This window comes from Notolepis coatsorum (assembly GCF_963971535.1).
Source record: "Notolepis coatsorum genome assembly, chromosome: 12".
In the NCBI taxonomy this organism is placed as follows: Eukaryota; Metazoa; Chordata; class Actinopteri; order Aulopiformes; family Paralepididae; genus Notolepis; species Notolepis coatsorum.
The window spans coordinates 124,109,470-124,170,417 of NC_140176.1; the positions used below are offsets into that span (position 1 = coordinate 124,109,470).

The 60,948-nt window shown below is 44.0% G+C and overlaps 1 protein-coding gene across 1 annotated transcript; it reads right to left on the reverse strand.

Annotated features, from left to right (window-relative positions):
- Positions 1–14,454: 14,454 nt before the first annotated feature.
- On the reverse strand, positions 14,455–56,911 carry jmjd8 (jumonji domain containing 8). Its single transcript, XM_084326327.1, has 9 exons — positions 56,736–56,911; positions 53,705–53,800; positions 43,817–43,865; positions 38,235–38,331; positions 38,056–38,124; positions 30,927–31,046; positions 26,455–26,522; positions 18,551–18,685; positions 14,455–14,714 (listed from the first exon to the last, which is right to left on the reverse strand). The coding sequence occupies exons 1-9, from the start codon at positions 56,840–56,842 to the stop codon at positions 14,634–14,636; spliced, it is 822 nt and encodes a 273-aa protein (XP_084182453.1). The 5' UTR covers positions 56,843–56,911; the 3' UTR covers positions 14,455–14,633.
- Between the last annotated feature and the right edge of the window lie 4,037 nt (positions 56,912–60,948).

Sequence of the window (60,948 nt, forward strand, 5' to 3'; positions counted from 1 at the left end):
TAACCAAGTCTACTTGACTTACTGAGTTAATAAATCTGTATTAACCAAGTCTACTTGACTGAGTTAATAAATCTGTATTAACCAAGTCTACTTGACTGATTGAGTTAATAAATCTGTATTAACCAAGTCTACTTGACTGAGTTAATAAATCTGTATAAACCAAGTCTACTTGACTGAGTTAATAAATCTGTATAAACCAAGTCTACTTGACTGTCTGAGTTAATAAATCTGTATTAACCAAGTCTACTTGACTGATTGAGTTAATAAATCTGTATTAACCAAGTCTACTTGACTGAGTTAATAAATCTGTATAAACCAAGTCTACTTGACTGTCTGAGTTAATAAATCTTTATCAACCAAGTCTACTTGACTGAGTTAATAAATCTGTATAAACCAAGTCTACTTGACTGATTGAGTTAATACATCTCTATTAACCAAGTCTACTTGACTGATACTGAGTTAATAAATCTGTATTAACCAAGTCTACTTGACTGATTGAGTTAATAAATCTCTATTAACCAAGTCTACTTGACTGATACTGAGTTAATAAATCTGTATTAACCAAGTCTACTTGACTGATTGAGTTAATAAATCTGTATTAACCAAGTCTACTTGACTGTTTGAGTTAATAAATCTGTATTAACCAAGTCTACTTGACTGTTTGAGTTAATAAATCTGTATTAACCAAGTCTACTTGACTGATTGAGTTAATAAATCTGTATTAAAGTCTACAAGGCCCCACAGCCGACTCTTACATCTTTGATCAATGAATATTATATAATGTGTTTTATTTTGGAGGAACGCTCCAACATCTTGGGAAATACACTGATCTGCCATCTTCCCCAGAGTCGGGTGAGAAGATTGAGATGAGTTTAATTTCTGTGCGTCAATTTCAGAGTTGTTGGAAGTTGTATTTCTTCACGTTTGATGGACCCCTAAGAACCACCAGGGTAAAAAATCACGCTGAGCCATGGATGCACACTGAAATACTGACCGCTATGAAAGCCAGAGACAAAAAATGCTCTGAGTTTCGTAAAAGTCAGTCAAAGCTTGCCAAAAGCACGAGCAGTGAACTCCAAGACCACGTGACTGAACTCAAACTAGAAAGAAACAGGCTAAGAAATGACGTAAACTCCATGATCAAAACTGCTAAAAAAAATATTCATCAATGACAAAACTGAGGAAAACAAAAATAAACCATGTGAACTTTGGAAATTACTCAACAATCAACTAGGCTGCAGTAAAAAAACTTAAAACCAGGTTCTCAAACATAAACATAAAGACGGACAACACGCTCATCACAGACAAGCTGGATGTAGCCAATAACTTTTTTTTTTTTTTATATTTTTTTTATTATTGCAAAACAAAAATTATTAAAAGTCAGTACTCAACACATAATGCATAATGAAACTTTCAGTCAAGGTGGTTAAAATTACATGCAAGTACAGAAACAAGATAAAACAAAAATAGTCTATAATAACATTTTAACCGTATACAGTGTATATCCAGCGAAATTACAATTATATAAATGTTAGTATAGAATATACTCCCAATACCTATTTTCTAAAACCCTACACACATATGCTCCAGCTCGAACCCCCCCCGGATGTAGCCAATTACTTAAACACTTTCTTCACAAACATAGCCACAACACTGGTAAACAAACTACCCTCCCACTCAGGGCAGTATGGGGTAGAACACATAGTAGCATACTACAAGAACCTAGGCGTCCACAAAGACGACTTCAAACTGGAAATGGTAACTACAGATGAGGTACTCAAAAAACTGAGCGCCCTCCAACCGAACAAGGCCACTGGCCATGACAACATCCCCTCCAAATTCCTCAGAGACTCAGCAGCCGCCATCACCCCAGTCATCACACACATAATAAACCTCTCCATAAAACAGGGACACGTCCCCAAGGACTTCAAAATTGCGAGAGTAACACCCCTGCACAAAAAGGGCAGCAAACTAGACCCAGGCAACTACCGCCCTGTTTCTATCCTTACATCCATCTCGAAAGTCATGGAAAAAATAGTATACGAACAGATCGAAAAGTACCTCGCGGAAAAGAAATCTAATCTACGAATTCCAATCTGGCTTCAGAACATCCCACTCCACTGACACATGCCTTCTCTATTTGAACGACCACATCAAACAAGAGGTGGACGCGGGCAAATACTGCGGCATGGTCATGCTGGACCTACAAAAGGCCTTCGACACTGTCAATCACACCATTCTGATTGACAAGCTAAAAGCAATAGGTTTTGATAGTTTATCAGTGAGCTGGATACAATCCTACCTGGAGGGGAGAGAACAGATGGTGGAGGTAAACGGTACCCTATCCCCCCCCCTCAAAGTGAGCTGTGGTGTTCCACAAGGAAGCATACTAGGACCGCTACTATTCCTAATTTATGCAAATGACATGTCGTCAGCTTGTGACTGCAACTTGTTCCTCTTTGCGGACTACTCAGCCATGCTGGTCTCTGACAAGAACAAGTTACAGGTTGAAAAAGCCCTCAGCTCGGAACTAGGCAAAATCTGCATATGGCTCGCCGACAACAAACTATCATTACACATGGGCAAAACAAGAGTCCATACTCTTCGGTTCAAATAACAAACTCAGCAAGACCGACGGCTTCTCGGTTACAGTGGGTGACAATATTGTCACAAGGAAAGATGAAATTACCTACCTAGGTTCCATCCTAGAGGCTAATCTTTTCTGTGACAAAATGGCATCCAATGTAATAAAAAAAAGTCAACCAACGAACTCGATTCTTGTACCGGATCTCCTCTCTGGTAAACAAGAATACCCTGAAGACTCTGGCAGGAGCACTCATTCAAGGGTATTACGACTATGCGTGCACCTCATGGTACCAAAGCACCTCAAAGGCACTAAAAAACAAATTACAAACATCTCAAAACAAGCTAGTCAGACTACTGCTTGACCTGACTCCTAGAACCCACCTCACCCCGGCCCACTTTGACAACCTAGGATGGCTTAGAGTAGACGACAGAGTACAGCAACTTGCAATGGGCCTGGTCTACAAGATACACTACGCGACCAAGGTACCCATGTACATGTCAAAATACTTCCCAAAGGTCAGTGAATACCACGATCACAACACCAGAGGGAGCTCCACAAATCATGTTAAACCCAGATTCTGCTCAAACAAGGGACTAAACACGTTTCGCAATTATGCCACATCAATGTGGAACGCCCTACCCAAAGCTGTAAAGGAATGTGAATCACTACCCACTTTCAAAAACACTCTCAAAGAACACCTACGGGAGACTGCAATTCGAAACTGGCCCCTACAAATGTCTTAACCCAGTTGTACAGTAAATTACCAAGTATGGCTTTGTCAGTATTCCAATGTACAGTGTACAGTGTCCCCCCCCCCCCCCCCTACCCCAACCCCCCCCCCCCCCCTCCAATGTACAGCCCCCACCCACCCAACCTCCTCCAATGTACAGTTTCTATGTCAAATGTATATACACTCTTTTTCTGGACACTTTTTGTATCACAAACAGTACTGTATTTGCAAATCTGATATGTCATAAATGTATAGATGTAGCAGTACTGTCTATCTGTATGTCATGTATGTCATATATGTTATGATGAATTGAAAATGGGGGACCCTGATGTAAACAAGACGAAAGTCTTTCTCTGGTCTGCATCCCCTTAACAATTGTATGTATTGAGCTGTACTGTACTGTACCCATTCTGCAATCTGTTAATAAACTTTTCAATCAATCAATCAATCAACCCCTCACAATTTCTACAGAATAAAAGTGAAGTATTCACATCTGTACTTGGTGTCATTCATTCATTCAAACCTTTATTTCCTTACGGAACGAGAACTGGAAGAGGCAATTAGTAGAACTAAAAACAACAAATCTCCGGGGAGCGACGGATTCCCATCGGAATTCTACAAGACATTTAGAACGGAATTAGCACCCATGTTAGGGGCGGCGTTCAGACACACAATGGAAGAGGGCAAAATGCCCCCCTCGTGGAAGGAAGCCATAATCACCACGATACCGAAGGAAGGGAAGGATAGAGAATTATGTAGTAGTTTCAGACCTGTGTCCATACTCAACGTGGATTACAAGATGTATACATCGATAATATCAAAGAGATTTGAGACGTTTATGCCAGACATTATAGATGAAGATCAAACTGGATTTATTAAAGGGAGACAGACACAGGACAACGTGAGAAAGACATTACACATAGTAGAGGAGATACAAAAACAAGGTGGTAGCGCGGTACTGATTAGCCTAGATGCAGAAAAAGCATTCGACAGTGTGAGCTGGACATTTTTATATAAAACATTGATGAGGTTCGGACTGAACGGGAGGGCGATGAAGATGATCAAGGCGCTATATCAAGAACCGACAGCGAGGGTTAAGGTGAATGGCAGCCTGACGGATAGAATCAGATTAGAGAGGGCTACCAGACAGGGATGTTGTCTCTCACCAACGCTCTTCGCCGTTTTCATAGAACCACTGGCACAACTGATCAGACAGACCGAGGACATTAAGGGAGTAAGGATAAAGGGAACGGAATATAAACTAGGCCTATTTGCGGACGACGTGATAGTATACATGAGGCAACCAGACAAGAGCTTCCCGGCACTGATGGATCTACTGAAGGAATATGGCCACTACTCAGGATACAAACTAAACGTGACAAAGACACAGACCTTAGCATGGAACTATACCCCAACGACGGAAATTAGGGAACAGTACGGGATAAGATGGGACATGGACAAGATTAAATACTTAGGGGTGAACATCACGAGAGGGGTGGGGAAACTGTTTGAGGCGAACTATACACAGATAAATCAGAACATCAAGAGAGACTTAGAGAGATGGACAGTAATGCCCTTGGACTTCAATTCAAGAATAGAGGTAATTAAAATGAACATACTATCAAGGTTTCTGTACCTATTCCAGTCACTACCGATACAAATACCACAGAATCAATTCAGGGAGTGGGACAGACTGATATCGAGGTTCATATGGGCGGGGAGAAGACCACGGGTCAGATATAAAACACTACAACTACTAAGAGGGAGGGATGGCAGTACCCAGCCTACAAGATTATTACTATGCAGCACAACTGAGAGCAGTGACGTGCTGGTGTAACGACAGATATGAGGCAAGATGGAAAGACATTGAAAAAGAAGGGGAGGGATACAAGGTACAAGCTCTGGTGGGAGATAGGGAACTATTTAAAGAAAAAGAGGGACTATTAGATCCAATCACCAAATGCACCTTGACCATATGGAACAGAGTAGTAAAAACACACAAATTGGAGAAGCAGTCAGGGGTTCTGAGATGGGTAGCACATGACAAGAGATTCAAACCAGGGAGGTTAGACCATGGATTCAGAAGGTGGGAGAGGGGGGGGGGGGGCAACAGCGATATGCAAAATGATAGAGAAGGGGGAAATGCAAACACTACAAAAATTAAAGGAGACATTTGGACTAGAAAACAAGGACCACTTCAGATATCTACAGATTAGAGATTACTATAATAAAGAAATAAGAGGGGACAAGGAAGAAGAACAGAATGGAATAATTAGGATGATAGTAAGGGCATACGAAGGAGGGAAAGGAAGGGTAATATCAGCACTGTACCGGGCTATAATGACCAGCAAGGAACACACGACTGATTATATAAGGGAGAAATGGGAGAGAGAACTAGAGATAGGAATAACAGGGAAGGAATTGGGGAACATATGCGAGGTGCAACATTCAACAACAGGATCGAGGATATGGAAAGAGTTTGGATGGAAAAACATAATCAGATTCTTTATAACCCCAGAGCTGAAGGGAAAATATGCACCAACACAAAGAGCATGCTGGAGGATGTGTGGGAAGGAGGGGGCAAATCACACGCACATATTCTGGGGATGTCAGAAGCTGAAGGGGTATTGGGAGGAGATAGGGGAGGCAATGACCAGAATAATAGGATACGGGTTACCACAAACGGGACTGGTGCTTTACTTAGGGGACCTGACGCACGAGGGAATACAAGGGGGGACAAGTATTTAATAAAGATAATGTTGATATCGGCCAGAAAAGCAATAACGAGACTGTGGTACAAAGAAGATCCACCAACAATAGCACAATGGGTAGGAATAGTAGAGGAGATACAGGATATGGAGAGGATAACACACATGCTGAGGCTACAGGAAGAGAAATTTGGGGAAAGATGGGGAAAGTGGGAGGATTATAAGGGGAACGAAAACGACATCACAGAGGAACCAAATGCAGCACAAGAGGGCGAAGGGTAAAGGAGGAAAGAGGTTCAAGGAGGGTCTCTGAACCCGTGTCACACACCTTTGCTTTAGTTAGTTTTTTCTATTTTTATTTCTGTTGGGTATAACAATTGTTTTATGTTTTTTGTACTTTATTATTTAGGTCTGTTTAACAGTGTTGTTTTATTGTATGTTTATTTTTAATTTCATGAATGTACCCGTATATGTATGTCGATATGTTATGGAGATCAATACAAATGTTATGTTGTATGTCCATAAATGTTGAATAAAAATTTAAGTTTAAAAAAAAAAAAAAAAACTTTATTTCCTTCAACTAGGGGTGTAACGGTACGCGGATACGTAGTGTACCGCGTCAATGTGGTCCTCCGGTACAGTACGGGCTGTGCACCGTACGATTGCAACGGTGCGGAACCTTTTTTTGCAGAACTTAAATCCCCCCGGCCCCACGTAATTTATCAACAACACTGCGGTCTGCTGTGAGCATTATAAAACAAACGTGTGTTTAACCGACCGTGAATTAAAGTGTCAATGCCGTTTGTCATTTTAACAGCAGATACTTTCTTAAATGCCATCCTCCCGACAGAGCGGTGTTGACGGGGAGCTCTGATGGGTTCGCTTGGTGGTGTTATTAGCATTGAACAGCTAACCTAGGACCAAACGTCCTCTTTTGACCGGACATGTCCTCTTTTTACGCCCTGTCCGGGCCGTCCGGGGGGGGTTTATAAATTCATGATAATGTCCGGCTTTCACGGACCGTTTGCATGTACTTAAATTGACTGGCGCATTGCACAGAATACTACGGTACTCTGTTGCGTGTGTGACGTAATCCCTGAGAAGCTTTGTGGGCGGCTCTACTACACTCGCAGTCTCGCACAAACAGAGGAAGAGAGGATAGAGTGGCGCGCAGCGCACATTCACAATGCCAAAGAATGTACTTTTACAGATGAACTGAAGAAGAAATTCCAAATGTACCGACCCGTCGGAACAAATGGGAGGTGAAGTTCAGTAGTGCGCGCACTGAATCCGAAGCCAATGTGTTATAGCGCCCCACTCGACTCGATTGATGTCGCACATGAAGCGCTCAAATCATATCCAGTACTGTGGTGTTTCTACAGACAGGAGTAACCACGGAGCAGTGAAAATATTCCCAATCATAATACAGTACTTTGACTGGAAGAGGGATGGCATGCAAACAAAATTAATCTAGGTTAAATACACCAAATGAGACGGCAGAAACCATTGCACAATATCTCATTGAAACATGGCAAAAATAAATTGTCTGAAAAGGATATTTGTTAACTGGATTTTCTATTTTCTATTATTTCATATATTTTGTTATTTATTTGTGTCCAGTAAGACTTGAAAAGAGAGCTATTATTTTGTTACAGGTTGATTTTTAAGTAATTATTGTGCCATTGAGATTTGTCAGATAATTCTAGACATAATCAAGCATGCTGATTGTTAACTTTGGTTTGTCTTTGGTTATAGAGAGATATTGTTGTGTTATATAGTCAAATAATATAAATAATAATTGTATATCCATAGAGAGGAGGCATACTTTAAATATATTAAAACAATAATGCATCTTTGAGTAAACTTTGAGTATCATCAGGCATGCGTTGCTCATGGGACGTGGTTGCACATACCGTGCAACCAGTCTGTGAGCAGAAGCACGCGCATGCACAGATGTGCACGCACGTGCACCCAGGAATGCGCTGCACTCGACTGATGCGCCAACTCGCTAAGTACTACTTTGCATAACAATATGGCCGGTCGTCAGGTGTGTTCAAATACGTTCTCAGATACATTCACACAAAACTTGTGAATGAAATGTGTTACATTCCATTCGTAGAGGCAATTAGGCACTGTCTTTAGTCTGTGCTATGCAAGGGAACATCTATGCGCGGGAGCGCGCGCAGTCATTAAAACATAGTGCAACCAGTCGTCCCATGAGCAACGCATGCCATTAAGTATCTCGAGGCTGGGGGGGCATGTCCTCTTTTTTGGAAATCAAAATATGGTCACCCTAGAGGCCTAGATAACCGAAAGCTAGCATTAACTAACATTAAAGGTTTAGCCATAACGTTACCTTGGCTAAAGTTGGGGCTATTCATAATCCAGCAATAATGACTGCAGACCCCCAAGCAAAGTACAGCAAGTTGGCAAAGGAGTATTCCTGTTATGGTTTGTTAACAACCCCAACAGCACGGCACAGACAGGTAGTTCAGAGTTAGCCAAAAACCAGGGCGTATTTATTTCCAATAACAGAGAATAGCAAAAACAACAAAAAGCACAAGTGGGGAATGTTCTTGGGCAGAGTAGTCTGCGGCTCTGCAGCTCGTCTCAGAGCAGAGACGGCACTGTGGCGTTGCGCCTCTGACTCTGCGGCTCTGCAGCTACTTGAAGATCCACTCGGGAGGAAAACAGAGAGAGAGAGAAATGTCAACAACGAGCGAACGGAATACAAGGCAGTCCAGTCCTCCTTAGCTGAGTCCAGTACAAACACAAGCGACTAATCTTCAGTGTTACCCAAACACACAAGTACTAACAAAAACGGCACATCTTCAGTGTTACCCAAACACACAAAAAACAGAAAGGTCCCGAGTCCAGGAAGATGCGAGGAAAAACAGAGTATCCAAAAAGTACGTTCCAAAACTCACCAAGGCGCAATTGCGCAAAGCGGGCAACGAGGCACAGATCCAACGGATGGCAGAGAGAAGCAACAGCGGCGACTCCATAGACGTCCTGGAGAAAATAGACGAGGTACAGCACGGGAGGAAAACAAGCAGCAGCTAGTGGTAAGCCCAAAACGACCCGACACAGAACGTTAGGAACACCAGAGTATATAAGGGCTCCACCGAGCTGATTAGAAACTCACTTCAGGTGCTCGAAGGTAATTGGTACCTGGAAGCGTGCGGAATCAGACCAATCCTCACAATTCCAACGTATACAGTAGCGTCGCGTGGGTAAAATAACAGGGGAAGCCAAAAAAAATTTATAAAAAAAAAAAAATTAAATATTTTTATTAATTTCTTTCTTTTCTTTTTTTTTAGTCAAGCAGTCACCATGTACACTACAGTATGGCTCGGCGGCCAGTCAAACTTTCTTTTTATTTATTTAACAGATTGCAGAATGGGTACAATACAGTACGGCTCAATACACACAATTGTATAAGGGGATGCAGACCATTTTCAATTCATAGTGACATTTATGACATACAAGACATCATGACATTTATGGCATAGGGACATACACAACATACATGACATTTATGGCATAGGGACATACATGACATACAGGTATTTAGTATGGTTACATTTGTGACATATACGATATTCAAATATACAGTACTGTTACCCATAGATCCTGACAGAGTATATACATATGATGGGGAGGGGACTGTACATTAGAAGGGGGTGGGTGGGTGGGAGAGAAATATACATACGGCCGGGAGAGAATATGACTATTAGACAAACGTCTAGAGTCTAGACAAACAAGACAAGACAAACGTATTTCTCTGGTCTGCATCCCCTTAACAATTGTGTGTATTGAGCCGTACTGTATTGTACCCATTCTGCAATCTGTTAAATAAAGTTTTCATTCATTCATTCATTCATTCACGTGTCTGTTGCGCGGCGCGCCCAGCCATCAGAGCGCTCCTACTGTAAAATGCGGAAGCAGCCATTTCAGCCTCAGTTTTACTCGTTTATAAAAATGATTTAAAATGTTTATTAGCAACGCCGAGCTTTCAAACCCCGCCGCATCTGTGTGTGAAACCCTAATGGAACGCTGGGTACCTTTGACATTTATATCCGATATATTTTGGACCCACCGCTAGCTTTTAAGCAGTGCTTGATGGTGCACATTAACCTGGCTACTACGAGGAATAAGTGACTGCGTATTCCAGCCCCTGGCTTGCATTGCAGTCATGAACGGGTCTACAAGCTTGCCTGATAACGTTAGTTAGTCAGGCTGCTCAGTGCTTACCTGGTCAATAATGTGGTCCTCCTCTTGCCAGATAGATTTGTTAAATCATAATATCCACAGTGGTGTGCTCTGCTGGTCCTCAGTAAATGTCCCGCCAGCGAAAATAAGTTGCTATTAAAGTGCTAAATGTTAGATACACTAATAGAGGATTCGAACGTGCCCGCTCTGTTAATACAATTTTCAATCAATCCCACGAGGGGATGACGTTCAGACGTGTTTTTTCTTACAATGGCACTGTAGTAGACTGAGTGATGACAGACAGTTTGATTGACAGTTTGATACTACCAATGGTTGTCACGTTAGGTAGTCAGGTGGAAACGTTCTGACCTGCCCCGCCTCCAGAGTGTGCAGAGTGCAGAGGGGAGGCCACACTCAGGATTCTTCTCACAGCCCCGTTTTAAACTTTTAAGGTGTGGCAGTCAGCTCGAATCTGATTGGCTAGGATCGGTTTTGGACTCTAGATACATGAATCACATGGTTGAGGCTGGAGAAAGAGACCTACCCCCTGCCTCTCCTCTAGCTGCAGTGAGCATAGTGAGTCTGACAGTGTGTTAGAGGGAGTGAGAGGGAGAAGAGGGAGACATTTAAAAAAAAAATAAAAAAAAATTATAACACAGATGCACAGATGAAAAATAATGTAAACTATATTAAAAATAAATTATATATATATATTTTTTTTTTCATATTTCATATTTGATATTAATTCATATTTTAATAAGGAGGCATGGCTTCCGTTGGCTTCCATAATGATTCGCCACTGAACGTAAATCACATTTTCACCAGTAAAGTTACAGTCTTTCCATCTCCCGGTAGCTCATGCTAGCTAACCTAGCTCACGTCGTCGTCACTAGTGCACACAATTAATGACATGTTGCGGACAGCCATATCGGTGACAATGTTTAGCTTTTAGTGCCAAATGATAAGAGTCTGAGGCGGAGTCTCAAAAGAGAATGTTGAGCATTTATTGTGCAAAAATCACAACAGATCCTCTGTGCTACTTCAACGGAGCCTCAGCCTTCTGGAAGCAAGTGCAGCAACGAATAATGTCCGTGTGGATCATTGGAGTAGGGTATATCTGCAGTGCTGCAGCCCCATACTCATTGTATAGATTTGTATTAGTATCATTAATCACCTGTTGTTGAATAAATACCATTACTTTCTAGTTATTACTAAAAAAAACAGTATATATAAAACAGTAGCTGTATATAAAAAAAAAACGTATAATTTATATAATTTTTTCTTTAATGTATGCACTGGTATCGCCGGTTTTGAAGTCAAGGTTCGGTATGGGTTTTCGGTACAGTGGGGGGAAAGTTTGGCTTTCCATGTTCCACTCGGGGGCGATGTAGTGTGCAGTAACTAACTGTACTTGTAGGGCTGTCAACGAATATTCTATATTGAGATTAATAATTGACTTGTAAAAAATGTATTATTATTATTATATTAGATTGTGAAAAAAACAGCCCCCGGTGGGCGGTCGTTAGTGGTTAACGTACCGTTGTATTCGTTAGGTAGACGGCCGTTCGGTGCGGTACGGTACACACTGAAACGGTTCGGTACGGATACGTGCACCTTTACACCCCGTGAAGTCAGTGAGAACTCAGAATGTACTCATCCTTGTATTTGGTCAATAAAAAGTGATATCTATGTACCTCTAATTTTCAAAAATCGCCAATCATGAAAATCTCATTTTATTCACCAGTTTGGTTTGTCTCTGATGGATGAATCACTCATCATCCAGGAGGAGTGTCTCTGACAGATGAATCACTCATCATCCAGGAGGCGTGTCTCTGATGGATGAATCACTCATCATCCAGGAGGCGTGTCTCTGACAGATGAATCACTCATCATCCAGGAGGAGTGTCTCTGACAGATGAATCACTCATCATCCAGGAGGAGTGTCTCTGACAGATGAATCACTCATCATCCAGGAGGCGTGTCTCTGACAGATGAATCACTCATCGTCCAGGAGGCGTGTCTCTGATCGATGAATCACTCATCATCCAGGAGGCGTGTCTCTGATCGATGAATCACTCATCATCCAGGAGGAGTGTCTCTGATCGATGAATCACTCATCATCCAGGAGGCGTGTCTCTGATCGATGAATCACTCATCATCCAGGAGGCGTGTCTCTGACAGATGAATCACTCATCATCCAGGAGGCGTGTCTCTGACAGATGAATCACTCATCATCCAGGAGGTGTGTCTCTGCTCGATGAATCACTCATCATCCAGGAGGCGTGTCTCTGACAGATGCAGTGCACATCATCCAGGAGGCGTGTCTCTGATCGATGAATCACTCATCATCCAGGAGGAGTGTCTCTGATCGATGAATCACTCATCATCCAGGAGGCGTGTCTCTGATCGATGAATCACTCATCATCCAGGAGGCGTGTCTCTGACAGATGAATCACTCATCATCCAGGAGGCGTGTCTCTGACAGATGAATCACTCATCATCCAGGAGGCGTGTCTCTGACAGATGAATCACTCATCATCCAGGAGGCGTGTCTCTGATCGATGAATCACTCATCATCCAGGAGGCGTGTCTCTGATCGATTAATCACTCATCATCCAGGAGGCGTGTCTCTGACAGATGAATCACTCATCATCCAGGAGGCGTGTCTCTGATCGATGAATCACTCATCATCCAGGAGGCGTGTCTCTGACAGATGAATCACTCATCATCCAGGAGGCGTGTCTCTGACAGATGAATCACTCATCATCCAGGAGGAGTGTCTCTGATCGATGAATCACTCATCATCCAGGAGGCGTGTCTCTGACAGATGAATCACTCATCATCCAGGAGGCGTGTCTCTGATCGATGAATCACTCATCATCCAGGAGGAGTGTCTCTGATCGATGAATCACTCATCATCCAGGAGGTGTGTCTCTGATCGATGAATCACTCATCATCCAGGAGGCGTGTCTCTGATCGATGAATCACTCATCGTCCAGGAGGCGTGTCTCTGATCGATGAATCACTCATTATCCAGGAGGCGTGTCTCTGATCGATGAATCACTCATCATCCAGGAGGCGTGTCTCTGACAGATGAATCACTCATCATCCAGGAGGCGTGTCTCTGACAGATGAATCACTTGTCGTCCAGGAGGCGTGTCTCTGATCGATGAATCACTCATCATCCAGGAGGTGTGTCTCTGATCGATGAATCACTCATCGTCCAGGAGGCGTGTCTCTGATCGATGAATCACTCATCATCCAGGAGGCGTGTCTCTGATCGATGAATCACTCATCATCCAGGAGGCGTGTCTCTGACAGATGAATCACTCATCGTCCAGGAGGCGTGTCTCTGATCGATGAATCACTCATCATCCAGGAGGTGTGTCTCTGATCGATGAATCACTCATCCAGGAGGCGTGTCTCTGATCGATGAATCACTCATCATCCAGGAGGAGTGTCTCTGACAGATGAATCACTCATCATCCAGGAGGTGTGTCTCTGATCGATGAATCACTCATCATCCAGGAGGTGTGTCTCTGATCGATGAATCACTCATCGTCCAGGAGGCGTGTCTCTGATCGATGAATCACTCATCATCCAGGAGGCGTGTCTCTGATCGATGAATCACTCATCATCCAGGAGGCGTGTCTCTGACAGATGAATCACTCATCGTCCAGGAGGCGTGTCTCTGATCGATGAATCACTCATCATCCAGGAGGTGTGTCTCTGATCGATGAATCACTCATCATCCAGGAGGCGTGTCTCTGATCGATGAATCACTCATCATCCAGGAGGAGTGTCTCTGATCGATGAATCACTCATCATCCAGGAGGCGTGTCTCTGACAGATGAATCACTCATCGTCCAGGAGGCGTGTCTCTGATCGATGAATCACTCATCATCCAGGAGGCGTGTCTCTGACAGATGAATCACTCATCGTCCAGGAGGCGTGTCTCTGATCGATGAATCACTCATCATCCAGGAGGCGTGTCTCTGATCGATGAATCACTCATCATCCAGGAGGCGTGTCTCTGACAGATGAATCACTCATCGTCCAGGAGGCGTGTCTCTGATCGATGAATCACTCATCATCCAGGAGGCGTGTCTCTGATCGATGAATCACTCATCATCCAGGAGGCGTGTCTCTGACAGATGAATCACTCATCGTCCAGGAGGCGTGTCTCTGATCGATGAATCACTCATCATCCAGGAGGCGTGTCTCTGATCGATGAATCACTCATCATCCAGGAGGCGTGTCTCTGACAGATGAATCACTCATCGTCCAGGAGATACAATTGTCGATCGAGTCCCTCGGCCTGGGTTCTCGTCAGAAGAACACTGCGAGCGGAGACTCTGGATGACAGAGTTTTGCGAGCAGCGTCCGATGGAGGAGCTCAGCCGAGGAAGGTGGAGATGAAGACGCTGGTGTCCAGATTGAGCGTGGCGTGCCACCAGCGGTCAGGGAAGTACAGCACCTGGAGGAGAACAACGTTGTTGTTTATGTGAGCTACAGGAGCGCGTACAACCTCGTATACCATGTGTTTATGTGAGCTACAGCCTCGTATACCATGTGTTTATGTGAGCTACAGCCTCGTATACCATGTGTTTATGTGAGCTACAGCCTCGTATACCATGTGTTTATGTGAGCTACAGCCTCGTACACCATGTGTTTATGTGAGCTACAGCCTCGTACACCATGTGTTTATGTGAGCTACAGCCTCGTATACCATGTGTTTATGTGAGCTACAGCCTCGTACACCATGTGTTTATGTGAGCTACAGCCTCGTACACCATGTGTTTATGTGAGCTACAGCCTCGTACACCATGTGTTTATGTGAGCTACAGCCTCATACACCATGTGTTTATGTGAGCTACAGGAGCGCGAACAACCTCGTACACCATGTGTTTATGTGAGCTGCAGGAGCGCGGACAACCTCGTATACCATGTGTTTATGTGAGCTACAGCCTCGTACACCATGTGTTTATGTGAGCTACAGCCTCGTACACCATGTGTTTATGTGAGCTACAGCCTCGTACACCATGTGTTTATGTGAGCTACAACCTCGTACACCATGTGTTTATGTGAGCTACAGGAGCGCGTACAACCTCGTATACCTTGTGTTTATGTGAGCTACAACCTTGTATACCATGTGTTTATGTGAGCTACAACCTCGTACACCATGTGTTTATGTGAGCTACAGGAGCGTGTACAACTTCGTACACCATGTGTTTATGTGAGCTACAGGAGCGAGGACAGCCTCGTACACCATGTGTTTATGTGAGCTACAGGAGCGCGTACAACCTCGTACACCATGTGTTTATGTGAGCTACAGGAGCGCGTACAACCTCGTATACCATGTGTTTATGTGAGCTACAGGAGCGCTGACAACCTCGTATACCATGTGTTTATGTGAGCTACAGCCTCGTATACCATGTGTTTATGTGAGCTACAGCCTCGTATACCATGTGTTTATGTGAGCTACAGCTCAGCGTGTACAACCTCGTATACCATGTGTTTATGTGAGCTACAGCCTCGTATACCATGTGTTTATGTGAGCTACAGCTCAGCGTGTACAACCTCGTACACCATGTGTTTATGTGAGCTACAGGAGCGCGTACAACCTCGTACACCATGTGTTTATGTGAGCTACAGCTCAGCGCGTACTTTGCGTGGCGATACTGTATCGATACAAGGACACCAAGTATCGATATTTTATTGTGCAATTATATATAATTTTTATAATATATTATATAAGTTGCATTGTTCATTTCAATACCTGTAATAGTACAGTAGTCCACACACACACACGTGTGCATTCAGTTACGTTGGAATATGACTGTAATACAAACAGTTCAGTTTGTCAGGTACATGCAACACAGATTACAGTGTTGACATCTGTCTGCTTGAGAAAATCCCATTTGCTGCAATACAAATTATTATTATTATTATTTTTTTTGTATCTACTTTTTCTCCCATTTTCTATTTTTCTCCCATCCCAATTTTCGTATCGTCCAATTCTACCCTCCCCTGTCTCGAACGTTGTTAGGCCATGCCTCCCACTGGTCGGCTGCAATGTGGACGAAGCCTTGCATCACGTGTCCCCTCCGGTACTCGAGGAGGCAGCCGTCGCATCTTTTCACCTGCACAGCGCGATCTCTCAGCGGCGGGGGTCTGCGTTTGGAGGGCACGCCGCCCCCGTCGCTTCCTGATTCTGCTGCGCAGGCGCACCAACTGACCTGTAGGAGTCGCTGTCCACAACGTCCGATCCCCACCCATCAGCTTCCCACCCCCTAATACGGCCAATTGTATTAGTATGAACGACCAGCCAAGCTGATAGCAATGCGGAGAGCTGGGCTCGAACCCAGCGTCTCCTGCATTGGTGGTGAGCGCCTTGCCCACTGCACCACCTAGCCGCCCTGCAATACAAATTATTGAAGTGAGATGAACAGACTGAAAACTTTATTTTATTAGATAAAACAAGTTGACAAAGTTTTACTTTGCAGTTGAGAAAAGGTAATACATTGCAATATTAATATCGCAATACTCAGCATATCGCAATATATTTTGAATCGCAATACTATCGTACCGTGACTTAAGTATCGTGATAATATCGTATCGTGAGGCCTCTGGTGATTCCCACCCCCATGTATCGTGGTTTTAAAAGGTATTGTGGTTTATAAAGGACATGTATCATGGTTTATAAAAGACATGTATCATGGTTTATAAAGGACATGTATCATGGTTTATAAAGGACATGTATCATGGTTTATAAAAGACATGTATCATGGTTTATAAAGGACATGTATCATGGTTTATAAAGGATATGTATCATGGTTTATAAAAGACATGTATCATGGTTTATAAAGGACATGTATCATGGTTTATAAAAGACATGTATCATAGTTTATAAAATACATGTATCATAGTTTATAAAGGACATGTATCATGGTTTATAAAGAACATGTCTCATGGTTTATAAAGGATATGTATCATGGTTTATAAAAGACATGTATCATGGTTTATAAAGGACATGTATCATGGTTTATAAAGGACATGTATCATGGTTTATAAAGGACATGTATCATAGTTTATAAAAGACATGTATCATAGTTTATAAAGGACATGTATCATGGTTTATAAAGAACATGTATCATGGTTTATAAAGGACATGTATCATGGTTTATAAAGAACATGTATCATGGTTTATAAAGGACATGTATCATAGTTTATAAAAGACATGTATCATAGTTTATAAAGGACATGTATCATGGTTTATAAAGAACATGTATCATGGTTTATAAAAGACATGTATCATGGTTTATAAAAGACATGTATCATGGTTTATAAAGGACATGTATCATGGTTTATAAAGAACATGTATCATGGTTTATAAAGGACATGTATCATAGTTTATAAAAGACATGTATCATAGTTTATAAAGGACATGTATCATGGTTTATAAAGAACATGTATCATGGTTTATAAAGGACATGTATCATAGTTTATAAAGGACATGTATCATGGTTTATAAAGAACATGTATCATGGTTTATAAAGGACATGTATCATGGTTTATAAAGGACATGTATCATGGTTTATAAAGGACATGTATCATGGTTTATAAAGGACATGTATCATGGTTTATAAAGGACATGTATCATGGTTTATAAAAGACATGTATCATGGTTTATAAAGAACATGTATCATGGTTTATAAAGGACATGTATCATGGTTTATAAAAGACATGTATCATGGTTTATAAAGGACATGTATCATGGTTTATAAAAGACATGTATCATGGTTTATAAAGAACATGTATCATGGTTTATAAAGGACATGTATCATGGTTTATAAAGGACATGTATCATGGTTTATAAAGGACATGTATCATGGTTTATAAAGGACATGTATCATGGTTTATAAAGAACATGTATCATGGTTTATAAAGGACATGTATCATGGTTTATAAAGGACATGTATCATGGTTTATAAAAGACATGTATCATGGTTTATAAAGGACATGTATCATGGTTTATAAAGGACATGTATCATAGTTTATAAAGGACATGTATCATGGTTTATAAAGGACATGTATCATGGTTTATAAAAGACATGTATCATGGTTTATAAAGAACATGTATCATGGTTTATAAAGGACATGTATCATGTGTGCACACGATGTATACAGTCAATTCAATTACAGTTTGAATCTTTAATGAGATAAAAACACACATTAATATACATCTTGATGATGATGCTTCATATCAATGTATTGATGTTATTATTTAGGGTTGTAGATGGTAACTCTTACCTCTCCAGGCTGGATGGTGCACTCCATCGGAGCCTCCTCTAGGGGCAGGACAGGGTAGGTGTCTGTGACCCAGGACAGGGTGGTGTGGTTGGGGTGGAAATGGGGCTCCCGGTCAGGGGGGTAGAGGAACCAGCGCTGTGTGGGACCAGAGAACCAGCTGAGAGCTCAGCAGAGGTAGGGAGGGCCAATGGTGCCGCAGTATATTGTACAGCAGTATATTGTGCCGCAGTATATTGTACAGCAGTATATTGTACAGCAGTATATTGTACAGCAGTATATTGTGCAGCAGTATATTGTACAGCAGTATATTGTACATCAGTATATTGTACATCAGTATATTGTACATCAGTATATTGTACATCAGTATATTGTACAGCAGTATATTGTACATCAGTATATTGTACATCAGTATATTGTACATCAGTATATTGTACATCAGTATATTGTACATCAGTATATTGTACAGCAGTATATTGTGCATCAGTATATTGTACAGCAGTATATTGTACATCAGTATATTGTACATCAGTATATTGTACATCAGTATATTGTACATCAGTATATTGTACAGCAGTATATTGTACAGCAGTATATTGTACATCAGTATATTGTACAGCAGTATATTGTACAGCAGTATATTGTACAGCAGTATATTGTACAGCAGTATATTGTACATCAGTATATTGTACAGCAGTATATTGTACATCAGTATATTGTGCAGCAGTATATTGTACAGCAGTATATTGTACAGCAGTATATTGTACAGCAGTATATTGTACATCAGTATATTGTACAGCAGTATATTGTACATCAGTATATTGTACATCAGTATATTGTACATCAGTATATTGTACATCAGTATATTGTACATCAGTATATTGTACATCAGTATATTGTACATCAGTATATTGTGCAGCAGTATATTGTACATCAGTATATTGTACATCAGTATATTGTACAGCAGTATATTGTACAGCAGTATATTGTACAGCAGTATATTGTACATCAGTATATTGTACATCAGTATATTGTACAGCAGTATATTGTACAGCAGTATATTGTACATCAGTATATTGTACATCAGTATATTGTACATCAGTATATTGTACATCAGTATATTGTGCAGCAGTATATTGTACAGCAGTATATTGTACATCAGTATATTGTACAGCAGTATATTGTACAGCAGTATATTGTACAGCAGTATATTGTACAGCAGTATATTGTACATCAGTATATTGTACAGCAGTATATTGTACAGCAGTATATTGTACAGCAGTATATTGTACAGCAGTATATTGTACATCAGTATATTGTACATCAGTATATTGTACAGCAGTATATTGTACAGCAGTATATTGTGCAGCAGTATATTGTACAGCAGTATATTGTACAGCAGTATATTGTACATCAGTATATTGTACATCAGTATATTGTACAGCAGTATATTGTACAGCAGTATATTGTACAGCAGTATATTGTACATCAGTATATTGTACATCAGTATATTGTACAGCAGTATATTGTACAGCAGTATATTGTACATCAGTATATTGTACATCAGTATATTGTACAGCAGTATATTGTACAGCAGTATATTGTACAGCAGTATATTGTACATCAGTATATTGTACATCAGTATATTGTACAGCAGTATATTGTACAGCAGTATATTGTACATCAGTATATTGTACAGCAGTATATTGTACAGCAGTATATTGTACATCAGTATATTGTACAGCAGTATATTGTACAGCAGTATATTGTACATCAGTATATTGTACAGCAGTATATTGTACAGCAGTATATTGTACAGCAGTATATTGTACAGCAGTATATTGTACATCAGTATATTGTACATCAGTATATTGTACAGCAGTATATTGTACATCAGTATATTGTACAGCAGTATATTGTACATCAGTATATTGTACAGCAGTATATTGTACATCAGTATATTGTACATCAGTATATTGTACAGCAGTATATTGTACAGCAGTATATTGTGCAGCAGTATATTGTACAGCAGTATATTGTACATCAGTATATTGTACATCAGTATATTGTACATCAGTATATTGTACAGCAGTATATTGTACAGCAGTATATTGTACAGCAGTATATTGTACAGCAGTATATTGTACAGCAGTATATTGTACAGCAGTATATTGTGCAGCAGTATATTGTGCAGCAGTATATTGTACATCAGTATATTGTACAGCAGTATATTGTACAGCAGTATATTGTACATCAGTATATTGTACAGCAGTATATTGTACAGCAGTATATTGTACAGCAGTATATTGTACATCAGTATATTGTACATCAGTATATTGTACATCAGTATATTGTACATCAGTATATTGTACAGCAGTATATTGTACAGCAGTATATTGTACAGCAGTATATTGTACATCAGTATATTGTACAGCAGTATATTGTACATCAGTATATTGTACAGCAGTATATTGTACATCAGTATATTGTGCAGCAGTATATTGTACAGCAGTATATTGTACATCAGTATATTGTACATCAGTATATTGTACAGCAGTATATTGTACATCAGTATATTGTACATCAGTATATTGTACAGCAGTATATTGTACAGCAGTATATTGTACAGCAGTATATTGTACATCAGTATATTGTACAGCAGTATATTGTACATCAGTATATTGTACATCAGTATATTGTACAGCAGTATATTGTGCAGCAGTATATTGTACATCAGTATATTGTACAGCAGTATATTGTACATCAGTATATTGTACATCAGTATATTGTACAGCAGTATATTGTACATCAGTATATTGTACAGCAGTATATTGTACAGCAGTATATTGTACAGCAGTATATTGTACAGCAGTATATTGTACAGCAGTATATTGTACAGCAGTATATTGTACAGCAGTATATTGTACAGCAGTATATTGTACAGCAGTATATTGTACAGCAGTATATTGTACATCAGTATATTGTACAGCAGTATATTGTACAGCAGTATATTGTACAGCAGTATATTGTACAGCAGTATATTGTACAGCAGTATATTGTACATCAGTATATTGTACAGCAGTATATTGTACAGCAGTATATTGTACATCAGTATATTGTACAGCAGTATATTGTACAGCAGTATATTGTACATCAGTATATTGTACAGCAGTATATTGTACAGCAGTATATTGTACAGCAGTATATTGTACAGCAGTATATTGTACAGCAGTATATTGTACAGCAGTATATTGTACAGCAGTATATTGTACATCAGTATATTGTACATCAGTATATTGTACAGCAGTATATTGTGCAGCAGTATATTGTACAGCAGTATATTGTACAGCAGTATATTGTACAGCAGTATATTGTACAGCAGTATATTGTACAGCAGTATATTGTACATCAGTATATTGTACAGCAGTATATTGTACAGCAGTATATTGTGCAGCAGTATATTGTACAGCAGTATATTGTACATCAGTATATTGTACATCAGTATATTGTACAGCAGTATATTGTACAGCAGTATATTGTACAGCAGTATATTGTACATCAGTATATTGTACATCAGTATATTGTACAGCAGTATATTGTACAGCAGTATATTGTACATCAGTATATTGTACAGCAGTATATTGTACATCAGTATATTGTGCAGCAGTATATTGTACATCAGTATATTGTACAGCAGTATATTGTACAGCAGTATATTGTGCAGCAGTATATTGTACAGCAGTATATTGTACAGCAGTATATTGTACAGCAGTATATTGTACAGCAGTATATTGTACAGCAGTATATTGTGCAGCAGTATATTGTACATCAGTATATTGTGCAGCAGTATATTGTACATCAGTATATTGTGCAGCAGTATATTGTACAGCAGTATATTGTACAGCAGTATATTGTACAGCAGTATATTGTACAGCAGTATATTGTGCAGCAGTATATTGTACAGCAGTATATTGTACAGCAGTATATTGTACAGCAGTATATTGTACAGCAGTATATTGTGCAGCAGTATATTGTACAGCAGTATATTGTACATCAGTATATTGTACATCAGTATATTGTACAGCAGTATATTGTACAGCAGTATATTGTACAGCAGTATATTGTGCAGCAGTATATTGTACAGCAGTATATTGTACATCAGTATATTGTACATCAGTATATTGTACAGCAGTATATTGTACATCAGTATATTGTACATCAGTATATTGTACATCAGTATATTGTACATCAGTATATTGTACATCAGTATATTGTACAGCAGTATATTGTACAGCAGTATATTGTACAGCAGTATATTGTACAGCAGTATATTGTACAGCAGTATATTGTACATCAGTATATTGTACATCAGTATATTGTACAGCAGTATATTGTACAGCAGTATATTGTACAGCAGTATATTGTACAGCAGTATATTGTACAGCAGTATATTGTACAGCAGTATATTGTACAGCAGTATATTGTGCAGCAACAACTTAAAACGTGGGCTGTTTGGCCTTTGAAGCTTCAGAGGTAGGGGTGTAACGGTACGCGAATACGTACTGTACCGCCTCAATGTGGTCCTCCGGTACAGTACGCGCTGTGCACCGAACGATTGCAACGGTAGTACGGTACGGAACCTTTTTTTGCAGAACTTAAATATAAATATAACGTGCACAACTAACCGGATGTTGTTTGTTCATCCCACGCAGCCACGCTGAGTGAGAGCTGTAATTCAGCATAGCATATTAGCCTTAGTATGGCGAGTGCAATACTAACTGACAAGCCAGAGCTAGAAGATGCTCCCACAACATTCAAGTCTCCCGTTTGGGATCATTTCAGATTCCCAGTTAACCACAGTAATGGACAAAGACAGGTGGATCGCACTAAAGCTACGTGCCGGCTAGCCCCTTTCGTGACTGTGATGCACACTTGTGATGCAAGCCTCGCATCACAGTCACGAAAGGGGCTACGTGCCGGCATTGTTCAACTTTATTGCGAACTTTATCACGCATTTGAAACGGCATCACCCGAATGTGAATATCACTGGTACAAGGACGAAACGGACCCGAGTGCAAACCCAGCTCCCTGTGGCATTCAAGCAGCATCTCGCTATTAATTCAGACCAGGCCAAAGCAATAACTAACGCCATAGGTGTTTTTATAGCAGCAGATCTGCGACCATACTCCGTTGTCGAGAACACAGGGTTTAAGCACATGAGCCCCGCTACCTAGTTCCCTCTCGTCCGTATTTCAGCCAGCAAGTCATACCAGCTCTGTATAAACAAGCACACGCTACAGTTGTCCAAGGCATCTGCTATATAATAATCTTCAGATTTACTTTAAGTGTTATTAGTAGGTTACAGCAGTAAGCCTTAGTTTGCTCAGTAAATTATGGCCAATTTGTTTTATATTGTTTAATACAGTTAAATAAATAAATAGATAAATGAAAAGCAATTTGTTTTGTACCAAAAATAATACCGAACCGTGACTTCAAAACCGAGGTACGTACCGAACCGTGGATTTTGTGTACCGTTACACCCCTATTCAGAGGTCATTATCAAAGCTCCATTCTTCCTACACACAGAGTTTCAATGTGTTTACAAGAGTTTGAGCGCTGCTTTAACCACAAAGGAAACACAAACTGCGAAGGAATGGATCTGCGACCCGTTTGTGAACAAAACGGGCCAATCGAGCAACAAGAGGATCAGCTGCTGGAGATCGCAAAAGACGGTGACCTTAAACGTACGTTTGAGACAACAACTCTGCCGATGTTCTGGATGAAAACAGAATATCCTGACATCGCCACAAGAGCACTGAAACCCCTGCTGCCATTTCCAACATCATATCTTTGTGAAGCGGGCTTTTCTGCAGCGACAGCAGCCGAGACAGAATGACGGAGCAGACTGGACCTGAGGAGCACCTCACGGTCTCCCATCACCCCTAGATGGGACCACCTCACGGTCTCCCATCACCCCCAGATGGGACCACCTCACGGTCTCCCATCACCCCCAGATGGGACCACCTCACGGTCTCCCATCACCCCTAGATGGGACCACCTCACTGTCTCCCATCACCCCTAGATGGGACCACCTCACGGTCTCCCATCACCCCTAGATGGGACCACCTCACGGTCTCCCATCACCCCTAGATGGGACCACCTCACTGTCTCCCATCACCCCCAGATGGGACCACCTCACGGTCTCCCATCACCCCCAGATGGGACCACCTCACGGTCTCCCATCACCCCCAGATGGGACCACCTCACGGTCTCCCATCACCCCCAGATGGGACCACCTCACTGTCTCCCATCACCCCTAGATGGGACCACCTCACGGTCTCCCATCACCCCCAGATGGGACCACCTCACTGTCTCCCATCACCCCTAGATGGGACCACCTCACGGTCTCCCATCACCCCTAGATGGGACCGCCTCACTGTCTCCCATCACCCCTAGATGGGACCACCTCACGGTCTCCCATCACCCCCAGATGGGACCACCTCACGGTCTCCCATCACCCCCAGATGGGACCACCTCACTGTCTCCCATCACCCCCAGATGGGACCACCTCACTGTCTCCCATCACCCCCAGATGGGACCACCTCACGGTCTCCCATCACCCCCAGATGGGACCACCTCACTGTCTCCCATCACCCCCAGATGGGACCACCTCACGGTCTCCCATCACCCCTAGATGGGACCACCTCACTGTCTCCCATCACCCCTAGATGGGACCACCTCACGGTCTCCCATCACCCCCAGATGGGACCACCTCACGGTCTCCCATCACCCCTAGATGGGACCGCCTCACTGTCTCCCATCACCCCCAGATGGGACCACCTCACTGTCTCCCATCACCCCTAGATGGGACCACCTCACGGTCTCCCATCACCCCTAGATGGGACCACCTCACGGTCTCCCATCACCCCCAGATGGGACCACCTCACGGCCTCCCATCACCCCTAGATGGGACCGCCTCACTGTCTCCCATCACCCCTAGATGGGACCACCTCACGGTCTCCCATCACCCCCAGATGGGACCGCCTCACTGTCTCCCATCACCCCCAGATGGGACCACCTCACGGTCTCCCATCACCCCCAGATGGGACCGCCTCACTGTCTCCCATCACCCCCAGATGGGACCACCTCGTTGCAGAGAAACAAGCCCAGGGCTCCCACTGATTCAGCGTTATGGTGAGTTGTATTTTTCATGCACTTAACATTAGTTTTTATGCCGGTCGCGTTAGTTTATTTGTGCTGCATTTACAGATGTAGCCCTGAGGGCGTCCTGTGCTGCCGGGTGGTTCCCAGCGTGTGCCGTATTAACGGTATCATTCACCAGGAGTGCCGAATTTCTCAGCTTGATATAATTAATAAAAATGTCCAATCTAACGAAATTCGTTTGCTCATAAAATTCTGTTAAATGTGATTATAACAGACTGCTGTTAATGCCCGCAAAATGTTAATGCCCCCAAAAAGAAATTGCAATTAACGTGACATGCAGACAGTAAAAGATTAAAGGAACACGCCAACATTATGGGAAACACACTTAAAGTCTTCTCCAGAGTCGGACAAGAAGATGGAGACCAATTATCTCTGTGCGTTCAGTAGAAAGCTATCCGGCTGCAAGCTGGCCTAGCTTAGCACAAATGAATGGAAGTGGATACAGAATAGCTAGCTTAGCTGTTGGCCAAAAATACCTCTCCCAGAGTTTTAAGCTAGGCTAGTGGTCCATATCCGCTTCCATTAATTTGTGCTAAGCTAGGGTAGCTTGCAGCTGGATAGCTTTCTACTGCATGCACAGAGAGAGGAAATTGGTCTCCATCTTCTTGTCCGACTCTGGAGAAGACGGTAAGCGCTTTTCCCATAATGTGGGCGTGTTCCTTTAGAAGAGCTCGCCTGTTTACCTTCCTGCCATAGATGACCTCCGAGTAGCCGGGGCCGTGCCAGTGGAACGGAACACCGGTGCCTGCACCTGGGGGGGGACACAACTTAACCCTTTCACTACCACACTACAGACGGTTAACCTTTCACTATCACACTACAGAAGGTTAATAATAATAATAATAATAATAATACATCTATTTTATATAGCGCTTTTCCAGATGCTCAAAGACGCTTTACATGGGTAGAAGAAACAAAACTATGGCAAAACAAAAACAGAACAAAAATAATACATGACAAAATAACATAAAACTGACAGAATTAGAGGTCAAAAGCAAGATTGAAAAGGTGGGTTTTGAGGGCTGATTTAAAAGACGTCAGGGTGTTTGCATCACGGATATGGCTGGGGAGGGCATTCCAGAGGGAGGGGGCAGCAGCAGCAAAGGCCCTGTCGCCCCAGGTCCGGAGCCTGGTCGTGGGAGGCGTTAGGAGGTTGGCATCTGCAGACCTAAGGCGACGGGTGGGCGTGTGACGGTGGAGGAGGTCGGACAGGTAGGGAGGGGCAAGGTTGTTGAGGGCTTTAAATGTGATGAGAAGTATTTAAAATTGTATCCTGTATTTGATCGGAAGCCAGTGGAGGTCGTGGAGGACAGGGGTGATGTGATCAGAGCGACGGGTGGAGGTGAGCATGCGGGCAGCAGAGTTTTGGACATATTGGAGTTTATTGAGGATAGTGTTTGGTGAGCCGTAGAGGATGCTGTTGCAGTAATCCAGTCTTGATGAAATGAATGCATGAACCAGTGTTTCAGCAGCGGAGAGTGATGGGGAGGGGCGGAGACGAGCAATGTTCCGGAGGTGGTAGAAGGCAGATTTGGTTATGTGGTTCACATGGGGGAGGAAAGAGAGGGTGGAGTCCAGGATGATGCCAAGGTTACGGACGTGAGTGGAGGGGGTGACAATGGAACCATCAATATTTAGGGAGCAATCCTGGGTGTGGCTGGTGAGGGAGTTTGGACCGATAATGACGAGGGATGGTGTCAGTCAGTAGGGAGGAGAGAGAGGAGGGGTGGATGGATTTGAGATCACGGAATGTTATGGAACGCATCTGCTTGATTGGGAGAGTAGGGAGTAGGTTAACCTTTCACTACCACACTACAGACGGTTAACGCTTCTGTAGTGTGGTTGTGAAAGGGTTAACAATTTGTCGTGTGGCAGTGAAAGGGTTAATGGTGATGGAACAACAGGCCCAAAAAGCGTATGGAAAATGATACATACAATGATACATACACTTTATAAGTGTCATGGAAACGGGTTCCATTTCTTGTTCATAATATTGAGACTGAAGTATCTTTGTATATGTCTTATATGAATTTATATGTAACTGACACTTATGTACAGTTATAACGTAAGGTTATCCTATAACCCTAGTGAATGAATATGAATACTGGCTGAGCGTCTCGCTCTGCCTTCTGAGATATCATTATCTCCAGCACCTATTGTGCCCATGGAAACCAAACACATGCACCCACCTGCACATGACCACGCCACTTCCCCTGCGTGCCTCTACAATAGGCAGGAAGTGGTCACGCTTACACCCTTCCAAGTTCGAATTCCATACGCGGAAAACATCCAAGGGACCTCAGGGCGCTGAAGAGCGAGACACTCAGCCAGTATGCAGCTAAAGGGGCTATCGTATCAACATCAGCGTCCGTCCTGCTCAAACACCATTTTCGTGTCCAAAGTATTCTGCCAGGGAACTTATGGACACGACAATAGTAGTAGTTATAAGGTGTTTGAGCAGGACGGACGCTGATGGCGATACGATAGCCCCTTTAGCTGCACTAACGCTGTTGTTAGCTTACATGCTAACGTGAATGGGATCGACCATAGCATTGCGGCTAGGCTAGCTACCTAGTACCGCTAGTTGAATGGATAAACGTTATTTAACATTGCAGAATGTTATTACTTATTACTATTGTCGTGTCCATAAGTTCCCTGGCAGAATACTTGTGAGGACAAAGGTATACAAAGAGGAGAGAACCAGTTTAGATTGGGCATTGTTAGGTTTGGAGAACGGCGGCTATCGCGCTAACAGCTGTTCGATTTCAGCGTCCGTCCTCCTGCTATGCTCATAGCGAGGGGGGCGTACTACCGTAGGTCAGTGGCCAATCAGAGCGCAAAACGGGAACGCGGACGCGTTGGAAAAAGGCTACACGCGAACAGGACACACATCTGTGCAATTACACATACCACCAAAGTCACTGGCCCACTGTGTGCGTGTGTGTGTATCTGCGTGTGCAAACGGGAATGGGACACAGACATTTGAACTATTAAGTGATTAATGCCTACTGTGGCAAAGTTGTAGCCAACAACTAGGCCTAATAAAAAAGGCAGTGACATTGAACAAAAAGGAGACACTGGCATTACCACCAGGGCCATCAGTAGAGGGGACTGTAAGGTGCCTTTTCGGTATACTACCTTTGCTAAAACTGTGTTCTCTGTTAAAGGTGGTAACTACTGGAATAGCCTACCAGTTGCGATTAGAGAGTGCCCCACATACTCCATGTTCAAGACCCACCTTAAACTGCAGCAAACCAGAACTGTGATCATTTTTTATCTGATTAATTTATGCAACTTGTTTCTTGTTTTTATCATTGATTGTCACAATGCTTTTACCCTAAGCAGGCTATTTATTTATTGAAAGAGTTTTGCTGTCTCCTGTTTAGGGACTACGGGTGTAAATTAGCTCTTGCTACAACCCTGCATGTTTACATTTTGTATTTTGTACTTGATGTTCATTAACATGTGCTGTCCCTATCAAATAAACTATCAAATCAAACTACTGCTACAAAAGTAACAGTCACTTAACTTTAGCTTTTGCCCCTTTTATGCATACAATGCCTATGTTTTGGCTAGTGTTGCTCTTCTAGAAAAATAATCCTTTCAGGGTTGCCTATTGAAATACTGTACACCTCCAGTACAGAAACATTGTTTGAGTTTGCGTGTCAGGTAGACCATTGCTGCTGTTGATAACGCTAGCCAAGTTAGCACACACACATACACACACACACGCACAGTGGGCCAGTGACTTTGGTGTAGGGGTGTACAATGCATCGATCCTAAGGGGAAAATTCAACTGCATCGATTTGAAAATGTTAGAATCGATTATCGCAATTTTAATGTGTACACAGTGTTATGTTATTCTCATGTCCGTTACAGCCAACACAACGACATACGCTACTGCATCAACGTTATGATTAACAAAGCAAGACATTCGTTTGTTGCATTAACGTTATATTACTATTCCTATCGATACATCTAGGTGTTCTAAAATCTATTGCTATTGGTAAGACTAGAATAAGTTACATTAATTTAATGTTACTGTCTCGGAAAACTCTCGCATAGCGCAATGGCGGACTTTCCAGAAGTAAAAAAGCAAATGATAGCTGCCGATTGGTAATTTCCTTTATTTCCCTTGAAACCAGTCACGTCACTCTACGGTGATTGGACCGTTGGCTTGAGTGCAATGTGGGACTTGTAGTTTTTGAACGATTAGCAGCGGAGAGAAAAAAGCACGACTGAGGTTGTAATCTTCACTCGCACACTGTGCAAGTAATTGATTTTTCCGGTTCGCACACACATATTCTTAGGGGCAAATGTTGATCAGGAAATAGATAATAGATTTTTCAGCCCGCTTCTCTAGCGTGCAATAAGTACACATATACTATCGATAATCTAGCGTTTATTTGAAAACTATTCATAAATAGGCCGAAAAATGACAATGTTTTTTGTGTATTCCAGTAAAGGGCGATTCCTGTGGAACCTCTTTTTTCTGGAAATGACCAAACACGAGCGTTTTTCAAAATGGTATAGAACGGAAATGTACCGATGAATAAACAATCCGTTTCGACAATGTTATCGTGCGCCCCCTGCTGGCACTGAAAGTGTTAAAGGAGCAGGCAACACCCTAATCTACTTTTTCAAGATTTCAGGCTGTTATGGCCTGGCTCCGCCCATAAGCACTTTGAGTGACAGTCAGTCCACACAGCCTGCGACTGGTAGAGAGAGAGAGAGAGAGAGAGAGAGAGAGAGAGAGAGAGAGAGAGAGAGAGAGAGAGAGAGAGAGAGAGAGAGAGAGAGAGAAGAAAAAAGACAGGCCATTATTGATAAGACCCCCTCTCTCTCTCCCTCCCTCCCTCTCTCTTCCTTTCTTTTTTTCTCTCCCTCTCGGGTGTGCCGCGTGGCAGCTTGTGGGGGGGGGGGGGGGCCTCCCTTCCTCCCTCTCTCTTCCTTTTTTTCTTTCTTTCACTCTCCCGTTCGGAGGTGTGTGCCGCACAGCAGGTTTCTAATCACGATCGCGGGTAAACATGTCTTAATAAAAATAAATATATATATACAGGTATATATATAATCCCGCAGTGATTAGCCACACACACAACCGCGGTGAGAAAACCACAACAGCCCTAATGCAGCGGTGGTTCATAGGAATGCAGACCTGCGAGACCGAAGCTGTAGGCGCCGGTGGTGTGAGGAAGGGCGTAGGGCGGAGCCGTGTAGCTGTCGAACAGGACGCGCCACTCGGTGAAGTTGTTGTCCCCGAAGAAATACAGAGTGTCTGTGGATGAGGGACACACAGTAGGGTTAGGGTTATACAGAAATACAGAGTGTCTGTGGATGAGGGACACACAGTAGGGTTAGGGTTATACAGAAATACAGAGTGTCTGTGGATGAGGGACACACAGTAGGGTTAGGGTTATACAGAAATACAGAGTGTCTGTGGATGAGGGACACACAGTAGGGTTAGGGTTATACAGAAATACAGAGTGTCTGTGGATGAGGGACACACAGTAGGGTTAGGGTTATACAGAAATACAGAGTGTCTGTGGATGAGGGACATACAGTAGGGTTAGGGTTATACAGAAATACAGAGTGTCTGTGGATGAGGGACACACAGTAGGGTTAGGGTTATACAGAAATACAGAGTGTCTGTGGATGAGGGACACACAGTAGGGTTAGGGTTATACAGAAATACAGAGTGTCTGTGGATGAGGGACACACAGTAGGGTTAGGGTTATACAGAAATACAGAGTGTCTGTGGATGAGGGACACACAGTAGATCAGAATCAAGAGTGTTTGTTTTATCAGGATCCCCATTAGCTGTCAAATTAATGAGCGCTAGTCTTCCTGGGGTCCTCGCAAGAATACAAATACAGAATGTAATTAGCAATACAAAAAAAACAAGAAATAAAAAGCATAAAGGAAATAATCAAAATGTGATATTCAACATTGAAGATAGAATTAATGGTTGTATTTATACATACCCCCCCCCCCCCCCCAAAAAGGATAACTGAAATTATTTTAAAAAGAAAAGAAAGAAAGAAAAATACAATAAAATAAAAACATAAAATAGGTAATCACATCTTACTACATCAGTCTCATTTACATAATTTCACTTTTTAACATCTTTTTAAAACTATATTTATTCTTTGCTTGCCTTATAGATACTGGCAGCTTGTTCCAGTTGCATGTGGCTCTACACTGTGGGTTTTAAACCATCAGTCCTGCAGGTGGAGGCAGTACCAGGTCAGTCCTCCAGGTGGAGGCAGTACCAGGTCACCAGCTCTACACTGGGTTTTAAACTATCAGTCCTCCAGGCAGGGCCGTAGCCAGGGTTTAGAAATTAGGGAGGTCCATTTATTTTTTTGGCCCAGACCGGCCCACTATAATCGGTCGGACACCACCCACCAGTACACCATCCTTGCTGTCCCCTTAAATATGCGTACCTACTGTACTATTCCCCCAACCCACTACAAAGCTGGGTAGTAAGTGCCATGGACAAGTGGACCAGGCGAAGAGTCTGCGACGCAAATCCTCGGCCACCAGAGGAACTGTCTGCCTATCGGCCGACTGCCCTCTGGCGGGGGAACCAGGGCCGGAACTCGGCCACCTCACAGGAGATGGGAGTTCAACGGCCCCTCGGCGAAGCACACTGTCCTCCGGGGCGCCGCTCAGGCGCACCTGCCTGCCACAACCGTGGAGCCAGAAACGCCCCACGACGCACGGAGGACGCCGCGATAGTGAAGCGCTGGTGGAGGGTAGCGTTGTGAGCGTCTAGACCCTCCGGTGAAGACATTATCTTTGTTTTTTTTTAAATAGCGAGAGAGAAAAAACAAAGATACAATGTCAACGTAGCTCCTCTCCAACAAACTACTTTTGGCACTAAACTTAAAGTGGTGTATACAGACACTTTCGGTGGTGAAAGTAGGGAAGGAGCCGATTGTGTGGCCAGTTGGCCACCCCCCCGCTTATATAGGAGCGGATGTGGGTGTGGCCAGGCGGAGGTAAATAGGTGTGTGCATGTGGAGAAAGTTTTTCATATTGTTAGAATGGATAAAGGGATAGTTCCAATAGAGCAGAGCGTAAAGATATACGATCTATAACCTAACTATCATCGGGTCTGGCGCTGATTGAGTTAAGTATCACGATACCGGTTCTAAAACGATACCACGGCAAAACTCAAAAATATCAGGAAAGGTAATGGAATATAATATTAGACGACAGAACTTGGAAAAAAATGTATAAACACTAACAGTGACGACACACACCAGGGTTCCCACAGACATTGCAACTTTTTATTCAAGGACTTTCAAGTACTTTTACAAGCACTATTTTTCATTTAAAAACTAACTTTTAACACATTGAGTGCCACGCCCCTTCCGGGAAGTGCATCTGGCCTTGCCGTCCATTAACCCCATGTAAACGCTCACATTGTTTGTAGAGCTAAACCTATATTTTATATTATAGCTATGGATCTAATAACGCTGTCGATTGTCAGTGAGTTGCTTCTGGTCAACATGCAAAAAACTGATTATTTTTTCATCCGTACATTTCCGTTTTATACCGTTTTGAATATGAATATAGTTTGGGTGTTTCTTAGTAATCCCAGGAAAAAGACACGATAATAGCGTTTTAGTGGAATCCACTTATCACGTTGTCATTTTTCGCCCGATTACCGAATCTTCCTGAAATCAATGCTAGATTATAGTTATTATCCTTCCTCATGCACCCATTAAATGTGGTTTAGAGCGGTGCCCCCCCCCCCCCCCCACCAACGGTACACAGCACACACACATTCCACACAGATAGCTTCAATCGCGGGAGAAAGAAATATCAGATCAACGCAGGATTTGATATATACTGTCCTTACCTTGTCTCTGATGTAATGCAAAAAGAATTATCCAATTATCTGATCGCCATTTGAAGTACTGGCCCAGATAACAAACCACATCGTTTCTAATGGAGTGCAGTAGCTGCCACAAGGCGGTAGGCAGCAGTATTGACCGTCTGCAATCTCAGACACACTCAGAACAGCATGCACAAGGTGCCCCGCTGAATTATGAATGGCAATAGCGAATAAAAGAAATACCGTGAGAAAAACGTAGATCTACATTTCCTGCACTCAACCGTTGGGCCACAGAAACGTAGATCTACGTGAACGGCACCCAAAGTGTTAAATGCTGTTTTTTATAGAAATAAAAAAATCTGATACAATATTTATGGCTTAAAATCAATTTCCGACAATTAGTTATACTTTAAATAAAATAAATAAAAATGTCTTGATTCAGACATTTTTTATCATGGATGAACAAAACTTTCAATGCGAATGGTTGATTTGAATTTCAACTACTTTTTAAGCACCTTGTTAAAAGATTGTCTGTTTTCAAGGAATTCCAGGCCTTGACTTTTTTTGTCAAAAAGCAAGCACTTTAACACTTTGAGTGCCACGGACGGGAAATCTCGTTTAAATTTTTTATTTTTTTTATTAGCGATTTCCATTCATATTTCATCAATCTAGCCTCCCATTACCACTGGAACTCTCTCTGAGCTCCATTGGGAAAATACCGCCCCCCCTATCGTCTCTCCCTGTGGTACTGCACCCCATTGGATTAGACTGAATGAAAATCATGGGGGAAAAAAATCCTGCTTCCTGATTTTACTTCTCAGACAAGTCACCCGAGACTATCGGATTCATTCTGGACCATCAGAACAGCGTGGAATCTGTGTTTCGACCACCCAGCGTTGGATCAATAAACACAATCGATATTTGGAATGGCGATCAGGAACAGAGATATCAACGTGGGCCCTATGTGTGTGTGTGTGTGTGCGCGGTCAGGAAATAAGAGATTCGATTTTTCAGCCCGCTTCTATAGCGTGCATAGGTAAGTACACATATACTATCGATAATCTAGCATTTATTTGAAAGCGATTCATAAATAGTCCGAAAAATGACAACGTGTTTTGTGTATTACAGTAAAGGGCGTTTATCACAGAATCTTCTGAAAGTTTCAAGAAACTAGCGTTTTTCAAAATGGTATAAAACGGAAATGAACCGATTAAAAAACAATCCGTTTCGACAATGTTGACTGCAAACAAGTTATTGATAAGCGACGGCCAGATTAGACACATAGCCATAATTTAAGATGTAGTTTATGCGTTCGCAAATATGAGAGCGCTATCATTGAAGTGGGTGGTGGCACGCAACAAGGTTTAGAGACGGGGAGGCATGGCATCCAAAGTGTTAAGCACTTCAAGGACCTTGTGCGAACCCTGACACACACACACGGGTATCGATACTAATAAATCAATACCCAATACAATCGAGTATTGGACCGTTTTTAATGGCTGGGTATCGCAATATTTTTCTAGTATCGGTGTATCCTAATATTTACATTTCTGAGGTCTCTGAGAGTTCCTAATAATCTAAATGATATTGTAGCAAATTTAGAGGCCAGGGCCCTCATTTATCAACGTTGCGTACGCACAGATATGTGCGTAACCCGTGCGTACGATAGTTTCTAAGCAAAGTGTGGGACTTATCAATTTGAACGTGTGCTTGACTTTGTGCGTATATCTACGCACAGCTCCGGCCGTGCGTACCTGGCGCCCGGTGGTAGAATATGAATATTGCAGTCTGCAACGCGGAAATAAGCTTCCGTGCATTAGTTTCAACACTGGCGTGTTCAACTTCTGTATGACCCGTAATTCATTATAGTTCATTGTAAAATAGCGACAGTAGTGTAATTATAACGGGCTCACGCCCGAACAAGAGGTTGGCATGCTTGTTTGGCACGGGGGGGGCAGACGCAGAACACCCACCTCCAAATGCGATTAAATATTGTTTCAAATAAAAAGCGAAATACTATTATTTTGTGTGTCATGGTTCCAAATAAGATTGGCCACAACAAAATGCTTTCTACTTCAATTTGTTGGTTAGAATAGATTACCTCCGTTGAAACTTCACTGAGACTAAAAGAGACACTGAGACTATTTTTTTGTGAGCTCCGCGCACAGACGTAATAATAATAACAATAATAATAATAGCTTCATTTTATATAGCGCCTTTCAAGAGACCCACGGTCGCTTTACATAGATAGGGGGGGGGGGAATAACAAAGTAACAAACATGTGGACAGACACAACATATAAATATGATGATGGGATTCAAGTTCGCGTTTTTATTGACCATAGGCAGGCTATACATAGGCTACTTGGCACGGCCCATCGTGTAGCCGTCAAAGCTCCATCACAAATGCAGTTATGTGAATAGAAAGAGATTCCACTCAGTGATGCGCATTTGCCTGATACATGTCGTGCTGCATCCCGGGAGGAAAGGCAATGCTGCATGTTTTCAATTCATTAAATGAAACGGATACTTTTTGCAAGGGTTTACTGACTGTCATACAAATAATCAACCAACTAGAACTACATACTGTAACTTTTCAGTGCACGTTCTCAGACACGCACACAGACATGATGGAATTCAAGTTCAAGTTTGTATTGATCACATATAGGCAGGCTACACATGGCGTATAGGCTACATGTATCATACATGGCAGTGAGATTCATTGTTCTTGTATATGCTCTCGTATTATTGTTTATATAGGCTACCCAATACCGACATCAAAATAGATTGTATGCCTCTACAAATCATATGCAGCAGGTAGAAAATTTACGGAAAATCCGTCGCGATTTGGAATAAAATTGAGGAGAACTTTAATCCCTGGGTATTAATCGAACGAAACGGAAAAAGGCAGTCATATTCCAGCAAGGTCTTTATTAGTTAATATGGTCTTTAAGTTAATAGATATCATATCCGACTGTCTGTCAGTCTGTCGCGTATTTCTCCCATAACACGCTTCGCTCGGCTTAGTCCACTTTTCCACATTTCATGGGGGTATTCCATTACCGTATATGGTTAATTACGGGCGGTGCTATATGCAAATACTTAAAATCGTGCACGAGCGTGGAACTTAATGGTATTTATCAACACGGAGTGTGCGTACGACCCGTGATGAATCCCGATTTTTCTGTGCGTACACACATTCTAAATTCTGTGCTTAACACTTTGAGCGCCACGCCGGGTTTTCCTTTTTACCCGCTGAATGCCACCATCGGCGCCAATGTTAACGTTAATATCGCCTAATCTATGTTTTAAATTATGGCTATGTGTCTAATCTGCCCATCGCATTATCAAAGACTATTTTCCAGTCAGTGCTGTCAAGGCAGATTGTTTTTTTATCGCGTCGTTTCCGTTTCAGAGCATTTAGAAAAGCACCCGTTTTCAGATAAAAAACAGCCCATTCTGGAGCATTCTATGAAAATCGTCTTTTACTGGAATATTCCACAACGTTGATATTCGTCGGCCTTTTTATGAATAGTTTTCAAATAAACGCTAGATGATCAATATTATACGTGCACGCAAGCACATTCGCGCCGCGCACGGATAATCGCCCCGTTGATTTCCTCTCGGACTTTTACAGTGAAACCGAAAGCGGACATTTCACAAAACAGCTTATAACTTCATCAAACTTACTCGGATTATCCTAACACTGATAACATAGAGTCCTTACCTGACATCAGATGGTATCCAACTGGTATATTCCAATTCCTGATCACCATTCGAAAAAATCGATAAGTGTATGGATCCAACGCGATACAGTAGAACTCCATGATCCGCGGGGCTCAGAGGATCCAGAATGAACTGTGGTAACCCCGGCTGCATCAGTGGACTGGAAAATGTGGAGTACCGGATTTTTTTCCCCATTCATTTTCATTGAGTCCATTCCAAAATCCCTTATGTCATCTGGGAGACGACAGGGGGCGCTTTTTTCCACAATGATGGCAGGCGCCGCTCGGCTATACTCGGGTAGGCTCGGGTGATGCAATATGATTTCAGATCGCTAAAAAAAATTAAAAATAATAATTCCGAGAAATCTCATGAGTGGCTTTCAACCACCTATAAATAAACCTGAGTATTCTCGTGTGTGGCACGGAAAGTGTTAAGAACAAAAATAGAACACTTTCTAAGAATTGTTGATAAATGAGGGCCCAGGTCGTCGAGACCATAAACATCACTAACCGGTCAACTAGGGTGCGACCCGTTAGCCAGGGGTTATCTGGGCATCTGTGGTCGCTGCAGATGTGTTGGCTCGAACACAGTTAACCCTTTCACTACCACTCTACCAAATGGTTAACCCCTTCACTGCGACAATACAGAAGGTTAACCCTTTCACTGCCACACGACAAAGGGTTAAAGTACAACCGTGCAGGTTAAGAGGGACTCACCACTGCCTAGCGTGTCCAAAGACTGAGGCCTCAGGAGTGCGTCCACGTACTCTCTGAACGGGACGTCCACTACGACAGATGGAGTGCAACACATCATTATGTCCGGGGGAGACGAGGACACAAATACATTTAGACTGAATAATATATATACAATAGTAAATATAAATAAAGAACTGTACCTTTGCGGTAAGAATGAGTGTTGGCCGTGCTGAGTCGGACCGTCCTCTGGCCGTACTCTTCTAGTAAACTGGCCTTGGAGCACAAGAGCCGGAACTTCTGAAACAACGTCCACAACATATACAATCAGTTAAAAGTGTTACGACAAGTAAAGCTATTGTAAAATATATATCAGATTCCGAAAGTGTTCTAAAATGTGTGAATATTTTAAGTGTGAGCAGCCAGAGGCAGGGATGGAGGAAGCACCCATCCGATTGGATATAATAGGGCTGCACAATTAATGGGGGGAAAGAAATCGCAATCTCGATTCATAGACCTATGCGATCAAATTTTCTAAATTATGAAGTTTTTTTTTATAATTTATTTTACTCAAAGAAAATTTAAGTTTTTAGTTTTTTACTTTACTTTTTTAAATTATGAAAAATAAGAACAGTGTGAGAGAATTGTGATCTCAATTCTTAGAGAAAAAAATCGTGCAGCCCTAGAAGCTACCGAGGTCTAATAGCTCTACCACAGAGCTATTACAACATTATTTATCAAATCAAATCAAATGTATTTGTGAAGCCCGAGATCACAAGGTATGGGCTTTACAAGTCTTCTTTAACCCTTTCACTGCCACACGACAGAAGGTTAACCCTTTACTATCACACAACCGACGGTCGCCGTAAAGGGTTAACCGGCTGTCATGTGGCAGTGAAGGGGTTAACCTTCTGTGAATTGTCGCAGTGAAGGGGTTAACCGTTTTGGTAGTGCGGCAGTGAAAGGGTTAAACAAGATGCCCAGCTATCTGCCGCGTCGGACGTTGGCGCCCGAGGCAGCCTCCCGTAGGCGAGGGACGCGAGTGACGTGGAGGAAGGTACGCAAGGGGAGTTGCTTGCCTTGTTCCCCGAGCTCATGGCGGCCGCCGCAGCCGCTAATGGCGTGGCGTTGCTGCTGCCACTGCCGGCACCTGTTCCTGATGACATGATAGGTCATCTCTGGCAACGTCATCCTGTGAGAGAGACGGGCGTTGTCTGCCCATTCTTCCCAGCAATGGAGGCTTACGTGGCACAGGGACAGGTAATCTCCCGCATCACTGGCCTTACCCCCGCCTACGTGCCAGTCACGCGGGTGGTGGGTTTGGTCCAGGGGCTTAAGGACGGGGTGCCTCGGCTTGATAACCCGATGGCATCCATACTTTGCCCCGAAATGGTGTGGGAGCCGTTAAGAAAGCCGGTTCCCCAGGGGAAGTTAGCTAGGCAGTTGGCGACGTGGAGTGACCAGGTGTACATCGCCTCGACACAGAGCCTGGCTGCGACCTCCAACATCGCGCAGCTGGCGCGCTACATGTCGGGGCTGATGGCGGGCGGGACGGTACTAGATGACCATCAACGATACCTTCACGCCCAGGCGACTGGAGCCATCCTGCACCTAACCCAGCTGCAGGCGATAGCCGCCGGGAAGGAGCACGCCCTGCCCTGGCCACTCTCATCCAGCGCCACCTTTGGCTGGAGCAGGCGCGGGTGCCGGACCAGAGGAGGATTACGCTGCTCACGGCCCCCCTCTCCGATGCTGGACTATTCGGGTCGGCCATGCAGCAGATGACGGCAGCCTGCAGGGAGATGGAGGAGGAGCGTTCCGTGCTCCAGCCCCATTTCCCCCGACCCGAGGCCACCGGTGATGTCCGGAGGAAGCAACGCCGGCAGAGGGCCACGACCGTTGCCACCATCACCGCCGCCGCTGCTGGGCCTTCCGCTAAGAAGGCCAGGAGTGGAGGGAGTGCCGCGACCGCTGCAGCCAGTCATCCCACGCCCGGAGGTAACGGTAGGGATCGACGTGACCAGGCTCCCCAGCACCGTCCCTCCGAGCCGGCTCCCCGTGGGGGCAAACAGCGCTCTGCACGCGGCGCTAGTGACTCCCCTGTTTACCCCCCCCCCCAACATATGATTTTTGTTATTAAATAAAAAGTCCCTCCTGGTGAGGGACTGTTTTTTGTTACAAAACGTGTGTTTATTCACTATATATTGGGGATACGATGTATAACCCTCACCTAGCTGTGGGGTTGTGTGCTTGCTTAGGGAGTGGGGCAGTTTTCTTTGAAAATTGATTTCTGGTCGCTATATACATGTGTGCTTAGCAAGGCCTGTGGCTAGCACTCGCTCAAAAGACTTGTCTTCTCTCGTCATAAAAGACGGCGTTCTTCTTGCAGTAGTACGAGTGAACTTTACCTTTTTTATCTGAGGGGGTTGTGTGTATTCTGTTACGTTTGGGAAACATGGCATCGAGTCCACAACTAGGTTGAGTGTTGTGCCGAGGTCTTTGGACCCTCTCTTTTTTTTATATATATATATTGATCTTTTTTCCCCTCCATTTTCCTCCGATTTTCTCCCATCCCAATGTTAGTCGTATGCCAATTCCCAATCCCCTTCCTGGTCGCTGCGCACTTACCCCCCACAGTCGGTCTGGGAGAGTGGAGGCTACCACGTGCTTCCTCCGACACACGTCCAGCCAATCACTGCTTCTTTTCACCTGGCAGCGCGGATATTCTCTGAGAGGGCGTAGCGTGTGGAAGGATCACACTATCCCACTCAGGTCCCATCCGCGCTTAGCAGGCGCCCCGACCGAACTGTAGGAGTCGCTGTTTACAACGACCCGGACCCACCCCGCCAGCTTCTCCCACCCTCTAATACAGCCAATTGTATTAGTGTGAACGGCCAGCCAAGCTGGTGACAACCCCGGAGCTGTGAGCTGGATTCGAACAGGCGAATCCTAGCGTTTGGACCCTCTCTTTAACGTCTGTTGTTTTTTTCTTTACTTGGTAAAAGGTAAAAAAATGCGGGTGGCGAGTTCGCACATGAGCCTAAAGCCTTGTATAAAAACCAGTTTTTTACACAAACGAGTTTATCGTCTGTGGCTGGCGTGCAACTGTTAAGCTTATCCTAGAGGATATATGCTTTTTCATGTAGCATGCTAGACAACTGGTATCATGCGCTGTTTGTTGTTTTCATCGTATCCGGGGTGTGGGGTCATAGGGGGTGAACTGATAAACCCCTCCCCCTTTTACTGATTGGCCAGGGGGTTGGACCTCCTGTTGGTCGGTCTTCCTGTCACGCTGTGGGGTCAGCGCGTCACAGGGAGGGGAAAGGGGGGGGGGGGGGGGGAGTTCCCTGGTCCCACGCCATATTTGGATAGGTGGGTCACGGGATTTCCCCGGCCATAGAATACATCACTGGGCGCGTTTCTATTGGTCATGAGACTTCCGTGAGTTATTTCAGGCTCCATGCTATGGACCACTGTCATTGTCAAGATTGGGTGATGCGATGCGTTGGAAACTGTTCGTTTTCTGCTCTGCTCTCTATTTAAATATGTATTGAGCTTTTGGTCACGTGGCTCAATGTTTACATATATCTTTTCAATTGTTACTCACATGAAAGGTCTCTCTGGGGGTTCCCTGTCTTCCCTCTTATATACAGAGCGGTGTTGACAGGGTTTTTTCCCTCGGATGCGTCAAATGGGACCCATAGCTGTGTCTTGTTGGCCGGCTTCCTGCCGCTCGTCCCAGACGGCATGGAGGGAACGTTGTCTGGTTTCTTATTAGAATTACCATTGATGTGTTTTTTGGGTCTCTGCTACCCTGAAGGACTTTGTGCTTTTCCGGGGGGGAAATGCCGGGTCAGCCCGGGCGTCGCGGGGATTGATATCATGGATGTGTGTGTCATATTGTCGACACTACGAGTTGCCCTTCACAGTGATGTGCTTGGTCCATATTGTGTTGTACCTTGCGCTGTGTTAAGGGGCCTGGTCCTTCTCCATTCGTTTTCGCCCCTCCCTCCCCCTGCTGGGCAGGGATGGGAGGGGGCTGTCAAGGAGGTTTTCTATTGAACCCCTCTGGCATCCCTGTGTAGGTCTCGGTCCGCCGGGCCCAGGTCCGAACTCGTTCTCGTCGACCTGTTGGCCTGGGTTAACCCGTTTGAAAACTGAAACACTTGTACTGCCTGCATAGCCGGCGTATACGCGCAGTTATGTTTCTGAGTTTTTTTCTTGGTGGGTTAAAGGAACAACCGCCTCCTGTTAAACTAAACATAGGGGGGTGGTTGGTTCCCTGGTCTGTTGGTAGCAGAGTCTACTCTCGGGTTGAGGCCGGGCTTGACCCCGTCTGCCCGCGAGTGTGCCCCCGCACCTTTCATGACGTCTGCCAATCGTGTCAGCCTTCTCTTGAACCTCGACCTCACTGGAGGGGTCGGGTTTGTGGAGGTTGCGACATGGTGCACAGCATACCGAACGCCCCTTCCGCCGGGGTGCCGTTTCACAGTAGACCCCTTAGGCGCCTGTCTAGTCCGCAGTGCTCCGGGCACAGGTCGAGTTATGCTCTTGGGGCCTGTTGCCTGGATTGAGGGATCAACCTCTTTGGGGGTCGTCTCCCCAGTGCGCCGACTGGCCCCACAGTGTTGTGGGGATGTAGCCTCTTTGGAGTGCTTCAGGGCGGCGTGCTGTAGGGGGGAAGGGCCTGCTCTTGGATTGGGCCCGTCCGGGGGGTGGTATCACCAGTGACCGTCTGGTGGGGTCCCGATGCTACGGCATTGTTGGCCTCACCGGGCCCCCTTTTTCGGGGTCCTGGCCCTCAGGCTGTTCCTAGGGCTGGGTCCTCCTCCGCGCTCCGCTGCTACGGCCTTGCCACGGGGATGGGGTATTGACCTTTGACCCCGTGATGTTGGGGGCTGTGACGGGGGTGTTTTGCTTCCCGTCCGTTCCCTAGTGGCATGTGGGATGCGCGCCTGAGTGGTCGCGGGTCCTTCTGTGTGAAGGTAAGTCCCACGGTCTGCTCACCCTGTGCGTTTGAGGTGCTAAACCCTCTTCGCACAGTCAGATCCGCTTCCCTCCCGTCCCCCTCTAGGGGGGTCCGGGGGCTCGGGTCCTCCCCGGTTCTGATGGTTGTGGGGGGCCTCAGCGGGTACATCTGTCGAGCTTCCGCTCTGCTCAGCTCCTGTGTTCCACTACGAGCAGAGCGTAAGCTATACGATAATATAACATACGGTTATTCTATAACCCTAGTTATATGAGTATAGCGAGCGCTCTGCTCTGACTCACTGAGGACCCCATGGTCTTCGCCTTCAGTGGTGAAAGACTTGGGAAGGAGCTGATGGTGTGGCCACGACCCCGCTTATGTAGAGGAGCGGATGTGGGTGTGGCCTGGCGGATGGGTGTGTAGTACATGTGGAGAAGATTATTCATTATTAGATTGGATAAAGGGATAGTTCCAATAGAGCAGAGCGCTCGCTATACTCATATAACTAGGGTTATAGAATAACCTGACGTTATCAATGCATGCTGACCTACTTTACCCAGGGGCCATTACAGTACACCTAACCCCTCCCCCACCTAACTGCAGGAGAGCAGCCGTGTGGCTTTGTTATTGTGATGTGATGATGTGATTGATTGACTGATTTCCATGGCAACAATATCAAACATTCTATGACCATTCAAGAATGTAGATTTGAATAGTAATGGTGTCACGAACACAGATGGTTCCCTACTTTCTCCACAGGGGGCATGAGAACATTCAGTGCACGTAGTGAGTTGCTTTTGAGATGGAAATCCAACATACCGTGTTATCAGTTAGTCCTCTCAGAACGACTGGTCTTGTGTATGCATATCTAAAAAATAAAAAATAAAAAAAACAATAGATATGAATATAATGTTATACCAGTGCGCAGCTTCAAAGCTACAGTAGCACTATGGGAAATCCACGAAAAGGCAACTGACTCCAAAACACCTACCAGACAGCCAATCATATTCAAGTGTGGTTTTTAACTAGCATGAAGATACTGTTCTGTTTCATTAGGGGCTCTGCTTGGCATCACTACTACTGCACTCGCTCGCGTACGTGCACGCGCACTGAATAAATTCCACAAATGTACCTTTAATACCAGTATTAGTCTGACCACACCCCTCATCAGCTTACCTTCATAAGCAGGTGTGTGGTCACCTGCTCTCCTCCTTCTCGCTTTCACCACAAGAAAGTGCCTCGGTAGTACCCCACTTGACGTGTTGTTAGTGGAGAAAGATTTTTTGTTTACAAGGAAGATACGTTGACATCATATCTTTATTTTCTCTCTCACTATTTTCGAGAAAATACGGCGATATTGTCTTCGTACTGGAGTGTCTAGAAGATGTTGATCATTCTAAAAACCCTCCACCGGTTTTTCGTATTGGGAGCACGCCGCTGCATGCTTCTCAACTGCAGTTCCTTGCTGTGTTTGTTGGGGTGAAACCTGTCAGGCCACAGCTGAACTGTCGGACATGCCGCTGTTGTGAGAAGCGGTGCGTTCCAGGTTGGGTGAGTAGTGTTTGCTGGCAGGCTCCACTTGTCTGTTAGTGCTATGGGGGCTACTTGACAATGTTTATGGAAACCGGCCCCAGGCTAGGGTCCTTTGTTCAGCCACCTAGGCGACAGAAGACCTTGGTCTGAAGACCATTATAGTTTAACTAGTGGGCCGCGACCATTAACACTGGTGATCCCTGTGTGTTTTGGACGAGTGGATTCTCTCTGTCACCGTGTTAAGGCCCCATCTTTCATATCCAAATGAGAGTATTCCTTCACGAGGGGATATGTGCATGATGTGCGATAGCGGCAGATTCATGTTCAAAGTCAGCTACACAGGCCAGTTGGTATTGTGCTGATTCCGTCGGGTGTTGGTAGAATCACCGTTGTGAAGCGGTGTTGACATCTTGTTTTCTCTTTTCTCTAAAAAAGTGAGGAGAGGTTTCAGAACGGCGGCCTGTCTGGGTGAGTGTTATGTCATTGTTTACATGTTCATAGCTTGCGGTTAGCCAGTCAGCTGTTAACTGCTGCGTTAGCCTGCTGGATCGCTGCATGGCCTGCTTAGGTTGGGCCTACTGTTAGCCAGTCAGCTGTTAGCTGCGGTGCTAGCATGGCGTGATCGCTAGGTAACGTTAGCTTGCTGCTATAGGCCATGGCCTGGCGCGGGGTAGCTTTAGCTTCTCGCGCGCCGCTGTGAGCTTGCTTCTGGTCGCGTGCGCAGTTAGCTCGGCGTCTCGCGAGCAGGAGCATTAGCACCCGAACGGTTGGAGCGGCCGTTAGCTTGATGCTATTCTGTTGAACGTGCTTTGATTTTAACATGTTTTACACTCTTGACTACGACGTCATCCTTGACATGGGATGTTCGTCGACCCTGCCCTGAGCCAGGACGGCAAGGTTGCATCAACAGAGGACTGTAGTGCGGGTTGGAGCGGTGACGCTGCCCAGTTCGGGCAACACAGGAGCGGCTGTGTTCCTACGGTGTCTGTGACTGCACTTCGCTGATCTGCGTTCGGGGTAGGAACGGGTTTGACCAGACCTTTTAACACGTCTTCTAGTTTTACTTTTCTAAATGTATTGTGAATAACGATGTTTTTCCCAAAACGTGTGTTGCTGCAATGCATTTAGGATACGTTGCGGGTTATGTGTGAGCTGTTTTGTCACTGGCAGTTAGCTTCTCCGTGCAAATCGGGATGTAATGATCTGGTTGTTGTGTGAGAAACATCATGGTGTTTATATGTACCGTGTACTCACAACTAAGGTAACTAACCTATGAAGCTATGCTTGGTGACAAGTGAGTAAAAGAATGTTCTTTTCTCAGACTGTGATGACAATGAACAGTGTGTTCACATATTAACAGGTTTTCCTGTTTTAACTGGCCGTATTGAGGGTAAAATAGGAGGATTGTGTTTCCCCCCGGTTCCCTGGGGACTTTTTCATCCTCCTATCAGACATGTTTGTGCACTATTTGTGTCTTTTGTGTGGTAGGGATGCGATGTAACTCTTAGCTTGATTGCTGAGGTTGTGCTAAATCTGCTGGAGAAACTTTATTTTCCTAAAAGAGAAAAGGGTTTGGTCGCTGTCATGTGTGCTTAGCAAGGCCTGTGGCCGATACTAATCGAGAATGATGTATTCTCTCATTGTGAAAAAACGGCGTTCCTCTGTTGAGTGTTTTTTGCCATTTTTTGTAGGTGATGATGGGTTGTGTGTGTCATGTGACCTACAACTGGGTTGGACTGGCCACAGAAGCACATGTGTATGTTGGACCGGGGCTCTTAGAGCCCTCTCTATTCTGTGTTTTTCCTTAGTAAAAATCAGATAGCAGGTTAGCTCATGCGCTGTGTGGAGCTGTCAAACGCTTCATTACATCGTATCATGGGTGTGGGGTCGTAAAGGGGTGAACTGGTAACCTTTCCTCTCCCCCTTGTTTCTGTCGGTCAGGGGTACACCCCCTGTCCTTCAAGGTTCCCGTCACGTGGCGGTTCGGCACGTTACGGGGGGGGGGGGGGGGGGGGGGGGGGGGGGGAGGGAGTTTCCTGGTCCCACGGCCTGGTATATTGGGCGTGTGCACCGCAGGAATTCCCCCGCCATAGAGTACGTCACCGTGCGCGTCTCTGTTGGTAGGACTTCCGTGTGCTGTTCAGGTCCATGTGATGGATCTGTTTCGGGGGGGTGGTCAGGGCTCCTCCTCACCAAGCGCCTATTCGGGCCTTCTGTGAGTTCGGACTCCTTCTTCCATGTGAGGGAGCCTCCATCAGAGTACAGAGCCTTCCTCCTCAGATTGTCAAAGTGAGTGGACCCTCTGGAAGGGTCCTATTCTATTGTATATGTATTCGATTCAATTCGATTATTGAGTGTGTATGGGTTCAGTGCCTCTTCCCCGGAGAGCCCTAAAACCAATTTTTTACATGGCTCAAGGTGCAATATATTCTTTTCAATCTGTACAGCTCGCGTGGGAAGTCTCTCTGGGGATCCCCGTCTCCTTCCTATGGGAGGGTGGTGGGATGTAGAAATGTGAACATTTTTTACCCCGGTTGTGTAGACTGGGATACATACTGTTGATGCTTCCTTCTTTTCTATTCCAGAAGTGTTGGAGTTAGGGAGTGTCACACCCCTCTTGTCGTTCCCCTGGGCGCCTTGGGGATTCAATGACAGGTCTAAATAGCCTGTTCATTGATGGGGGTGTGTCCCGACGCACGTATAGTGCTAGCTCGCTGTAAACAGGCCTTGGTTGCTTGTGGTTGAAACAGCGTTTTTATAAAGCAACTGAGATGGGGGTTTTTCCTCTTCCGACGACCAAATCCCATGACCTGGGTTGGTTTTTCGACGGATTCTCGTTCATGTCTGGGGGATGATGACGGAATGGATCTGAACATATGTAGAGGGGTCTCACGCCCTTGGGGTGGGCCACCAGGCGCGGTTCGCCCGAACGTCTGGGTGGCGCCTTCTTTTCATGTTAAGATCAACACGCATATCTGCCCTTCTCCTGGAGTAGGCATGTCGGCGTGGTTAGGGCACGGGACTGGTTCTGGTCACGCTGGTCCAGATCAGTTGAACCCGTTGTCCGCCGGGGATGCAGATCTGCTGTTCTGGTACCCTGAGGGACTTGGGCTTTTTTCAGGGGGAAAAATGCCGGGTCGGTCTGGGTGTCGCAGGGTTAAGCGCTATGGAGACCCTGGTTGGGTACGTTTTTACTCAGCACTGTCGTAATGGCTTACAGCCATGCCATTCTGTACACGCTCGATCTCGTCGGATCTCGGCCGCTACACAGGTTGGTCCTGGTTAGTACTTGGTTGGGAGACCGCCTGGGAATACCAAGTACGGTGTGCTTAGGGGCTGGTCTCCATTCTTTTTCGCTCCTCTCTCACGCATGGTGATGAGGGGCCTGTGGGGGTGGTTTTTTGACCTCCTCTGGTGACCCTGTGCTTCCCGTACCGCCAGGCCCGGTCCGAAGTAATGTTTCGTCGACCCGTAGGCCTGGGTTAACCTTTTTTGAAAACTGAAACACTTGTACTGCGGTATAGCCGGTGTATACCCGCAGGTGTGTTTTGGAGTTTTTTCTTGAGGGGTTATAGGAACAACCACCGCATTGGGTAACACCGAGGTGGTTGATTCCCTGGTGTGTTGGAGCAGTGTCAACTCCCGGGTTCACCGGTTGAGGGTGCCCCTGCACGTTCATGACGTCTGCCAATCGTGTCAGCCTTCTCTGCCTCGACCCCTCTGGGTGGGTTTTTTTTAAATGGAGGCTTGGTCATGCAACACCGCCAGCTTACGCTCCTTCCGCCGGGGCGGCTGTGTTCAGCTGTCCCCTCTGGCGCCTGTCTCGTCCGCAGTCTCCAGGCTAGGGTTAACAGCCTGTTGCCTGGTTTTTCCCCGGTGCGCTGCCTGCTTCCGTTGGTTAACCTTTTTTGTGTGCTTACGGCCATGCTGACTGCCTGTTCTGCAGGGTCAGTGTGCCAGGCGGTGTACTATTGGGGGGACAGGGCCCGCTCGGCTTACGGCCATACCGACCTGAACACGCCCGATCTCGTCCGATCTCGGGAGCTAAGCAGGTTCTGGCCTGGTTAGTACTTGGTTGGGATACCGCCTGGGAATACCAGGTGCAGTAACTGAGGGGCCTTTGTCCGAATACGCTGGCGATGTGGGGGGCGGGGCACTACGTGCCCACCTGGTGGGGTCTTGATGCTGGCATCATGGACTTCTCCGGGCCCCCATTCCAGGGAGTCCAGTCCTTTTGGTGGGTCTGGGTCTTCCTTCGCGCTCCGCTGCTACGGCCTTGCCACGGGGTTGGGTTTGCCCTTGACCCCGTGATTCTGGGGGCAGTAACGAGGTTGTTCCTCCGTTCGTTCCCGGGTGGCATGCGGGTTGTGCGTGTGTGTAGTCGTGGGGTCAAGCCACGGTCTGCTCACCCTGTGCGTTGAGTTGCTTGAGTGCCTCTTCGCACGGTCGGGTCCGTCGCCTTCCCGTGAAGCCTCTAATAGGGGGGATACCCTCCATTAGGGGGGGTCGGGGGGGCTCGGCCCTCCCTGTTCTGATGGTTTTGGGGGGCTGTCAGCGGGGTGTATTTGTCAGCCAGCGGCTCCGCTTGGCCTCCCTTGTGCAGTAGTGATGCCAAGCAGAGCCCCTAATGAAACAGAACGTTAGGTTATGACTATAACCAAGTTCTGTTAATTAGGGGTGACGCTTGGCATCAGACGGCCGCTGCAGCCCTTGACCTCACCTTGTGGTGAAAGCTTGGGAAGGAGGAGAGCAGGTGACCACACACCTGCTTATGAAGGTAAGCTGATGAGGGGTGTGGTCAGACTAATACTGGTATTAAAGGTACATTTGTGGAATTTATTCAGTGCGCGTGCACGTACGCGAGCGAGTGCAGTAGTAGTGATGCCAAGCGTCACCCCTAATTAACAGAACTTGGTTATAGTCATAACCTAACGATATCAAGATTTTGATGAATCATAAATACCAGCCATGTCATGCTAGCTCATCAGCAAAGGGGGTAGATATTGCTTTAAGATGAAGCTATTTTAAGCTAGCTTCCTTTCCTTGGGGATAAAATGGGCATTGCCATTTTCAAAGGGGTCCATTGACCTAAGTACAGAGTCACTGGGTACAGGATTTTTGGTTCAGTGCACGTTGTGAAGAGAATTACTGGTCTAAATGGTAAATGGCTGCATTTATATAACAGCTTTTATCCACCGACGGCGGAGGCAACCATGCAAGGTGCCAACTTGCTCATCAGGAGCAATTAGGGGTTAAGTGTCTTGCTCAAGGACACTTCGACACGCTGCCCGGGAGGAGCAGGAATCGAACCGGGAACCTCCAGATTACCAGGCGACTGCTCTACCTCCCGAGCCACTATCGCCTGGTCTAGCTTTAACCATGCACGTTAAATTCAAAACTCTGATGTTTTATTGTTTACTTTTATTCATATTTTATATGGTCTCATTATCTCAATTGAGTAGATTAGATTAGATTCACTTTATTGTTGTCATTACACAGTACAAGACAAGATTGTGTACGACGTCCAACCAGGATGTGACAAACAATCAACAGTCAGTTGCAATATAAGACACATAAATAAAACTGTACAGTAAAGTGCAATGGTTAGCACAATGTGCAATGGTGAGAAAACTAAATAATAAATAAAATAATCATTAAATTAAAGTCTACATAAGCTAAGGCTATATATATATACACAGGTATACAGTGAGGTGCAGTGGTCTAAGTAGAGTTTTGTTTCAGAAGTCTGACAGCTGAGGGCAAGAAACTATTCATGGTCCTGTTGGTTCTGCCTGGGAGGCTGCGGTAGCATGCCCCAGAGAGAGGACCCTGCAGGCGGGTAGCGTGCCCCAGAGCGAGTACCCCGCAGGCGGGTAGCGTGCCCCAGAGCGAGTACCCCGCAGGCGGGTAGCGTGCCCCAGAGAGAGGACCCCGCAGGCGGGTAGCGTGCCCCAGAGAGAGTACCCCGCAGGCGGGTAGCGTGCCCCAGAGCGAGTACCCCGCAGGCGGGTAGCGTGCCCCAGAGCGAGTACCCCGCAGGCGGGTAGCGTGCCCCAGAGCGAGTACCCCGCAGGCGGGTAGCGTGCCCCAGAGCGAGGACCCCGCAGGCGGGTAGCGTGCCCCAGAGCGAGTACCCCGCAGGCGGGTAGCGTGCCCCAGAGCGAGTACCCCGCAGGCGGGTAGCGTGCCCCAGAGCGAGTACCCCGCAGGCGGGTGAACAGTCCATGGTTGGGGTGAGAAGCGTCTCTGATGATGTTCCGTGCTCTCTGTGAGTATAATCAATCAATTGAGTATAGGCAACAGTTCAGAGTTCATACAGTCTGGGCAATGGGATGAGTCTCTGGTATCAATTTATAAATCAATTGTAAAATTCCTGTTGTCCCAACCTTAAAAACACAATGAAAACCATGCATTATAGAGTGTACACACAGCGTCTTGCTTCTGTCTAGAGCAGGGGTCGGCAACCTTTACGGTCAAAAGGGCCATTTTGCCCCCTCCTGCACGAAATACAATTAATCTGGAGCCGCAAAACCTATTTACCCTTAGAATTAAGATAACAGTGTATACAGTTTTATATATACTTATACTATATAGAGAGAGGGATTGAAATGTATTCAAAAGCGTATTTCCAGTACCTATTGTTCGTTCGGTCTCAAATGTCGGAGCGGAGACGGGCAGAAATGACGGGGGGGGGGGTCGGAAACATAAGATTAGCCGCCTGCAGACGGCAGGGAGAGGCGCGGGGTGGGAGGTATATTTTAGTTGATGAAATATTAAACACTTTTTTATTTCAGTTCACAGTATCACCTCGATCTCCAAAATAAGAGGTGTTCTTTTTTTAAATTAAAATAGCTGTAATTTATTATTTCCATATTATAATTATTTTCCAAACCTACAGGGAGCCACTGCAGAGTGACTGCAGGGCCTGACCTCTGAACTCTGACCCAGACTGGATGAACTCTGACCCAGACTGGATGAACTCTGACCCAGACTGGATGAACTCTGACCCAGACTGGATGACCTCTGACCCAGACTGGATGAACTCTGAACTGTTGCCTATACTCAATACTCAAAGTATACCTGCCTACCGCCTTCACTGTCTACAACTGTAATCATAATTACTATGACCACAAAAATCCACTGTTTATAAAGTCTCATGTTATGAAATGTAATGATTTGGTAAAAAAAAATGTATCCACTTTTTCTCCCCATTTTCTATTTTTCTCCCATCCCAATTTCGTATTTTTCCAATTCCCCCCTCCCCTGTCTTGAACGTTGCTAGACTATGCCTCCCACTGGTCGGCTGTAGTGAGGATAGAAGCCTTGCATCACGTGTCCCCTCCGGTACACGAGGAGGCAGCCTGTCGCATCTTTTCACCGCAGCAGCTTGATCTCTCAGTGTCGAGGAGTAACGCGTGGGAGGCTCACGCTGCTGCCCCCGATACTTCCGGCGTCACCCAACCGACCTGTAGGAGTCGCTGTCCACAACGTCCAATCCCCACCCACCGGCTTTCCCACCCTCTAACACTTGCCAATTGTATTAGTATGAACGACCGGCCAGCCGGTAGCAACACCGAGAGCTGGGCTCGAACCCAGCGTATCCTGCGTTAGTGGCGAGCGCCTTGCCCACTGCGCAACTCAGCCGCCCAATGATTTGGTTTATTATAAAATTATGCAAATGTACTCCTGGACGGGGTGCAAAGGTTTTTTTCAATACGTGAAAGAAAATATGATTTGAGAGACGTTTGTAAATTTACTGTTCAAAAAGCTAAGAAAGGGATTAAAAGGAGGTATATTTCTATTGTTGGGGTTAACTTGTGGAACAATGTTGATATACATTTAAGAATGAGTTATTTGCTTTTGGTCTTTAAGAAAATAGTTTGTATAGCTATTTTTGAAGATTACAAATGTGAATAATTATTTTGTTATTTTCTTTTAGAATACTGTTTTGGAGTCTTCATTTTGTTAAGAATATAGGACAGGCATGTATACGCATTATGCTTCAGTCTGTACCTTTTCAGTCACTGTAAAAATCTAAGATTTTGGAATGATTGTGCATATTGTATTGTGTGTGTGATGACTGGATACAACTACTACTACTACTACTACTACTACTACTACTACTACTACTACTACTACTACTACTACTACTACAACTACCTACATAAGCCATATATGATAGCATGTACTATATATATTTATATTTACCGTATATATATATATTTATCCATGTCTGTCTGAATATACCTGTATAATGTATACTATATCTATATCTGTATATATCCCTTACCTATACTCTTGCTAGTTATACCGCTGACCAGTATGACTTGTTTTTATACCTGTATCGCTGTACATAATAACACTATAACACTGTATACATATCTGATTAGTAGGGATGTCCGATATTATCGGCCGATATCGGCATTAAAATGTGATATCGGAAAATATCGGTATCAGTGTTCCAATTTTTTTTTTTTTTTTTTTTACATTTCTATAACCTTTATTTACCCAGGCAAGCAAGTAAGAACAAATTCTGATTTTATTTATTGTCAAAAGTATGCATAATGTTGTGTTAATTCCACAACAAGAGATATGTAATGTTAATTACCTGAAATTATTAAGTTTTTTGGGGGGGAAACCCTGCATATATCGGTATCGGTTAATATCGGTTGATATCGGTATCGGAAATTAAGAGTTGGACAATATCGGTATAGGTAAAAAAAAAAGCCAATATCGAGCATCCCTACTGATTAGCATTATTATTTATTTAATTGTATTATTATTATTATTATTATTCTTAGGCTTATTTTATTCTTTATTCTTAGGCAATCTTTTGTTATTCTTATTCGTGATTTTTTTGTCTACCTAAATGTTTACTGTGAGCGATTTGTAGTGCCAAATTTCCCTTGGGATGATTAAAGTATTTCTATTCTATTCTATTCTATTATTCAGTAGTACTCATTTATATATACTCCAGTTTAATCACTTGCATATTGTATATTGCTATTGCACTTTACTGTTACACTTGCACACTTGTTGAATGCCAAACGTATTTTCGTTGTACTCTACTTACATCTTCATCTAATCTAATCTCGCAGTCAATTACTCAACTTCAGGACAGGACAGCCCATGTGGCAGCCTATACATTGATTCCCCAACTTATTATGTACATACTGTTCAATGAACTGGCGATGTGATAGCGCAGATTTGTCCAAGATATCTATGTTGCAAGGACCTTCATCATGCAACCTATAATCTGGACTGGATGACCTAAAGAGTAGACATTCAGATTGGAACACAACGTTAGTGGTCATTTCATTCAGATTGAAACACAGCGTTAGTTGTCATTTCATTCCATGGGTTATTTTTACGACAATGTTGAGGCAAAATGCACACACAGCAAAAATAAAGATGCAAACAAAGCAAACATTACAGTTGACAGAATCATATTCAAACCACAACCAACACTGACAGTTTGTATATATATATATATATATTGTACATGGCTATCATACAAGTATGTAAACAGTAATATATGGGTATACTATACTATACTATGGGTAACTATAGTTTGAGGTAGGTAGTTATGATTACAGTGAAGGCAGTAGGTAATACTTTCTATCATTTTCAGTCACATTGACACATTGTTGTTGGAAGGAGAATGAATACTGTACCTTTATCCAGTGTTGGGACTAACGCGTTACTTTTGGCGATAACTAGTACTCTAACGCATTACTTTTGAAATTCAGTAACGCTACTTACGTTACTGAATGGTTTGTTAGTTCGTTACTGCGGTCTTTTTATGTAGATTCATAGCGAGCGTCCTTATTTCGCCTGCTTTTGTTTTGTTTACTGTAGAGAGCGTCTATTTCTTTCCGTAGCCTCATTTCTGGTTTTCGCATTTCTGATTGGCCACTGACTGACGTTCTCTGACCAGAGAGCGTCAGTCAGTGGCCACTGGCCAATCAGAAATGCGAAAACCAGAAATGCGGCTACGGAAAGAAATAGACGCTCTCTATAGTAAACAAAAGTCAGGAGGACGCTCGCTATGAATCTACATAAAAATAACGCAATAACGAACTAACGAACCATTTAGCAACTACTTGGAGAGATAATTAATATACAACATGGAAACGAGATAAAGAACATGTTTGAGGCGGGGCTGCTGGAGTCAGCTGGACTAACGTAACGTTACATCTCGACCGGACCACCGCAGACTTTGGTGAGTGCATGCCAATGTGTTCACTGAAACTCACGTTGATCAACGGATTTTGACTGTACGAAATCTGCCAGGGAATCTCATAATACTAATCAAACAATATAAATATAGTCCTTTCATGCACAATTGATATCCTAACTATTCTAACGTTGCAATGCTTTGATTGATATCTTAAACACCGTTGCAAGATGGTTATAATGAAACGCTCCGGCGACATCAAGGCTGTTCCTTCAACCGGCGCACTTCTTATTATATCGACTCGGGACAACATTTGTTTGTGTCAGATTTGTGAGTACAGTATGTCTTTGATGCAGCTTGGTGAGAGCAGTATGTAGTGAGTACAGTATGTCTGTGATGCAGCTTGGTGAGAGCAGTATGTAGTGAGTACAGTATGTCTGTGATGCAGCTTGGTGAGAGCAGTATGTAGTGAGTACAGTATGTCTGTGATGCAGCTTGGTGAGAGCAGTATGTAGTGAGTACAGTATGTCTCTTATGTAGCTTGGTGAGAGCAGTATGTAGTGAGTACAGTATGTCTGTGATGCAGCTTGGTGAGAGCAGTATGTAGTGAGTACAGTATGTCTGTGATGCAGCTTGGTGAGAGCAGTATGTAGTGAGTACAGTATGTCTGTGATGCAGCTTGGTGAGAGCAGTATGTAGTGAGTACAGTATGTCTCTTATGTAGCTTGGTGAGAGCAGTATGTAGTGAGTACAGTATGTCTGTGATGCAGCTTGGTGAGAGCAGTATGTAGTGAGTACAGTATGTCTGTGATGCAGCTTGGTGAGAGCAGTATGTAGTGAGTACAGTATGTCTGTGATGCAGCTTGGTGAGAGCAGTATGTAGTGAGTACAGTATGTCTGTGATGCAGCTTGGTGAGAGCAGTATGTAGTGAGTACAGTATGTCTGTGATGCAGCTTGGTGAGAGCAGTATGTAGTGAGTACAGTATGTCTGTGATGCAGCTTGGTGAGAGCAGTATGTAGTGAGTACAGTATGTCTGTGATGCAGCTTGGTGAGAGCAGTATGTAGTGAGTACAGTATGTCTGTGATGCAGCTTGGTGAGAGCAGTATGTAGTGAGTACAGTATGTCTGTGATGCAGCTTGGTGAGAGCAGTATGTAGTGAGTACAGTATGTCTGTGATGCAGCTTGGTGAGAGCAGTATGTAGTGAGTACAGTATGTCTGTGATGCAGCTTGGTGAGAGCAGTATGTAGTGAGTACAGTATTTGTGTTTGTATCTAGACCACATTGCTTAGCAGAGTTCAGTGATGTGAATGGAAACTATCAAGTTGATCAACCGATTTTGAGTATCTGGGACTTGGGAGCAATCTTTTTTTTTTTTTTTTTAAATAACGAAATAGTTACTTTTCACAGTAACTCATTACTTTTGGGTGTAAGTAACTAGTAAAGTAACGAAGTTACTTTGAAATGAAGTAACTAGTAAAGTAACTGAGTTACTATTTTTCAGTAACTAGCACAACACTGCCTTTATCACATCTAATTGATAGCCTAATAATATCAAGATTAAGGAATGAATATCAGCTTTAGTCTTGATGTAGATATTATATATATCTACAATTGTTTGGATATATCTGCATATATCCATGTTCACTTACCTGTATGGATTCCATTTCCTGCATATATCTATATCTGTGTATGTCCCATACCTACTCGTAATAGTTATAGCCCACCAGTGACCGGTTAGTAGGCCATACCATCATGTATTTACACCTGTATCACTGTACAGAATTACACTGTAAATACATCCAGCATTATATTACCAGTAGCTTGTTATACAGCATTGAATCACATTGTACATTGTTAATGCACCTTACTGTTGTTACTGACATCAGAACTCTTGTTAGATCTGCCAGTTTAGTATCGTTGTACTGTACATTGTGCTGTGAAATGACTGTACATTTGAATCTAATCTGATCTGATCTACGGTTAGTAAAGTTATTAAAGTGATTAAAGTCATATTCTCGACTCACCAGCCTCCTCCGTCGTCGGGCTCGCTGTCTGCTGCTGCTCGCCATATCAACATAAACTGTAGCGTGATGCTGCATGTATGTAATGCAACTTTATATCCCATTAACATGTTTTATGATGACCGTCAATTTGCAATTAATTGATGGATCGTCTCGTCTGGTTGAAGCAGAGACGTCGAGTCTCATCTGGACGCGTCCTGGGAAAAGATCAAGGAAAATATAAAAGAAGGAAGGGTCTTCTTCTTCTTCTTCTTCTAATTTTTATTGGCGGTTGGCACTAACGTTTTGGTGCATTACCGCCACCTACTGAAATGGAGTGTGGATCTAGATGGATTATGCATGCACATGATAATTACTATTGTCTCTACTCTATATCCTACCACTCAAACCTGTACTATTTAGGGGGGGGGGGGAATGGCCCTGTTGAAGCTAGAGACTCTGTGTGGGATTGTTAGAAAATGTCTAACTGCATAATGTAACTGTTCACACTAGTGCCTATCTAACTGCATGTATATCTGTGTCCACTGGAGGGCGTTCTAGGCGGAGGTAGTCTGGGGTACTATTAGATGACGAGTATAAGTATTTGTGTATCCTCCCCCTTTCTCTCTCTTCCCCCATTCCCTCAGTAAGAGAGGACTCGTGTGTAAATGCTCCCACTCTGTGAATAAACACATCAAGCCAGTTAAAGGCCAAAGACTGGAAACCATGCCTCTTGACCACATTATTGTCGCCCTATAGCCGAATTCTGTTAACAGGCCCTGTACCCCACATTCCCTGAGCTCAGTCGCAACACTTCTCTCACCTCCAGCTTGATGTGGTCTCTCTCCAACCTTTCTTTGAGGATCTGTCATCATCGCGTCACTGTGCTACACATTGGTGCCAAAAATGAATTGAGTTGAATTAATGACATTTAACACTTTGATCGCCATGGTTAAATTCATAATTTACCATCCCTCGCCATCTCTATTTGTCTATGGAGAAGTTCCCCTTCTTTGCAGGGCTATAACTTTTTAAATTGTATTGCTAAATTGACATTATTATGGCCCATTCAATGTCCTATATCTATTGTTCAGGGTGTAGCAACGTTAGGGGGAAGGGGGGGGGGGAGAGTTAGAGAGTTCCCATGTTTGTGGTGCTGCAAAAGAGCAGACATGTAGTACCCTGTAGTGCCCTGTAGTACCATGTAGTACCATGTAGTGCCATGTAGTACCCTGTAGTACCCTGTAGTACCATGTAGTGCCATGTAGTACCCTGTAGTACCCCGTAGTGCCATGTAGTACCCTGTAGTGCCATGTAGTGCCATGTAGTACCCTGTAGTACCCTGTAGTGCCATGTAGTACCATGTAGTACCCTGTAGTACCCTGTAGTGCCATGTAGTACCCTGTAGTGCCCTGTAGTACCATGTAGTACCATGTAGTGCCATGTAGTACCCTGTAGTACCCTGTAGTACCATGTAGTACCCTGTAGTACCCCGTAGTGCCATGTAGTACCATGTAGTGCCATGTAGTGCCATGTAGTACCCTGTAGTACCCTGTAGTGCCATGTAGTACCCTGTAGTGCCCTGTAGTGCCATGTAGTACCCTGTAGTGCCATGTAGTGCCATGTAGTGCCATGTAGTGCCCTGTAGTGCCATGTAGTACCATGTAGTACCCTGTAGTGCCATGTAGTGCCATGTAGTACCATGTAGTACCCTGTAGTACCATGTAGTACCATGTAGTACCCTGTAGTACCCTGTACCCAGACAGATTAATCTAAAGGTCAGTCCCCGACCAGGTGAGATCAAGGTAGGTTGAAGGAGAGAGAGAAAAGATGAGTCTTAAGCAGGGATTTAAAAGCTTCGACAGAGCAGGCGCCCCTGATGACGGCAGGTAATTTGTTCCACAGGTAGGGAGCGCGGTAGACAAAGGCTCTGTGGCCGGCGGATTTCTTTTTAACCCTAGGGATCGATAGAAGCCCCGCATTTTGTGAGCGCAGAGCACGAGCGGGCGAGTATCGGGAGATGAGATCGGATAGATAGAGTGTGTGCTCTACCAAAGTCTAGCACCTAGCAAAAGTAGAACTGGTATTCTGACGTGACGACCCTTCCTTCTTGTATAGTTTCCTTGTAAAAGATCCAATCCGATCAACTGTCAGGACGTCGGCATGTAACTACACACTCAAGTAACAGCGCCCCCTCCTGGGCCGAAGGAGGGCTACAGAATTATTCTCATTAGAGATGCGATTATAATCTATTTGCCCATTTATGCATTTAAGGAGGCAATTTCCACCCTAAATAAAGCACTTTGAGTGTCTAGAAAAGCACTATATAAATGCAACGATCATTCATTAATTCGTTAATCTATACATATAGATCCTTGAAGAATTTGATTAGTAGATGGAAAATTGATATTTTCTGATTTAATAAAAATATACATATATTATTATTAATGTAAGCTATTTAAAGTATGTTCTAGGTTGTTATTGATGCTGAAGTTATTAGGTGGAGTTTAGCGCCCTCTTGTTTTGGGGAAGAGTTTGTGCGCGACACCGTGGGAAGAGGAAGGATGTGAATAATGGAGAAACCCTTATGTTGATGATCAGATATCAAGTCTTGCATGTTTTTATTTTATTATTAGGGCTGTCAGTTTATCGCGTTAATTAGATTAATTAATTACACAGCACATTATCGCGTTATGAAAATTAACTCAAAATGTATTACAATTATTATTATAATTTTTTTTTTATAATATTTGTTTTGTATCTCATGCATTCCATAAGAACGTAGAATACACATTACAGACTTTTTTTTTTAATATGGCCCATTTGCATGTTCTTGGTATCTGATTCTAGGGACATCTATGGATTTCAGGGAATGTATTCCCAGTGTCAGAAATACTGTGGGCTAGATCCACAAAGAATGGATTGCACAGTGCAAGTTGCACCCTTAGTTATGAATTGAAAATGGGGGACCCTGATGTAAACAAGATGAAAGTCTTTCTCTGGTGTGAGGGCTGGCCCAGTACTGCGCGCTTCCAGGTGCCAATTACCATCACGCACCTGAGAGGAGTTCCAATCAGCTCGACGGGAGCCCTCTTATACACGGTTTGCTGAACGTTCAGTGTCGGGTCGTTTTGGTCACCACCAGCTACTGCTTGTTCCTCTTGTGTGTTTCTCCAGTACGCCCTTGGTAGTTGCCGCTGTTACCTCTCTCTGCCTCCGTGGACCCGTGCCTCGTATTTACACTTTGCCCTTGGTGAGTTTTTGGAAGTCTATTTTTTGATGTCCTCATTTTTATTCCTGGACTCCATACCTTCATCTGTTTTTTGTGTGTTCCTTAACACTGAAGAATTGTCGCTTTGTTTTGGGTACTGGACTCTGCCTTGTTACTGGACTGCCTCGTAATCCCTACGTTTCTATTAATGATATTCTCCGTTTTCTTTTTCTCCACGAGTGGATTATCAATAAACTGCAGAGCCGCAGAGCCACAGAGCCACTCTGCTCTGGGCAGAGCCGCAGAGCCACAGAGCCACTCTGCTCTGGGCAGAGCCGCAGAGCCCTACTCTGCTAAAGGACATTCCCCCAGAATGCATTTACGTTATTTTTGCTCATTTCTGTTTGTGAAATAAATACGCCCATCGTTTTTGGCTAACTCTGAACTACCTGTCTGTGTCGTGCTGTTGGGGTTCTTTACAAACCATAACATCTGGTCTGCATCCAATTGTGTGTATTGAGCCATACTGTATTGTACCCATTATGCAATCTGTTAATATTTTTTTTTTATTTTGAGTAAATTGTAGGCCTAATGAACCAAATGAGAATATCAATAAAATGGTGAATAACACCATGCTCAAATTGACCAGACCTGAAAAATCTAAGCAAATTAATAGATGGAAGATGATTAAACAGAAGGCTTTGTAGATACAGTACTGAATTCTGCCATCCGGACACATGCAATTTGAAATATGATTATAGAATATCAGGCATAAAATGGTTATGCGATTAAAATGCAATTAATTAATTACAAATCCTGTAATTAATTAGATTCATTTTTTTTAATCGCCTGACAGCACTATTTATTATAGATAGAAGTATAGGCAGACTATTCCTCGTTTACATTGGTGACAGTGGTGGGATCTCACTGTCCTGTGAATCTGTATCCAGGTTCACGTAGCAATGGGGGGGTGGGATCTCAGTGCCTTAACCCTGGGAAAGTGCGTGCGTGGACTATGTAAACTAC

What these genes read in the sequence shown, in the direction of transcription:
- jmjd8 (XM_084326327.1), bottom strand. Translation starts at nt 56,842, where the DNA reads ATGTTAATGGGATATAAAGTTGCATTACATACATGCAGCATCACGCTA. An exon ending in GAGGACTAACTGATAACACG is followed by an intron (nt 38,332 to 43,816) that starts GTATGTTGGATT and finishes ACGTTGTTTCAG; the next exon opens with AAGTTCCGGCTCTTGTGCTC. An exon ending in GCACCATCCAGCCTGGAGAG is followed by an intron (nt 14,715 to 18,550) that starts GTAAGAGTTACC and finishes GTTCTCCTCCAG; the next exon opens with GTGCTGTACTTCCCTGACCG.